This window comes from Triticum aestivum, chromosome 4A, assembly GCF_018294505.1.
Source record: "Triticum aestivum cultivar Chinese Spring chromosome 4A, IWGSC CS RefSeq v2.1, whole genome shotgun sequence".
Classification (NCBI taxonomy): Eukaryota; Viridiplantae; Streptophyta; class Magnoliopsida; order Poales; family Poaceae; genus Triticum; species Triticum aestivum.
Window position 1 is genome coordinate 566,446,639 of NC_057803.1, and position 64,546 is coordinate 566,511,184.

A 64,546-nucleotide genomic window follows, 5' to 3' on the forward strand; every position below is an offset into this window, starting at 1 on the left:
GAGGGGTCGTGGGGAGGGGGAGAGAGGAGTGGGGGTCAGCTAGGGTTCGGTCGGGGAGTCGGGGGGGGGGGTTAAGGGAGTGAGGGGGCCGGATGGGCCGGTGGGCGGGCCGGATGGGTCGTTTGGCCTAGTTGGCCAGGGGGTTTTCCCCTCCCCTTATTTATTTTGTTTGTTTTCTTTTCTTATTTTTCCTTTTCTGTTTTAATTCATTTTAATAACTTAGACCTTTTATAAAAGGTGTTTACTCTACCATAATTACCGATGCAATATTTGGCAACCCCTGAACATTTTAGTTTTAATTTTTGAAAACTTTTATTGCTAAAATTTATTGCTATCGTAAGTCAACCCCGATCATAAATTTGAACTAGAATTTCGAGACAGTTTTGAATTAATCCGTGGTTAACTACAGTGACAAGGGTGACGTGGCACCATCAACGTGAGATTACTGTAGCATGATTACTCGGGCGTCACAGCTTATGTGATGTGCATTACCGAGAGGGCCCAGAGATACCTCTCCGACAATCGGAGTGACAAATCCTAATCTTGAAATACGCCAACCCAACATGTACCTTTGGAGACACCTGTAGAGCACCTTTATAATCACCCATTTACGTTGTGACGTTTGGTAGCACACAAAGTGTTCCTCCGGTAAACGGGAGTTGCATAATCTCATAGTCATAGGAACATGTATAAGTCATGAAGAAAGCAATAGCAACATACTAAACGATCCGGTGCTAAGCTAATGGAATAGGTCATGTCAATCAGATCATTCACCTAATGATGTGATCCCGTTAATCAAATAACAACTCCTTGTTCATGGTTAGGAAACATAACCATCTTTGATTAACGAGCTAGTCAAGTAGAGGCATACTAGTGACACTCTGTTTGTCTATGTATTCACACATGTATTATGTTTCCAGTTAATACAATTCTAGCATGAATAATAAACATTTATCATGATATAAGGAAATAAATAATAACTTTATTATTGCCTCTAGGGCATATTTCCTTCAGTTTTGTACCTTATAAACGATTTCTTCTTATGTTCTCCGCTAGATAGGAACTTTGGAGTGATTCTTCGTTGCACTTCAAGCGATGGTTATATGATCCAATTATATTAGCATTGTTGAGAGATTGCACTAGCGAAAGTACAGACCCTAGGCCTCATTTTCAAGCATTGCAATACCGTTTGTGCTCCGTTTTATCAATTGCTACCTTACTATTTTTTATTATTCTTATGACAAAAATCAATATCTACTGTCATTACTACGCTTTTATTACCATCTCTTCACCGAACTAGTGCACCTATACAAATTACCATTGTATTTGGTGTGTTGGGGACACAAGAGGATTTTTGTTATTTGGTTGCAGGGTTGTTTGACAGAGACCATCTTCATCCTACGCCTCCCATGGATTGATAAACCTTAGGTCATCCACTTGAGGGAAAATTGCTACTATCCTACAAAACTCTACGCTTCGAGGACCAACACGAGTCTACAAGAACAAGTTGTGTAGTAGACATCATATATAAGATAGAAACTTGATAACCCAATTGACTTGGCTTGAGACAATATGAATGATGAAGATCTCTTAATTCTTCATGATGTAGCCAAGTCTCCAATGCCCTCCAGCAACACCTATTGATCACGTTTGAGCTAGTTGGCCCCCAACCAAGTTGGGTCCTAAGAGGTTAGTCACAATAGGCTTGGCTACCCGAATGGTTCTTTTCTTGACACCACTTTGGGTACCAACAAATTTGGCAAACACATTGCCAACCTTATCCTTCCCAAGGGAATACACATCATCAATTATAATAGGGTTGGATAAGGTACCATTCGTGCATGAAGAAGTGACCTGACCTTTCTCATGACATAGGTAGCAACGTGTACTCTTCACTTTCTTCTCACTTGATTTATCAACTTGAGAAGCATTAGCTTGAGTCTTCTTGGGAAAAGTCATTTCTTCAACTTGAGGTTGAGCATGAGAGTGAACTTGTGGCTGCTTCCCTTGTTGCTTGTCACTAATGGGCTTCTTCATCAATGGGCAAGATCTAACATGATGCCCTTCAACTTTGCACTTGAAGCAAACAATCTTGGCTGAAATCTTGACTTGTTCTTGGCCCTTCTTATTGTTCATCTTGGACTTGTTCTTGGCCCTTCTTCTTGTTCATCTTGGACTTCTTCTTATTGGAGTTGAATCCAAGTCCAAATTTGTCATTGGGGGATTTTTGCACACTCAAGATATTGTTGAGTGTGGATTTCCCTTCATGACTCTTTTCCAAGTCTTTCTTCAAAGAAGTGACTTGGGCCTTGAGCTCGTTGATTTCCTCTACATGGTTAGTATCAACACAAGTACTAGAGGAAGTATAAGCTTCATCATTAGAGCAACAAGGCAAGGAAAGCAATTCATCACAAGATGTACCAACATTGTGAGTAGATGAATTACAAGGACTAGCACATGGCAATATAGCATTTTGACTAGAAGTAGTGCTAGTATCCACATGAGGCTCACTAGATGTTACCTTAGCAATCATGGCCTCATGAGCTATATTTAGCACATTATGGGATACTAGAATATCATCATGAGAGCTTGACAGCTTTTCATGACTTTCTTCCAATTTCCCATAATTGCTAGATAGCAACTCAAGTTGAGCCCGTAGCTCAACATTCTCCTTTAAAATGGATGCTTCACAAGTAATAGAGTTAGTAGCACAAGCATCATCAATAATAGCAATAGGAGAAGGCAACTTGGCAAGCTCTTTTGAATATGAAGCTTTAAGTTGTGCATGAGACTCGGTGAGTTTGACGAGCTCACTCTTAATGACCCTTGAGCCATTTTCGAGGTGCCCAAAGTCCTCAAGGAGTTTAGCATGCGCAACTTCAAGCTTCTTATTTTTAGTTTCAAAATCATTGGCCACATCAAGAGCTCTGTCATGAGATTACTTCACTCTAGATAGTTCTAGAGCTAAAGTCTCCTCAAGAGATTCCTTGGTGGTCTGTTCAAGTTCAAGAGCTTGAGAGAGATCCGCAATCTCATTAGCGTAATCACGCTCATGACCTTCCATTTTTTCAATGGTGACCTGATGCTCCTCAAGATGAGATTCCAACTCCTCAATATGATTCTTGCCCTCAATGGCACAAGTTGGAACGAGCAATTTTATTTTTATGAAGAGCTTTAAAATCATTTCCCCCTTAATTTTTAAGTAGGCAACATTATCATTCTCTTCATCATTATCCTCATCACCATTAGCACTAACATCATCATCAAGAGACATATTGGGTTTCAAAGTAGGAGATACCTTTGAAGCCTTAGCCATAAGGCATAAAGCAATAGATGATGATGTAGGATCCCTTGAAGCACCATTTAAGACTACATCTTGTTCCATGGAGTGTCGAGTTTCCTCTACATTGTTAGCACAACAACTCGAGGAAATAGATACATGTTTATCATGCCAACAAGACATAGCAAGCATGTCATCATGAGATTTGAGCAAGCAATTTCTGCATGATATGCAAGGACTATCAACACAAGCATGTGAAACATGTAAGGTGCTCGAAGTGTTAAAGTCCAAAGAAAGACCATTGCAATAAGATAATGATGAAGGATCACCAAGAACAAGAACACTATCATCATTGCAATGACCAACACTACTCACCATAGCATTACCTTGTGGTAATCCATATGTAGGTGAAGTAGAAGAAGTTGAGAAGGCAACACGGCCGGAGGTGGAGGGAGAACAATCATCCCCACAAATCTTGGATACACCATATTTATCTTGAAGCTTTGTCCACAACTCATGAGCATCCCGGAATGGCATGATTTGAAATATAACTACATTGCTCAAAGCATCGAAAAGCACATTAGAAGCTTGAGCATTGAGATAAGAGTTTTTCTCATCCTCTAAAGATAATCTTTGGGGATCCTTTGGAGGAGAAAAACCCATATCTACAATTCGCTCTAAATTTGGGTCCACGACCATGAAGAGATTAAGCATGTGAATTACCCAAACATCAAAATTTGTGCCATCAAAACTAAGAGTGTCAGAGAATCCTAATCCCCTAGTCGACATCTTTACTCTCTAGGAGGTAAATCCTAATAAAGAGAGACGAGGCTCTGATACCAATTGCGAGATCGTGGATGTCGCCTAGAGGGGGTGAATAGGCGCTTTAAAATAATTATGGTTTAGGCTTGAACAAAAGCGGAATAAACCTAGCGGTTAAATTGTCAAGCAAAAAACCTACAACAACTAGGCTCACCTATGTGCACCAACAACTTATGATAAGCAAGATAAACTACTAGGTGATAGCAAGATATATGACAAGAAACAATATGGCTATCACAAAGTAAAGTGCATAAGTAAAGGGCTTGGGTAAGAGATAACCGAGGCACGTGGAGACGATGATGTATCCCGAAGTTCACACCCTTGCGGATGCTAATCTTCATTTGGAGCGGTGTGGAGGCACAATGCTCCCCAAGAAGCCACTAGGGCCACAACAATCTCCTCACGCCCTCGCACAATGCAAGATGTCGTGATTCCACTAAGGGACCTTTGAGGGCGGTCATCGAACCCGTACAAATGGCAACCCTTGGGGCGGTCACCGAACCCGTACACTTTGGCAACCCTTGGGGGCGGTCACCAGAACCCGTCAAATTGCTCAGGGTGATCTCCACAGCCTAATTGGAGACCTCGATGCTTGCCCGGAGCTTCACACCACAATGATTGAGCTCCGAACACCACCAACTGTCTATGGCGCCCAAGCACCCAAGAGGAACAAGCTCAAGGGTACCAAGCACCCAAGAGTAATAAGCTTCTCAACTTGTAACTTCCACGTATCACCGTGGAGAACTCAAACCGATGCACCAAATGCAATGGCAAGGTCACACGGAGTGCCCAAGTCCTTCTCTCCTAAATCCCACCAAAGCAACAAATGCTAGGGAGGAAAATGAGAGGAAGAACAAGAAGGAGAACACCAAGAACTCCAAGATCTAGATCCAAGGGGTCCCCCCCCATAGAGGAGAAAGTGATTGGTGGAAATGTGGATCTAGATCTTCTCTCCCCCCCCCAAAACTAGCAAGAATCCATGGGTGGACTGAGAGATAGCAAGCTCGAAGAAAGGTGAACAATGGGGGAAGAACACGAGCTCAAAGGATAAGGTTCATTAGGGAAGAAGACCCCCCATTTATAGGTGGGGAAAAATCCAACTGTTATGCTCACAGCCCGCACGAAGTGGTACTACCACTAGCAGGACGGTGGAAGCCCTTCGAAAAACAACAGCGAGGAGGCAAAAGGCTAGTAGAACCGCCGGAGTGGTACTACCGCTCGTCCTCACAGTACTACCACTAGGGGTAGCGATACTACGGCCAAGGGTAGCGGTACTACTGCTTGCGAGCGGTACCAAAAAAATACATCCGTGCCTACCACTTCTGGACTTAATACGAGATTTTGGTCCGGAGCAGAAGTAGCCACGGTAGTAGCCGCGATAGTACTGCTCTGGAGCGGTAGTAAAAAATTACATCCCCTCCAAGCGGTAGTAGCCGCGGCAGTACCTCTGCAGCCTTTTAAGGACACCAAAACTGCCACAACTTCTGCAAACGGACTCCGAATTCAACAAAACCAAGTTTGTTGGAAAGATAACGACATGGACTAACACAATCTTGATAGAAATAACAATAATAAGCAAATGATAAAAGGCCCATAAGAAAATGGTGAGAACCCTTCCTCGAATAAGACTGGTAAAACCTCCAACACCAAAAACGTAATGGAAGAAGCATATGAAATCCGTTTTCGATGTACTAGAGCTTGTCACGAAGATAAACACAAGCTCTAAAACCTCAAAAAGAGAAAATACAAATAAGAATCAAGAAGTATGATGCAAGGATGCAATGGTTTGAGCTCTCGACGATCGATACGATCAAGTTACTCACTTGAGAGCCCCCCTTGATAGTACGGCTATCGATCCTATAACCCGGTCTCCAAACTATCATCATGAGACTGGCAAAATAGAAAACCTATCAAGGGAAAACATTTGCCTTGCACGAAGTCCACTTGAGCTAGATGATGAGGATCTTGACTCCCTCAAGTTGGACCACCTTTCTTGATTGCCTTCTCTCGATGAAGACTAGTTGATTGCTCCCCCATACTCCACTATGTGTGAGCCACTCCTTGGCACATCTTCACAAGTCCATTGACACCACAATGGACGGCGAGCTTCAAGGATGGTCTCTTCGTGATGCTCCACTTGAACTCGCACCGCAATCTTGATGACGATCACCACTTGATGTCATCCTCCATGGGTTGTATGAGATCTTCCTCTTGATGCAAACCCATGGAAACAAACCTAACCCCACACAGAACTCACACATAGATCATGGGTTAGTACACAAAGCGTAATGGACAATGCTTACCATACCATGGTATCACTTGATCCCTCTCGGTACATCTTCTACGCTTTGTGAGTTGATCAACTTGATTTACTCTTGACTTAGTCTTGATTAACCTTGAACCTTTCCAACACTCTTCATTTGGATGATGCCTTGAAGGTAAGCATTAATGATCACACGATCTTCTTCTTCAAGACATGCTTGCAATAAGCTCAACTCTCACATGACCAATCTTTGGATAATTCCTTAATATCACCTTGGTCAACACATAAACTCCTTGAAACCAACACATGGACTTCAAGAAACGCCTATGGACAAATCCTTCAAATATAACTCAATGCAACCATTAGTCTATAGAGAATGTCATCAATTACCAAAACCACACATGGGGGCACCGCATGTCCTTTCAGATGCCACTGTTGGGAAACGTAGCATGCAATTTAAAACAAATCATACGCTCACGCAAGATCTATCTAGGAGATGCATAGCAACGAGAGGGGGAGAGTGTGTCCATGTACCCTCGTAGACCAAAAACGGAAGCGTTTGACAATGTGGTTGATGTAGTCGAACTTCTTCTCGTTTCGACCGATCAAGCACCGAATGTACGGCACCTCCGAGTTCTACACACGTTCAGCTCGATGACGTCCCTCGAACTCTTGATCCAGCAAATTGTCGAGGAAGAGTTCCGTCAGCACGACGACGTGGTGATGATGATGGTGAAGTGATCCACGCAAGGCTTCGCCTAAGCACTACGAAGATATGACCGGAGGCGTAAACTGTGGAGGGGGCGCCGCACACGGCTAACAATTGTTGGTGTGTCTTATAGCGGTGCCCCCCTCCACATATATATAGGTTGGAGAGGAGGAGAGGCAACCAGGGGTGCCCCAAGTAGGAGGAATCCTACTTGGGGTCCTTCCCAATTCGCCCCCCTTCCTTATTAACCAGAGGGGAAAGGAGAGAGGGGGGAGGGAAGGAAGGGGGAGGCCGAATCCTCCCCTTTCCTTCTCCCTTCCCCTCTTTCCTTCTCCTCCTATTTCGGCCCATATGGGGGCGCACCAGACCCTTGTGGGCCGGCCTGTCCCTCTCTTGACCCATAAGGCCCATATCTTTGCCGGGGGTGCCCGGAACCCCTTTCCGGTGACCCGATACGTACCCGGTACCCCCGGAACACTTCCGGTGTCCGAATACTATCGTCCTATATATAAATATTTACCTCTCGACCATTTCGAGACTCCTCTCCATGTCCGTGATATCATCCAGGACTCCGAACAATATTCAATCACCAAAACACATAACGCATATAATACAAAATCGTCACCCAATCAGACCCCGTACTCAGTCCATATGTCTAGACTGTTCGGCATCCCTCCAAACTAGCCCATAGGGTGGATTTGGGCTGCCCAGATGCGTTCATGAAGTAGCATCCAACACACCAGACCCACGCCAAATCCCCCAAAATCGACCACCACCCTCGCCATACATGCCCTCTTCCTCTTTGTTCTGTCATGTTTGTGTCGCCTCCCGCTCCCCCTCGCCAGCTCTGCCGATGTCCACATACGGTCCCAACCCGCTGTGTCATCACCACCGTCCCCCGTCCGCCCAAGACGTCCTTGCCGCTCCGGACATGGTTACCGCCCCGATACATCCTACTCCGCCCGCCATACACCTCGTTTGCCATGTGTTTAAAGAAATGTCGAAGATATTTTTAGGTTCTTTTTCACATTTGTATGCAAATGATGGATTCGTCGGACGGTGAGTTTGCTTACCTGGAGCTTGACGAGTTCATTTTCAAGGAGTTAATTGATTCATAGGATTTGAATATCAATTATGACCTTGATGGAGATGCGGTGGTGATGATTACCATCCTTGAAGAAATGGAGAAAGGAGAGGATCATGGTCTCAACTTGAAGGGTTCGATGCCTGGCAGATAGTTTGTTCCCAGGATATGCTAAAGGGCCAATGGGATCTCTACGCCGACTACTTTAAACCCAACTCGCTATTCCATAAGGTGTTTTTTCAGCGTCACTTCCGGATGAGCAGTCATTTGTTCTTGCACATAGTGGAGGGTGTGCGGGCATATGATCCTTATTTCACACTGAGGAAGGATTGTTGCGGCCAACTATCGTTCTCTCCTATTTAGAATGCACAATTGTTTCCGACGATGCTTGCATTTGGTTTAGCCGGAGATGCCATTGATGAGGTCGTCCGGAGGCAATGATGAAATTTACCTATATCGTGGTATAGATGTTTGGAGCAGAGTACATGAGAGAAGAAAATGCTGATGACAGGGTAATGCTATTGGCAATTGGATAGAGAAACTATGTTATTTTTTTCTAATTTGAACTATTATTGTTGTATTGTTGTGTGTTATATTCATTGTTCTATGTTTTTTGTTTCATTCATTCATCCGCGGTCATGTGTTTACATGAAAATTAAGTTTTGTAAATGGCAGTTGTGATTGGCCGAACGAACAAATGGGGGTTCGCCATCTTCTGTTTGTGGCCACGTCCACAAACATATAATAGAAAGCTAGAGTTTCTGCCTCTCGCCGGCGCCGCCGCAGGTCCGCCTCGTCTCCGGTGGCCCTAGGGCCATGGGGCGCGGTGGATCCTGCCAAGGACCGGCGTGAGGGCTTCGTTTTCAGTCGTTTTTTCCTGTCTTGTTAGGGTTTGTGTCATGCTCAGGAAGGCGAGACGGCGGCGGCTCCCTGAAGATGGAATAAAGGTCTCCCCGCCTAGCCTCCGTTTCGACGGTGCATCTAGCATCGTTGGTGGGCGTGTGGAGGTGTGTCTCCGGCGGATCTATCTTTGGTGGATTTGCTCGGATCTCGTCGTTGTTCGTCTACGTTCGTGTGTCTTCGGGTTGAATCCTTCCAACCTACGTTATTCTTCATTGGCGGCGGTTGCTATTCTGGTGCGTTGGTCATATGGGGCCTTAGCACGACAACTTCCCGACTGTCTACTACAACAAGTTGTGCCCGGCTCCGGTGATGGAGAGGTGATGACGGCGGCGCGCCTTCAGCTCGCTTCAGTGCTTGTAATCGTCGCTAGGTGGTCTACGGATCTGGATGTAATTTTTATTTTTGGTGGTCGTTATACTGCCATGATTGAAGATGAATAGATTGGAAGTTTTTCGTAAAAAAAAATTAGGCAAGTGAGATGCACGCCATCTTTTTCCGACAAGGACATATTTATACCCTTTTTGTGATAATACGAAAGTTTTTGTAAGAAAAATAAAACCTAGGCTTCATCTCGTTTTGTTCCAGTCGAGGGCGACGTGATGCACAACGTTGACAACTGATCGCACAAGACGCAACCTAGTTAAGATGGCGATGCGTGCACAACGGTCCGTGACACGACGGGACGATCGATGTCCTCTGAGCACGTACGCACGGAGTCGACCCCTTGGATGCCCATCCAATCGAACAGAATTCCCGTGGATCCTCTCCGTATCCGCAATGATTTTGCACTTACGCCTCGTGTGTTCAGTGTTCCTGGCATCGGACCGTGACCCAAATCCACACGAGGAAGGCTTAATTTGGACGAGCACGCACACCAGTCCACGGCCCGAACAGTAAATAGTGGAGCACTATTACTACGAAGCCACGAACGGTGCCTGATATCCCAAAGGAACACCAACCAAAAGCCTCCACGCCTCCTTGTTCACGTGCCACGGCAAAGGGTGAGATCGCTCACGGGCTCGCGCAGAGCTCCTAGATAAAATGCGTCCACGACGGCCGTCAGGTTGAAACCAGCACACCTCCTCGTGCCTCCGTCGCCCTGAGGATCGATCCAAGAGACGGAGAAGCAGACGAGCAGCGATGAGCCGCCGCACCAGGCGCGGCGACCGGCAGCAGCAGCAGCCGCTGGCTCGTTCCACGACCGTGTCCAACAATCCCATCTTCTTCGTGCACGACGGCCTAGACGATGTGCCCGGTGAGTTCGCCAAGCCGCTCCCGCTGCCCCCGAGCAGGGCGCACCTGCAGCCTGCAGGCTCGCGGCGGGCAGCCAGTTCCACTTGCACGTTCATGGCGAGCCGGCACGGGAGCGGCTGGGTCCTGAGGAGGGTGCACCACCACGACCCGTTCCTCGCCGCCTATGTGGCCTGCAGCAAGAGCGGCGGCAAGGTCGACGCCGCCGCTGCTCCGCCGAAGAGGGAGCAAAAGAAGAATAAGAACAGAGGCGATGCCGCTGTGCAGGGGTGCGGCATTTGGAGCGGTTGGACGGCGGCGGGAGCGAAGTACGCCGGAGCGATGTCGTGTAAGTACGGCTGCGACGTTGCAACCGCGAAGGGCGACGATCCTGCCGCGTCCCCGACGCCCAGACTGCACCTGTCGAGGCAACTGGTGGTGATCCCGGCCAGGAAGAGGGCCCTGCAGCCACGGGGGCGGCCGCAGGGCTGAGCGAGGGTGCTGTCCTTGTGTTTGTTTCTGGTGCTGTGGTGCACCCCATGTATACATAGCCAATGTAACGATACTACTCTACTGCAGTGTGTAAAATTGTGCAGAAACATATATGTAAACTTGTATGTGTATATTGTGCTGTGATCCATCATATAGACGAAACATGAAATCAACCGAGTTTTGCTACATCCACGGAGGGTTCACGGGGAATTTACGGGTTTTTTGAATTCAACCCAGAGTACACGAAGCGTTTTTCTCCTCCCTTTCTCTCCATTCTGCTTCCTTCCATGCGAGATCATGGGTCCCCTCTCTCTCTCCGTCCATCGCATCAGCAATACGAGGGATTGGGACAGTTTCGGACCGGTAATGGCACGGTCATGCTTTTAACTTAGGTTCTGGTATTCAGTCGTCCGTGGTGAGGCAATGGTACCATCATCAACATGGAAGTCCTCCCCATCTCGTCCTTGTTGCCATGGTGCTTCTTGGCATTATTGGGAGACGTGGGGTGATGCCCTCATATTTGGTTCTTCAGGTTGTGTTTTTTCTTCTACAGATTTATCTTGGTGGAGCTGTCTTGCGGAGCGGATGATGCAGTTGTGTGTCTTGGTCATCCGGCTCCAATTCTGACTAATGAATGTTTGGCAATTCCGGCCTCGTTGGCGAACGTGTGAGAGTTGTGTTTCCAGACTCCGTTTGGTCGGCCTGCGACGTCATACATGCCCTCTCCGAGGCGTCGATTTGTTATGCGGACCGACGGCGGCGGTATCTTCTGGTCTACATTGACGACTTATCCAGCCACTGCTTCTGCAAGCTCATGCCTTAACAAGTTTGCCTTGCCGAGATTGAGTCCCAAAGGCGGCAACGAGATTCACCAATAGCGCGGCATCAATGGATGCAGAGGGAAGAAGACTTCGGTATCCCAATTATTTGGATGTATTTTTTTATTTTTGTAAGAGCATTTATAAGGGCCTATGCTACTTAATATATGATATTTGATCTTTTCGCAAAAAATATACAGACGAAACATGGCCAGCTCACCATGATTGATAATTGTAACTCATGTTCAAGATCTTACTTTCGCAAGCGAGCTTATGTGTAAAATTGCATCGTCCGAGAGTCATTCAATTGTGGTAGCAGTCACATGGTGACCAGTGAAGGCATCAGAAAAATATTATTTGAGCACCCGCCTCGTCCATAGGATGACACGACTGGTTTCGAGCTGATTACTTGATGGTGAAGTCTTCGAACCTATCATCAAGATGGCAAACTGAAACACCATTTCATGTATGGGGTTGAAAATTCAGGATCTAGACTTGCATTGTCACCTTATTGAATGTTTCGTCTTTGTCTTTGTACCGATGTACTCGTCTTGATTGGTTTGACCTGTCATTTAAGGTGAAGATCTTCGTGTCAATGTCACAACTAGATTCGGCGATGTCGGGGCGGATGCATAATTACTTCTTATAGGCATTGTGTGCAAACATATCGACTTGTTGGAGGTGTTTAGTTGTTATATCTTGTAAAAAAAATCTTTACGCAAGAGAAGGTACGATCCATACGACGTCAAAGTGGCATAATCCATCAAAGCGTCAACCTAAACAACCTAAGAGCATCTCCAGCCGTTCGGCCCTCCAGGGCGCCGAAAAATAGCGGCCTGGGGGCGAACCAGCGCTAGATTGGCCCCTGGGGTAACCTAGCTCCCAGCCACGCCCCCAGGCGGCGCCTCCCAAGCCGCGGAAAATTCAAACATGAACATTCCCGCTCACAAAAGACGCCACAGGTTCGGCGATCACATCGGCCTAGTTCGGCGATCATCAGTTCGGCGATCATATGAAAAGTTTGGCGTACAAAAAAGAAAGGACGCGCGTGCAACGCATCACACAGCGAGGTCGGCCTCCAGCATCGGCGGAGTCGGCATGCGCAGGCTTGACGGTGTCGGAGCTGCTTCGGTGCTGGGCGGCGTCGGCGCGGCTTCTGTGCTGCTGGGCGGCGTCGGCGCGGCTTTTGTGCTGCTGGGCGGCGTGGAGGCATCATCGCTCGGGCTTGGCGGCGGTGTCGGCGTGGGCGTGGGAGTTGGCGGCGTCGTCAACGGTAGCCGTTTCAGGATGAGGGCGCGCTCCGCCAAGTACCACGCCTTGACCGCCTCGTCGTTGCTCTGAAGCATGTCGGCCCCGCCCAGCAGGAAAGCCAGGTCGGTGTTCCTCTTCTTCGCGGCGACGTTCGTCCGGAGTAGGTCGAGCTTGACGGCGCTGCTCGTCATCAACGCCGACCACCGCGCCTCGATCTTCTCTTCACGCCGGGCGGCCCGGGCCTGTGCGTCGGCGAGGCAATGCTCGATGGACTCCTGCGCGCGCGCGGTAGCCGAGTCGGCGTGTTTCCCCTTCTTGGCCCTTTGTTGCCTTCGGGGCGCCCTCGCCCGCGCCCGGCGTCGGCTCGTCCGGCTTGTAGGTCTCCTTGGCCTTGACAAGGGTGTGCCGGACATCCGCCCACTTCTCGCACTTCTCGATCCGTCTGAAGACGTGAAGGTACTTGAATTCTTGGTCGCTACTGTCCTAGCGATACACGGCGAACATGCGCAACAGCTGCGCCGAGGAACAAACAGTTGGCGGGGGCTCACGGCGAGAAGAAGTGGGAGGCCGGCGTGCCATACCTGATCCTCAACGCTGGCGCCGCTCTCTGGGCGAGCCGCGATCTCCTCGACGATCCCATGCCATTTGTTGCACGCCGACTGGATGAGCCCCCAACGGTTCGCCATTTCCTTCGACCCGCGCTGCATGAAGACGTCTTTAAAGTCGGGGTCGACGAGTTTGCGCTCGTCGAACTCGGCCTTGATGCGCTCCCAATACGTGTCGATGCCCTGGTTCGTGCCGGTGATCGGGTCGAGGCAGACGACTTTCCACGTTTCGGCGAGACATTCCTACTCCTTGGACGACCACTTGATGCGTGGCTCGCCGGTCCTGGCCGCCCCTTTCTTCTTGAGTCTCTTCGCCGGAACCGGCGTTGGCTCCTCGTCCTCCTCCTCCTGCTCGTACGGCTCCTCCTCGTCGTACTCGAGCTCGCCGTCCATGTCGCCGTCCAGGCCAATTGTCTCGTCCTGGGTAGTGAACACGGGGGACGCGGCGGCGGCGGCCGAGCCTGCCGTGATGATGTCATCCATGTCGGCTTCGGTCGCGTCGGTGTCGCCAAGGTGCGACGCGGAAGCTTGTGAGAAGGGCAGCGCGCCACGGCGAAGAGGGGGCGTCGGGGATGACGCGTAGGCCGGCGATGAGTAGTTGTATGGAGGGTACTGCACGCCCGCGAAGGTGAGCGACGGCGTGCGCTGGGCCGGGTGACCATGAGGGAAGGTGATGTTGGGGTTGAACCCACCGTGTGCGTCCCCGTCGGCATAGCCCGGCGACGGCGTGCATCCCCAGGGTTGTGGCGACGACGAGAAGCCGGCCGGAGAACCGACGCTTTGCTGGCTCCAGGGCGTGTACTGGGCGTGGCCCCCGGGAGGATTTATCATCCCCACGTGAGCCGCCTCGGCTTGTTCGATCGCAGCCGCAGCCGCGAGCGCCGCGTTGTCCCTGGCCTTCTTGGCGTTGGCCCTGTTCCGCCGGTCGGTGGTACAGCCTCCCGACGCTGGACTTCCGCCCTCCAGTCGGCGTTGGACATGCCTGGCGGCTTGGACGGCGGCGCCCTCGGCTTCCTCTGCTTCGGCTGGGCGGCGACGGTGGTCGCAGCCGTCGCGGCGCGGGGGATCACGTATTTCTTCGGCGGCATGGCGGCCGACGAGGGAAGGAGAAGGGAGATTGGCGGGAGGAATGGAGAGAATGAGAGGGAAGCCAGGAGGAAAGCGGGAAGAAACAGCGGGAAAAGGCCCCCCTCTCACCGACAGAGCAGCCCCACTCCCCTTTTCGCTTGTGACGGCGCCCCCCAGCGCGCCGGGTTCAGCTCGGGTGCATTGGCTGTTATTTCGGCCCAACCCAACAAAAAACAGACTCATGAAGGCGCGACTGGGCCGATTTTTGCATGCCGACACTAAAAAAACGTCTGAAAAGGGCCTCTTGGGAGCGCGGCTGGATATGCTCTAAGAGCCGTAAACCCAAGAGGCGGCGATCCGTGACCTGAGACGACCAAAAACTGCCAAATGTTTATTTTATGTAGTTTGCCAATGCTTTCTTTTGTTGCATGTACTCTGCTTATTTCTTAATGTTTTGGCTTCAATGTTTCACATATGCTTTAAGAAACTAATAATGTGAATGTTGTGCGTATCTACATTGCGAAAAAAACTTCTTTTTACTTAAAAACTACTCCCTTCGTTTTAAAATAGATGACTCAACTTTATACTGAGGGAGTACCTGCCATTTTGTAGTTTTTTTCCCTTTGAGGACAGTCATTTTTATTTAGGGAGGTTTAAGGACAGTCATTTTTATTTAGGGAGGTTTAAGGACAGTCCTTTTTTTTTCGAGAATCGGACAGTCCTTTTGTACGCTGGCGCCTCAGCCGAGCCAAGCCTGATATACCGCCCAACTGGGCCTCAACGGGTCGGAGTCAGTCCAAACCGGCTGAACAGGCCGAATCACATTGGCACCCCTCAAAAAACAAAAGGCCGAATCACATTGGCGCGAGCCTGCAGGTCCAAGGCCGACGTTGCCTAAATGCGGCCCGCAACTGCCTCCTCGTTCTCTTCCCTCTCCGGTGCTCACTTGGCTCCTGCTCCGATATCCACCTCGTCCGGCGCTTCCACCTCGGACCGGACCGACCACCAGCGGCGCAGGCCCGGCTGAGCCGCACGCGAGGACACTGCCGCAGCGATGCCACCCGCCGCCACCTTCTCGTCGTTCTCCGCGTTGATGCGCCGGCCTCCGCCGCCGGCCCGGCGCCTCCTCGTCCCCCCCGCCGCCGCGCGCGCGCACAGCACTGCCGGGGCAAGCCGTGCTCGCGGCGGCCTGCCGCGGTTCCACTCCCCCTCTCTCCCCTTGTCCAAGGTGAGCGCACTCGTCTTATCCCGTTCTCTTCCGCGTAGGCATTTCGTCGAGCGCTTTGCGTTCGTTCACGAAACCTGTAATATTTGTTCTCGGTAGCTTATGTCCTGGGAGCAGAAATGTCCGTGTTCCTCAATATGTTGTGGTGACAAGACGACGTCTGTCGGATGAAACATTTTTCTTCCCATCTTGTAGACATTTTGTCGAGCAGCCCTCTTGTGTTGGGTTATTTGTGATGTGTGGTGTTCGGTGGCTTCATACTGATCGTAGCGGTTATTGATGTTAATCTGCAGGGTGAGGTGGTTCGCATCCAAGGCGACGAGTTCTGGCACATGACACGGGTGTTGCGCCTTGGCATCAATGACAGGTTTCACTGCTTCCATTTATTTATTTTTCTTGTGTAACTTCTATGTAATACTCGATGATGTCAAGCTTAATTTTGTTAAGGGTAGAATTTCCTAGATATTCACTTCTTGATATACCATGGAACCTACTCCACTATGGAGTAGAAGCTATAGACCAGAGAATTAGTTTTAAGATGTACCAGAAGGCAGAAGCCCTCTTTGGTTAGTTTAGTCCTTCTCCCCAACTTCTTGTATATGCAAAAGCTCCTTTGTGGTGAACCTTTTTGATTTACGACACCATTCACACACATCTAATGACTTTAGGAGATTCCAAAAAATGCTTTAGCCGGTATGCCCATGCACATAGTACAATTGTGTCTAGTATATCATTTTCTGGAAGACCAGTGCTATTTTTGGATATAATATAGGCTCCAGTGTGAATTAGCACTTTGAATCCGATACATTGAGATATTGAAAAGGGGCAAATGCTTCGTAAACAAAGCCATATGATGAAATGTTGTTTTTTCTTCCTGACAAATACACCGAACAGAAGATAAAAGGTAAAACATGCCTTGACCTAGATGTAAATCTTTTTAGACATTTTGTAAACTTGAGCATGTGCTTTTCACGCTTTATTTTGAGATTTGGACAAAAGTGCTTGTTTGAACATGATATTTCCCCTAGTGACATACAGTGAAATCTAATATTTCTACTTGTGATGAATACCTATTCACTTAAATTTCAGATTTCTACAGAAGTCTTCAATTGCACATGATATTTTACCTAGTCATCTAGCACGAAATCTACTCTTCGCTGTATCTTCAGTGGAATTTTACTCCCATTTACATGTTTTAAAATGATTCTACAAAGGATTCTGCACATGTTAAAACTTTGAAACAATCTTTTGAAGGGTCGAACTATTTGATGGGGCCGGTGGCTTAGTTGAAGGATCCATACAAAAGGTTGACAAGAATGGATCAGATGTTGAGTTATTGGAGAACGCCAGGCTCATTGCTCCTCAAGGCATTCAATGGCATGTCTTTGCTGCATTTGGTGAGCCACATAAACTTTTCAGAGTTTTCTTTTTCTTTTGAACTTCCGTAGATTTTCCTGAGTTGATCTGTACATCAGGAAAGTTTTTGCTACTCCATTCCTTGACAATTTCATAATCCCAACCCCCAGGGACGCTGAAAGGTGGACGTGCAGATTGGCTTATAGAGAAATGTACTGTATGTTATGTACTGCTTTATCTGTCCAGTTTCTTGTTTATCTACTTCTAAATCAGTTTATACTTCATCTGTGTAGGAACTTGGCGCTTCCAGTGTTACGCCTCTTTTGACTGAACGATGCCATACGATAGCGGAAAATAGAGTGGACAGGTTGCAACGGCTGGTGTTAGCTGCAGTTAAACAATGTAAGAAGTTTGAGCATCTGTCTATCTGTTCGACTGTTATATGCTGAATGGCTATATGGTAGCTGTTCAGTGTCAAGATACCATTTGTGGCTAAGATTTCAGTGCAGATGTAATAAATTGAAGTATAACTAACTAACTGCATTGCTCTTGTACTGTTTAGGCCAGAGAGTGCATGATATGTCACTGAAGCCCCCAATTCAGATACATGATCTTCCGCTGGCTGTAAGCACTCACAATCCATTCTTTGTGACCTTGCACGTAACACCGCAACCAATCAGATACTCATGCATTGAGTGCTTGGAATTTTCTGTTATCAGGTGTCGCAATCAAAGCTTGCTTTCTTAGCATCTGCTGAAGCGCCTCCTGTTTTGAGCGTTTTGCCAAAGTGCAGCAGCGAGGAGGAAAGCGGGCTTTTAATCATTGGACCGGAAGGAGGTAACGTAGTAAATCTTGCGTGCTTTATATCCATCCATCTATCAAAGTGTTTCAACGAAAGTGACACCTGGTCAGTATTAGCATAAATCTTGCATGATTTGTATCTATCTATCTAAGTGTTTCAACGAAAGTGACAATTGGTCAGCATTAGCATACTAGCATTTTCACATAGATGCTTAATTACAACTTGCTTATCCCAAACACGCACTTATGTTTTTCATCTGATATGGGCTACTTGCACTTGCTGAACAAAATGGTTTTATGCTATGCAAAATAGCAACCCACATATAATGAACAGTAGCAAGATCATAGAATTTTTTTTTTGTAGTTCACCCATTTGTCGATTCCAGAGGTCGAGAACAGTTGAACACACGATGTAATTGCATTCAATTGAACTTGGTTAGTTTCAAATATGGCTGTTTTCCACGTTTGGTCAGACTTTACGGAGGAGGAGGTGAAGGTTTTGAAGGCGGCTGGTGCGGTCCCTGTTGGTCTCGGTCCATGCAGGCTACGCGTGGAGACAGCTACCATCTCACTCCTTTCTGCGCTCATGCTGTGGTCAGACGCCGCTCAGCACCAAGAAACTCAGCGGCAACGCGGATAGTTCGTACTAATTTGTATAACCATTTATAACATGTGGTTGGACTTGACTTTTCCAAGAGCATGCATGCATACGTAGTCCAATCAGTCAGTCAACTGAACTGGATCTGAGATGGTATAATACACGTAACTAACCACTTGGCTTTGTTTTTATATTACTACTAAAGTAAAGCAAAGAGAGAAGAAGACTTGTTAGTTAGTCGTCCTGGACGCAGAAGATGGTAGGCTTGACGGGGTCGGTGATCTCGACGGTGCCCTCGAGCATCTTGGCGACCTTGCCCATGGAGGGGCGCATGTCGGCGCGGTCCTGGAGGCACCACATGGCGGTCTTGACCATGCGCTCGACGGTGGCGACGCTGTCGGCGTCGTCGTCGACGGCGAGGAGGATGCGGGGGTCCATGATGTCCTCGATGCGCCGCTCCACGTACACCTTCTCGTACGCCCACTTGGGGAAGTACCAGTCCTCGCTGCCCACCGACTCCTGCCGGAAGCCGTAGTTGCGCCGCCCGGACACGATCTCCAGCAGCACCATGCCGAAGCTGTACACGTCCGCCTTGGCCGTGATGGGCTCCCGGTGGATCACCCACTCGGGCGCCATGTACCCGCGCGTGCCCCGGATCACCTTCTCCTTCTTGCTCGTCAGTTTGGACAGCCCGAAGTCCGACACCTTGGGGCAGAAGTCGTCCTCCAGCAGGATGTTCTCCGGCTTGATGTCGCAGTGCAGCACCCACTCCAGGCACTCCTCGTGCAGGTACGCGATCGCCCGCGCCACCCCCAGCGCGATCCGGTACCGGGTGTGCAGGTCCAGCATCACCGGCTGCTGCCCTTGCTGCGAGCTCTCCTCGCCGTCCTCGCCTTGAGCGTCGCCGCCGGAGGGCGCCGCCGACGAGGAGCTGGAGAAGAGGTACTTGTCCAGCGAGCCGTTGGGCACGTACTCGTACACCAGCATGCGCTGGTCCTTGTCGGCGCAGAACCCCCACATGCGCACCAGGTTGAGGTGGTGCATGCGCGCGATGATGGTCACCTCCGCCCAGAACTCCGCCTCGCCGCCGCCCACGCCGTGCAGCTGCTTCACCGCCACCGCGCGCCGGTCGGGGAGCTCGCCGCGGAACACCGTGCCGTACGCGCCGCGCCCCACCACGTCCGTGAAGTCCTTGGTCGCCGCCTTGAGCTCCGCGTACGAGAACCGCCGGGGCCCGCCGGCGGGGAGGTACTCCAGCCCCAGCGTGCGCGCCATCTCCCGGTACTGCGAGTACTTGCGCAGGAACGCCCAGAAGGACAGCACCCCCGCCAGCAGCTCCGCCGCGAACAGCGCCGTGATGATGGCGATGTTGCGGATCGTCGTCGCCTTCTGCTTCGGCGGCACCGGCAGCGCCAGCTGCACCGGGCACACCGTGTCGATCATGCTCGTCATCCCCGTGAACGGGTTGCTGTCCCTGTCCGCCTCCGCCACCCGCACGAACGTCGACATCTCCGTCCCCGGCGACCAGTACCCGTCCACCAGCCGCGACTTGTACAGCAGGCACGTCCGGTCGCCGCCGAACTTGTAGCCGAACGCCGGGCAGCCGGGGTCGTCCCGGCACATATTCCTGCACACCGCCAGGTTACTGGGCGGCTGGATAGACATGTACGGGCCAGGATCGGAGGAAGATTTGGGCGCGCCGCTGGAGAAGGACACGAAGTCCAGCCGGACGAACTTGCCGTCGGCGCCCGCCACGCTCTTCTTGGCCTCGCAGCCGTCGTCCCCTGCACCGGTCCTGTTGCGGAAGCCGGGCGGGCAGACGCAGGTGACGCCGTCGGCGCCCTTGGGGACGCAGATGGTGTTGTTGCCGCGGCAGGTGCCCTGGATCCTGCACAGCTCCTGCACGAGCTCCCACACGACGCGCCACTCGCGCCTCGCCGGGAGCAGGCTGTAGAGGCGCAGGTTGCCGTCGTCGTCGAGCGTGAGGCGCCGCAGCCGGTCCCTGGCGCCCTTGTCGGAGGCGATGAGCGTCGTCGGGTTCCCGGCGCTGAGCTTCAGCTCGCCCTCCGTGGTGAGGTTCAGCAGCGTGCCGCCGCCGCTCATGTTGGCGTAGATGGAGCCCGAGGGGTCGGCGCCGCGCTCGCCCGAGTAGTACTTGAGCGCCATGGAGTTGACGAGCCGGTAGCGCCCGCTGGCGGACCGCAGCGTGGTGACGTCGGCGCTGTTGTTGTTCCCCTGGGGTATGTCCTGCCCCGGCATGAGCGTGTCCGTGGGCTCGCCGAAGCTGGACCAGGAGCCGAACACGAGGCTCCCCGTGTCGTTGAGCGTCAGCCTGGGAGCCGTGGCGTTGGCGGTGTTGGGCAGGGTCCAGATGGTGCTGCTGGCCCCGGCCCAAGTGAGCACGCCGGCGGCGTCGACGACGAGGGTGGAGCTGCCGTCGGCCTCGACGACGACGCCGTTGGAGGCGTTGTGAGCGTACCATATGATGGTCTTGCCGTCTGCGCGGGAGGAGACGTTGGCGACCCAGACGGCGAAGCGGTACTTGCCGGCGGACGAGACCGACGGCACGAAGCCGGCGGCCATGCCGCGACTCGGCGAGACGAGGATGCGGCTGGCCTCCGTCGGGAGCCAGGGCCTGGCGTCGTTGGCGGCGGGGAAGGAGGGCATCTGCTGAGCCCGGGCGCCGGCGAACGCCAGGAGGAGGAGGAGGCATGGGAGGAGGGCCATGGCCATGGGGAAGGAATTGGGGGGGGGGATTCGATCGGAGCCGACCGACTGCGGCTGGAATGGAAATGGATGGATGAATCTGGTGGAACTCGGCTACTTCTAGTGCTAATCCCCAACAGTTAATTAGAAGCACCAATTGTCCAATTTGGAGTAGTATATTGGTTGTGTTGAGAGTTGACTATTCCTAGTCTTTGTCTGCGCGCGAACGGAACGGAACAGGACCGAGGAAAATTGATTCCCCGGGAGCGATGGCTCTTGACGAGATTGGTCTTGGACGACCTGGCATGGCTGCTCACTGATTTTGCAATTCGCGTCGGACAAGATAGCAGCCTGTGATGTGACCCATTTTGGCTATTCATTCTTCTTCACTGGGGCAGGAAATGGGTTGTGCTAGATTTTTGAACACGAGAATGGGTTGTCGAAAGGGACGAAAATGTGCTGTGAAAAGTGACGGAAATTGATCAGATATGGGCAGAGCTGCCAGTTTGTTTTCGTATTTTTTGAAATGGGTGATGCCCTGAAAGTGAATGAGCTATAACGAAGAGTCCCTTGAACCGTGCCGTGGGTCCCCGGTCTAGCTGACCAAAGCCTCTCTGTGAATACTATAATGTTCTCACGATCAGTGTGTCGCTGATGCACAGAAAACTAGTATCATAGAAAATGTCCATAATTACCGAGTACTCCCTCCGTCCGAAAAAACTTGTCCTTCAAATGGATGTAAGGGAGTAAAACTTAACGAAACTACTTCACAGCCGACCCACCATGCACGATGCATGGACGATTGACCATCTGATGGGTGTGATGCACTTGGTTCCTTCATCCGATGGCTGGATGTGACCATCGTGCGCAAATCATGCATTAAGTATCATGTGTATAGCAGCGTTGAAAACTTAATACCTTGCTAGTAAGGTAAGGTGCCCGTGCGTTGCTACGGAACCACAATAAAACTAGTTCAGCTATGTCTTGAAGTTTGATAAATATTTTCCATAATTAAGCGAGTCATATGAAGGGGACATATATGTGGATGATCAACTCAAATGTCCAAATACAGCCCTTTTGATTGGCATTAGTAGTTGGAGTGCACTCAAATACTGCACCTTAACACCAAATAAAATGAAGATGACATATACACCCAATGATACGGACATACGGTCTTAAGTATAATGATTATTTATGGGGAATCATGTGATCTGTTTTCATATTTTACCAAATGTATAATACTTCACGACACAAAGTTTGGACCGGATTATGAAAAATTCCCTTTATGAAAGATGCTTACAGGTAAAATGAAACATATTGCCAACACAAGTTGCACTCGGTCATCAAACGCATCAACACAGATACAAACCTGGCGGTGCATATTTCATTCAACACCTATGCCTCGTCTTCCTCCTCTCACCTCATGTGCTCCAGCGACATCGTCGCCCCTTCTCACCCATGCCTCCTTGCTCTAACCCCATCCTATGGTCACCTTACAACAGTGAAAGAAGAGGTTAGTACGGTAGCGGAAAGAATAGTGAACGCGCATCATAGTGGTTGTCTTCGAGAGTTGTGTTTATTATCAAGAAAAGATTCCACACATAAATATATTGTTGTGGGAGTAAGACCTCACACCCATGCATGCATGTTTAAAAAAATAGTGTTTACACCCAAAACATTGTTAATGATCCGATTGAAAAACTGAAATTTAATTCGTTAACGAGCGTTTGTTGTAGTGCACATTCTCTAGTGGCTTCGATAACTTGGGGTCATCTCTTGAGGAAAGACACGAAAGCCTTTTGCTATCTATACCGGATTTGCGTCACACTGCGATCAAAGCGAAGCTCGGTATGTGATGGTTAGCGCCTGTTAATGGCGGGCCTACGCTTCAAGTACACTAGAGTTTGGTCTCGGCTGTGACGGCCAACCTTAAATGTGAACGTCGTCTGCTTCACTCCTTTCTTAATGGAAAAAAGGAATTTTGAGCAATTTTTATTTTTGAAACTTTGCAAATTTTGAGTGAGTAAGGACTAAGGACTATAGATATGCACTTCACTCGAATTGAAAAAGAAAAAGAAAAGATTGCACTCTCCGTGACGAATCTGTGGCCACGCCGCCCGTCCCGCCACCGGGAAACCCATCTCCACCGCATCGGCCCGCTTGCTCTTGCTCGGCATCCTCGGCCGGTCTTGCTCTCGGACAGGGTTTCGCCGCGTACACCTAGCCATGGCCGCCTCGCTGCCACGCCTCTCCCTCCCGCCGACGGCCGCTCTCCCTGCCGTCGCCTCCTCTCGCTACCGCCCCGACCTCGCCCCCGTCCCCAGCCGCCGCCGCCGCCTCGGCCTCCGTCTCCACCGCTCGCCGCTGGCACCTGCAGCTGCCGCGAGCTCGCCGTCCATTCCGTCTTCTTCACCGGAACCAGGGTCGGGTATCGGTGATGCCCTCGGTGGCGTCGCCATCTTCTCCGCGGCCACCGGCGAGCCCGTCCTGATCAGGGATCTGTGGGACCAGAACGAGGTAGAGATGCAGATGCTCACCTTTTTCTCCGATTAGCTTAGTCTTTGTCTTACGAGGAGATGTAGCATAGGAAATATTATACTGTATCTAGTTTGAGGTTCAGGTTTGCCACTCAGAGGTTCTTGTCAGAACCAGGGGCGTCCATTTGTTGCTTTGCTTGAATAAATTGTTCTCCTTCTGTAGGGCGAAACACTAAATCCCATTTAGCTACGAAATCATTTGATTTCCCTTTTTAATTTGCTGCGGTACATAACTAAATTGGGGGAGTAATTCGCTGCTTGTGCAGGGAATGGCTGTGGTCGCGTTGCTAAGGCATTTCGGATGTCCTTGCTGGTAAGAGAGCACCCCCCTCCTTCTGTAGATGAATTGTGTCACCTGGATATAGTTTGTGCGTGTTGGTTTGATTTCTTTTTCTGAGCTAATCATCAACTCTACTTGTGACCGTGTCCTCTGCAGCTGGGAGTTGGCCTTGACGTTGAAAGACGCGAAAGAAAGATTTGATTCTGCTGGCGTCAAACTAATTGCTGTTGGTGTTGGCACTCCTGATAAAGCCCGTATACTTGCTGAGCGTGTATGTAATACACTTCTATTTGTAGTTTATCTCGTACCCCCTCACCACACACTGCGAACTTTGGTGATCATCTATAATCTTATTCTAGACACAGATTTTTTACCATTTGACCTTCAACTTGTTTGTGGGTATGCGCCCACCAATAATTGCAAAGATCATTGCATAATTGCACAATCCTGCTGATGTTTTAATCTAACTTATTCACCTCGTGTGGGACTTGCTAGACAATGGATGTCTTAAAATCCCAATTGTTCATATATGCTGTATTTACTGGTGATATTTGAATATTTTCAGCCCTAAGTAACTTTGTTTAAAATATGTTCAATGCAGTTGCCCTTTCCATTGGATTACCTCTACGCAGATCCTGAGCGCAAGGTACTAATTTGCGTGCTCATGCCTTAATGTATCTACTGGATATTGCTATACTGTATGGTCACATCATATACTGCTCACATTCACATTTTATCTGTTAAAATTGTTAACATCTTCTTGCCATTGTCTGCATTGTACTAAGTCCTAGCAGGATTGACCCCATAGGAATGTGTCTATTTTGGAGAAAGAGTGTTGGAAATTATCTTACTTTTGGGCCAGTGATCATGAGAACTAGACAAAGTGGCGCGCTCTGCTGCGCCCGGCTATAGGCGAGTAGTTTGTACGCGATTTTAGATGGTGTGAGCCTCAATGATGCGTTGAGTATTGTTTTTATTTTATTCTTCAGCCAAGCGCAGATAAACTTCCTCCCCCCAACAAAGCTGCAGCAAAAGAACAAACCCTAAAAGAACCAGCGGCCATGGAAGAGCTGGCCTAGGACAAATCCTATTCCATGTGTAATGAGTGGAATAGCTACGTAGACACGCCCCCGCGTTGTTTTCAAAATTCATTCGTGTTTTTAAAACTTGGGACAATTTTTAAATGTAGGAACATTTTAAAAATTCGAACCTTGATTCTTAAATTTGTGGGCAATTATTTAATTCTGAGACATTTTAGAATTCATAAAATTTTCTGCGCGGAGGACAAAGCAGACTGGTTTTCCTAAAAAAAACAGATCCTGGTCACCAAACATGCGACGAAAGGATAAACATAAACACAGTCAGCTTTTCTCTTTAAGAAATCGTAAACACGGCCAGCTAAAACCCCACAACCGGGCCCACATGTCATTTAGTACATCATTTCTTTTTTTGAGGGCGGCTGTTTAAGTCAGCTGCCCCTAAACTCCCAGAAATCAACAGCACACCCGCCCTATCACCGGCTGTGCAGCTAGTTCACGGCCTATCCACCAGGCCGACTTTCCAGTCAAAAACAGCTAGGAGTGGGCTGACCGAACTAACACAATTAGTCGCAAAACCACGCACCAGCGCTGAGGCCTCCCCTCAAAAAACAAAACAACATTGAGGCCCACATGTCAGCGACTGCGAACCACCTGATAGCCACAGCGTTAGCCAATCTAGCCACGCATAAATTTGAAGGAGATATGTAATGATAAGTTTTTCATTTGGAAATGGTCCTTGTTGCTATGGTGGTTCTCCTTGATAAGTGTGTGTATATACATTTTGCTCGTTTCTTCAAACTTAGATGTAGTCATGTAAATAGGTAAATGAGATAGACACATGGATATACAATATTTGGTACATGAGGATCAATGATCTCATCGTCTATGGATTGGAAATTTAAATTTTATTATCCATAAATTTTTATTTATTTATCCTGTCCCCAAGTGCATGACATCCTTTAAACCCTTTCAGGCTTATGATCTCTTGGGCCTATATTTTGGTGTTGGTCGCACATTCTTCAACCCAGCCAGTGTAAGCATCATTTGTAGCAGTGATTTTTCATTTGTGTAGTTGTTTTATCATGAAAGTTGTGTGGACATTGTCCTGAACAAGAACGCATATCTTTGAAGGTGAAAGTGTTTTCTCGGTTTGATTCCCTCAAGGAGGCAACAAAGAACTATACAATCGAAGCCACCCCAGATGACAGGCCAAGTGTCCTGCAACAGGTTATATCATTTACCCATAGTCAACTGCTTCTGCCACTATACTCTGAAGTCTGAACATTGCAGAGTCTTTGTTGATCAATGGACCGCCATTTTGTTTGTTATGTTCGTTAGGGTGGAATGTTCGTGTTCAAAGGGAAAGAACTGTTATATGCGTGGAAGGACGAGGGCACAGGTGATCATGCACCATTAGATGATGTCCTGAGCATCTGCTGTAAAGTTCCAGTAGCCTGATGTTGAGTCCTATGAACGGGTACGCCAGATTCTGCTTTTTTATTCCCATCATCACACACAACAATAGAAAATTAAGTGTTCTTTTTTTGGGTATATAAAAAGAGCAGTTTAAGTTTTTTTTATGTCAGCCGGTGCCAAAAGAAATAAGCATATACTTTGGCTTTCTATTCTCTTCACCACCCCCCCTCCCTCCTTTCTCAGTCATGAAAGATTCTCCCGTTTATTTGTCCGTGCAGGGTCCGTTCTTACTGCATAACCGTACTGCGCAGGTGCTTCTCGTACAGACATTTCATAAGCTTGGTGGTATCAGATGACTTTCGAAATACTGGATCCTGATATAAAGGTAGCGTCCCCTGCATGTGTATGTATTAATATTTTTGACAAACTTTCTAACACCTTGTTAATTATAGGAGCTTAGCAGGGTTGGTTTTTGGTAGATATATGTAACTGATCATGAACACTGCACAGTGCTCTAAAATATAGCGATACGTTATCTTCGGCTTGTGTATTGGCTTTATTAATTTAAAGCCGGGTGCTTCTTGGACCTTTCTTCTAAAAATTTGTAGCAATACTGTTTCTCATGGAATACTGCATATATCCACAAGTGTCCAATTTCTTGTCGAATGCTGCATACCTGCACATCATGCGATTGGGCTGCACATCAAGGAGGGCAGATGCATAGAATCTCAAATGGTTAAAACCCTAGCCTCTGACCAACCCACCCCGCGGAGACCAAGGAAGCTGCTACGCTGGAGGCCTGGAGCAAGGTTGCAGCACACCAAACGTGATACGGCTTTGCTCTTGGTTTCAGAAATCTTGCCGGAGCTACTACTCTGTATCTAAAAGGGCGTGTACAATAATATTATCTTAACGAGTGTCATATATTTTGATACACTAGTTAAGACTAAAAGATAACCCATCGTACATCATATTTTTATTGACATCTCTAACATATGTGGGAAATTTAAAATAAAATTGTCTTATCAACCGCTGTGTAAGCGCTAAATGGACCGGAAGGATACGCATGCCCGTTTCTTCGTACGAAAGACTCTGGCATCTGAGATATACTCAAAGAGCTGAATTCTTCTGCTAAGGAGAAACCTGTTCCCTTGTAATTTGGTTTTTGAATCCGGTTCTTTATTATTTCAAGCCTGCTATTTCCTGTTCTGGTTGAGCTGTAAAAGCAATGCAAATCGACTCTCTTGGAGAGATAGAAATTTCACACGTACGCAGGTCATGCCCCCTTTGATTCAAAGGATTTTCATAGAATTTTTGAAGAATTAGAATCCTTAGAAAATTTCCTACATAACTCATTTGATTCGTATGTTTGAATCATGTACTCCCTCTGTCCCATAATATAAGAGTGTTTTTTACACTAGAGGGAGTAGATTTTATCCAAAAAAAATCATTTGTACTCCTACATTCTATAGGAAATCTACTATCCAATCAGTGACTCAAACCACTTAAAAAAATCCTTTGTTCTTTTTTCTGCGGTGTGATCAAATGACTCAAATCATGTACTCCTTCCGTCCCATAATATAAAAACGTTTTTTACACTAGTGTAGTGCCAAAAACGTTCTTATATTATGGGACAGAGGGAGTACTAGAATTTAAATGGGCATTGCATTCCAATCATTTTCAATTTTTCATACTTCTACGTTTTAAAAATCCTGAGTCAAAATCAAAACCATGCATACGAAATGAACCGTGAGTCGTGACCGGCGCCCACCGCCCGCACCCGAGAGGCCGAGCCAACGATTAGCCCGGGCCCACCGCCGCACCGGGAAGCAAAATTTAGGCCACCCAAACCCGGGAGGAAACCCATCCATTCCCGTTCAAACCCAGCTCACCTTCCTCCCCCCTTCCCACCCGCCGCCGGCGCCACCGCCACCGCCGCCCCGGGACCAACGATGCTGCTGGTCAGCCAGGCCGCCAACGGCTCCCTCTCCGCGCGGCGGCTGCCCTCCAAGCCGCTCGCCAGCCGCCGGGGCGCCAACCCCTACCCCCTCTTCGCCGGGCCCCGCGTCGCGCGCCGCCGCCTCGCGCTCTCCGGCGCCGCCGACGCGCGGGACGCGCCCCGCCGCGCCTCCGCCACCCACGCGGCCGCGGGCGAGGGCCCCTCCGGCTCCCCCGCCGCCGAGGACCCCGTCCTCCTCGGCGTCAGCGACGACCGCGTGCCCCTCGAGGGCGTCATCCAGGTCGAGAGGCCCGGCCAGGCCGACGCCCAGTCCAAGCTCGTCTCCTACGCGTAATTCCTTCTCCCCTAGCCAATGCGCCATTCCCCGCTTGTGTCTCTGTTTTGGTTTGATTTGGTCCGTTCGCTGATCCCTTGCGTTCGCAGGAAGATAGGGCTTCTGGCCGGAGGGGATCTGCTCTGCCTCCTGGTCTTCTCCGCGATTGGGAGGCTCAGCCATGGCCTCCCCGTGCTTGACGCCGAGACCTTCAAGACGGCCGACCCGTTCATTGCTGGTCAGAGAAACGTGTCCCCCTCTTCTTCTTTTTCCCTCTGATGATGTTCGTCCGTTGGACGAAGGGGTTGCTAACGGAATCGGGTCTTCTGCAGGTTGGTTGCTTAGCGCCTACCTCCTTGGCGGGTTTGGTGATGATGCCAAAGGAAGCAATGGTGTTGGGAATGCTGTAACTGTTGCAGCGAAATCCTGGGCTGTTGGTATACCGGTAATTTGTCTCCTATTAGCACCTGTACTCAAAACCCAAACAAGACCTTCATTTCATAATTAGAACGGCGATAAATCCACTGATTTCGTAATGTCTATTTATAGGTTGCGAGTTCATGTTATGAACATTGTAGAGTGTATACCCATTTACTTAACAGATAATCAGCTGTTGCCTGTTGGCCCTGTTCCATCACGCTATCCATGTCCATTCTGCTGAGCATGTGTTCTATCGTGGATTCTTCATAGTTCATTGTGTCTGATACGTTTTACCCGGCCTTTATCAATACATCTATTGGATGCATATGTCAATTTTTAATGAGGAATAGTGGAAAACCACCCCTTGTCAGCAAAGATAGTATACTGTTTTGGTTCCGTGGCTTTTGAAGGCAAGTTAGTAGACAGTTTAAACATAGTATATGAGAAAGCCTGTATCATCAGTTTTAGCAATGAAATTGGGGGGAACCCCTTAATTCGAAAATAAAAATAACTATATGAGAAAAGTTAAAAGAGGATGGATTCATCTTAGAGAAAGGGCACAAGCAAAAAGTAGCATGGAGTTTTTTCCCAATAACCTAAAAAATTCCCTGTTTTTTTAGCTGTAATGCACTGTAGAAAGGCTCCTGCAGTCATATATTAATCAAAGGTAAAATGAGGTTACATGATATGTAGTACAAGGTACAGGGTCTTTGACCCTAATCCATAAGGACTACACTTATGTCAGGGAACAGGAGTTCTAGGTAGTTTGTTGCACAAGGGTGGTTATAAAACCCTCCAGGTCAGGCTTAGCCCTATGTCTCAAGAGTGCAAATCTTGCTTGAATCTAGACAGCCAGGACCTATGTGAATATGGAATCCTTTGGAAATCATATTGTTTCTTCCACATTTGACTCAAAATTTGAAGTATATATAGTCAGATAAGCTTGTTACACATTTGACTACCTTTTAGTAGCCCAATGAAGATGCATTGCTTGACAATTTTTTTATTGGCGCTACCAAATAGACAAATACATCGCCTTACTAAACAAACTAAGAATCTTCTCTATGGCTCTATCGACCGAGTAATGTGTCCAAACCTCTAAAATTGATTGTTGCCTTTGCTATCCTGTGGTAGTGCTGATGTAAAAAAAAACTAGTCAAAATTTTATGGTTCTGCAATCATGGGGAAGCAAATGCTGGCATTCTTTTGTGCTTGCGCACTTGATACATGCCTCACCTCAATAATGGCTTATGGATATAAAGATGGTGTTCTGTTTTGTGTTTAACTTGTGCAATTTACTGCTATATCTCATGGTTTATCTGTTGTGCTAGTTTCTTGTTATGCCAATATTTTTTGGGGGATGGTAATACCTGAAGCACAACACGACAGGTCTTGTATTTATGAGATTATAACTAAAGAAAGAAGCAACGATGACGGCATGACATGCATTTGAGCATCTGTGGTTTTTGACATCCATAATGTGGTGTTAAGTCTATGATTTCTATTTGTTTGGATCACTTTATAAGATTTTAGACATTTATGCCAATTTATTGCTCAAGACGTAGGCTATGCTAGGAGATTATTTGTTTCAGAGTGTTGAACCATACATAATTTTGTTAGATTTCCCTGAACAAGACTAGGAAATTCTAGGAAATCTTACACAAACATAATTGAACTTGGTCAGTCTTCTGAAGCTGGAGAGCTGTTGTTAACTTGCGTAAGTCTGCATTTGCATCTATGTGTGTTCTGAACTCTCTAAAAACATGTTGATAATCATGTTTCTTATTATGTGACTGTTCTCACTCTTGTTTGTTTGATGCCTTCATTAGCATAGAAGCATCTGATGATGATGTGTCTGCTGGTTTTTTATGTCTGGTGCTGACTTCAATTTGCTATCTCCTTTCAGTTAGGAATTGCCATTCGTTCAGTGACCGCTGGTCATATTCCACAAATTCCTTTCGTCTTTGTGGCCATGGGAAGTACCGGGGTCTTGTTGACTGCATGGCGTGCTCTGATTTCCCAGGTTCTTTCCGCTGGACAGAGCAAGAAGGATGATGTATACAAAAAGGGAAATCCTTTTGAGCTTTTTGAGGTTAGAAGTTTTTATTTATTTTAAACATACCACAGCATCGTTGATTCATGCAGATGTTTCCATCGAAGGCCATTTTGGCTCAAATTTTTCTCTGAAATATATCCTAGTACAATTGATTAGCCTATTAATAAACATGTCCTAACATATGCTTCCTTCTCTTTTGGCACATTTTTTCAATTGATTGCAGCTAGTTTGTCCGAAAAATGATATTCTAGGTCTTTGTTTGTTGTTTTGCAAATATTTACACATAGAACAACACTTCATCCTTCGCTGTTGTAACCTTTTCGGTATAATTTGGCATGTTTTTCCCAATTGACTACTTCCATCAAATCATTCTGAATTAAACTTGTCATGGAAGGAGAATCTCATCTTTGTAACAAGGTCGGAAAGCTCTTAGAACAAATGCAATGACGAAGATTGCATTATATTGCTTATTTCCTAGGAGAAACTTTGCCCTATGCAAAGGCTTTGTGCTTCTTGGTTCCCATCGCAAGTCATCTTCGTTCCTACTGTGGATTGTTATCTTTCAAGCACTGACAATGGCTGGCTTTTACTTATGCCAACTTACTTCCTTTATCCTTGCAGTTGCTCACATCGCTGGTGCGGAGGTGGTGAGGTCTGAAGCTCAAAAAGGCAAGAATTACCACCAACCTTGTGTAAGTACAATTTTGAAGGCCAAGGGCCCAAGATGGAATAGAACATAGTCGGATCATATGCAGAAACTGCTTGACAAGATCGCACAGAGGCAATGCCCCGGATTCTAATATTAAGAAGATGTAGCTGATCAATCCCTTGTAATTACTGTATGCAGCCTGACCTAATCATTCTAATACTAATGAATAAACTGTGCCTTCTTGGTCCTGAATTTCTTCTGTTTCTTCCTACTTTATGCACAAACGCTTGTTGCTTCATGTTTTCAGATCCAATTGCCTGTTCTGCACCAATGTTTCCTCGCTGAGAAAGAGCACAAATGCTGTGGCTTCAGAGTAACGGTGCATTTTATCTCCCTACTACTTCTACGCTACTAGGATCAGGTCTAGATGCCGCCCCTGAAGAAGGGCTCGCCGAGGAAGGAGCTGGAGTAGGTGCCGCCGCCGTTGGGAAAGAGCGTGAGGAGGCAGACGACGGCGAGCACGAAGCCCCACGCGTAGCGCTCGCTCCCCAGCGGCGTGATCTCGTCCTGCGCCGGGATCTCCTCCCCGCCGCGGATGAAGGTGGCGAAGAGCCCCCACGCCAGGCACAGCACGCTGCCGCCGACGGCGCCCGCCCCCAGCAGCAGCGACGTGCCGAACGACAGCAGCACCGCCGTGCGCCGCCCGAGCAGCGCCTGCGCGACCCGGCCGCCCTCCAGCCGCCCGACCGGCAGCAGGTTCAGCGACGTCACCACGATCCCCAGCAGCCCCGCGAACGCCAGCGGGTCCACCGGCACGCCCACGCCCTCCACCGCGTTGGGCAGCACGTTCCCCAGCTCGTCCGCGTACGGCCCGATCACCTGCTGCACGAACGACAGCAGCGGGTTGTTGTAGAAGAACTCCGGCCGGATGAACCTGCCACCGCCGCCAACGAAAACGTCGTCAGAGCTCTTGCTGGGGTTAACAATGGCGCCCAGATGTACTCCACCCGTTCGGAATTACTTGTCACGGAAATCAATGCATCTAGATGTTCTAGATGCATTCATTTCCATGACAAGTAATTCCGAACGGAGGGAGTAGTACGTATGGTTGTGCCGCTACTTACAGGGCGTTCTCGCCGCCGTTGAAGCTGCCGTCGGCAATGAAGGCCGAGACGGCCAGCACCACCGACGTCAGGTACGCGCTGGCCGTGCAGGCGACGGGGATGTCGAACAGGGCCTTCTTGTTCGGCAGCAGCGACTCGTAGTTGTTCATCACGCCCAGGCATCCCGTCCAATTCGACGGCACCAGGAACGACGGGCTCAGCTTCACCCCGTACCTCGCCGCCGTCAACCTCGTCGCGATCTGCCATGGAATTGTTGTTCCCAAGACCATCATTACCATCTGGTGAGCATTTATCCAAGAAAAGCTTAATGAGCAGACGATGGAGTACCTCGGACACGCCGAGGATGGAGAGGAAGCCTCCGAAGAGGGGGAGGACGTCCGAGACGTAGTCGTCGAAGGAGGCGCCGGGCTTGAGGAAGAAGCCGCTCATGAGTGCTATGGTCCCGAAGGTCGTGACGGCCAAGGCCACGGCGCTCAGGTAGCCCCACGGCGTGCTCAGCCTGGTCACCTCGAGCTGCAGCTCGATCTCTGCTTTCGGCTGCACCATGCACACCTGCTTGGTGACGTCGTCGTTCCTCTCCTCCATGAACCACAGGGTGACCTCTGTCCCGGCCGCCTCCGCGATCTTCTTCTCCAGCCTCGGCCTCACCTCCTCGATGGGCTTCCTCAGGTTGCCGATGAAGATGCCACCGTCGCCGAACCTCCGCACGTCCACCGCGAAGAACGTGTCGTACCCGAAACAGCTCTTGAGCTGCATGCACCATTTAATTCGCGCGCCCAGAGATCAGCAAATCTTCATCGATTTCCCAATTCCCATGGTTGAACTGAAAATTCAAAATAGATTACCTTGTTGAGGTCGAGCGCCTTGAAGGTCTGCTCGGCCTCCTCCAGCCTCTGCTTCTCCCGTTCCAGCGTGCCCTTGATGAACCCACGGAGCAGGCCGGCGACCGGGCTGCCGTCGGGCTCGCGGTCGAGCTCCCGGAGCTTCCGGTCGGCGCGCTTCTTCTCGAGCTTGATGGCGGCCTCGATGGACGGGTTGCCCATGAACTTCTTGAACTCCTCGTCCGACCTCCAGTCCACCTCCTGCTGCTCATCCCTGCTCTTCTTCTCGCCGTCCTCGCCATCACCTCCTTCCTGGTGATCTCCTGCCCCTCCTCCTCCGGCATGATGCGACGAGACCTTCTTCGCCTCCTCAACCTTTTGCTCGTCAGGAGCAACGGCAGTGGAGGAGACCGGCCGGTTCTCCGTCGCCCGATCTTGCTCCCGCAGCGAGCACCTGACGACGGAGCTTCTCCTGAGAGGTGGCCTGTGATGGTTCTTGCAGAAGCTTCTTGGTAAGGTTGCTCTCCTACTAGTGCTGCTGCTGCTGCTACACACGATAGTTGCAACGAGAGAAGTGGAAGCCATTACTGGCGGCGAGCTGTGGAGCTTGGTTTATGGTGCCTGCTTCCTGTTCGATCTGGTGCTTTGATTTTGGTGTGGAGATCCTGGGAGCTCATGAGGGGAGCTTAAAATGGTTCGGAAGGAGGAGGAAGGCGAGCGTTCTAGAAGGTCGGAGAATGCGCCGGGAGGAGTCGTGAAGAATGCGACAGCCGGAGCAGCAGATGTGGTGGAGTAGTGGCGGGTGGCGACGAAGGAGGTGAAGGCCCCCGGCTTATCCAATTGGTCAGGAGAAATGTACACTTGGCGGCAGCTCGCCTTGCTAAAGCTTCTAGCATGGCCCTGCCTCCAAAGGCTTTTCTAACTTGGGCCAAATTTGAACATTTTAACTAGTAAAATATATTTGTATGGAGTAAATATTTAAAGTTGCATATTAAAACTCTGGTCTGTGTCCAAACCATTGTTTATGCTAGATGATAGCCCGCACATTGTTGCGGGAGCATACGGAAGTGCGATAGTGTAGGAATTCGTAGCCGCCAAAATGTAAAATCACTGGATGGAAAATTGGTGGCATGTTTTTCTTTTTGCATGAAAAATGGGTAAGCTATAAATTAACCGTGTTATATTCATATGTTGGTCACAACACAGGATAGATACATGCACGTGGTATTTATAATACATTTACATATCTCCAAGGCAGTTCTTGTAGGTATGTTAACCCACGAAATTTCACTTCCATGAATATAACAGTGACATTTCCCAACAAATCGCATGTATTAGCTTCACCAAATCTTGACATCATTTGCAAGTTATATATAGGAATGGAAAATGAAGTAACCTGATTACTTACAAAAATACTGAAAAATGTAAAAGATGAAGTACTGACCCAGTCAACTTTTTATTGCCGCATCTGTCTATTATTGTACATAAAAAAAATGAAAATCAGTAACATGTGGTAGCAACTTTATACCACATGGCATATGTGGCAAACTACCAACATATCAGAAAGGAAAAATGGTAGCAACTTTATTTTATATATAGAAAATACCAGCGAGGGAATACCCGGTGGTGTGTCCTATAGGGCACAGTGGAGGAGGCTCGCGCGTACCGATGACAGCGTACATAAAAGTATCTTCAACAGTCGCGCCAAATATTGCGTGCAGGGAAAAGTTAGTTTTAGCGCACGTGGAGCGGTTTCGCGCACTCCAGCAAGCGCGGGAAATTTCGACGCGCAGCAAAAGATCGCGCGCGCGCGAAAAGCGGCCCGGCGCGCACTAGTTTTGGCGTGCGACGTCCGGCACGCTTTATAAAACGCGCACGCCTGATGCTGCCAGCCGCACACTCGAGCGCTCCTGCCGTCCCCTTCTTCCCCTCGCCGCCCCTTTCTTCTTCACATCCGGCGCCCCGCCGCCGCCGCCGCGCCCTTCTCCCGTCGCTGACTCCCCCGCCGCCGACATGCCGCCGAGTCGCCGAAGCAGCTCAGGCTACCGCGGCGTCCGCGTCCACCCTTCCTGCACGTTCTACGTGGAGATCCACTCCAGCAATGTGCGTCTCGGTCTCGAGACGCTCAAGACCGCGCACGAGGCCGCCCGCGCGTATGACGCTGCGGCATGGCGCCTCTCTAGGCCTCGCTCGCAGATGAACTTCCACGACGAGCAAACGTGTCAGCAGGCGCAGGACCTCACCGTCGCCGCGTTTGGTAACGGACGAGGACCATCAGGAACACCGTAGACGCCAGCGCCGCCTCCTCATCGCCTAGGCGGACGAGCTAGCCATTGGCGGAGTGGCGTCAGCGCTACCCGCAAGACGTCGCCGACGAGAACGCCTTCTGGACGGAGAGGAGGGCCAAGCGCCGCGCAGACCGGGCGGACAGGCGTCGGCGGAAGGCACTGGCGATATCGCAGTGCGATCTGGAACGGGTGTCGTTCTTTGACGACAATGATCCTCGTAAGGAAGACGCGTTTCTTGATACCTCGAACGACACCAACAAGGATGAGGACATCTCGGAGTAGTTTCTAGTTGCAACATAGTTTTTATCTATTTTATTGTATCAGACTAGTGTCTTTTTTTTAATCTATCTATGCTATAAACTATGTACGTATCATTTTTTAATCTATTTTATTTATCTATGCCTATGTTTATTTATTTGTTTGGAGTGCATATGTTGTTAAAAGATGAGCGTGCGTGCTGTTTTTTTTGCAGCGCCTGCTGAAGCGGCTCGGGCGCGCTATATTTGCAGCGGCCGCTGAAGCCAGCGCACCGCGGCGTGCAAAAGTTGACAATTCCAGCGCTATAAACTGTTTTTTAGCCGCGCGTTGCGCTATTGTTGAAGATGCTCTAATGATGCTTCCGGCGTAGCGGTATGGCGAGGCGTCTGTCGCGTTGCGCAGGAGGTAGCTCGCGTGTCCGACAGATCATGAAACATAACTTGGTATTGTTTCAAGGCTATAGCAAAAATTGCAACCTGGAAATAAACATGAAAAAGTCAAAGTTGAGGTGAAGAAATCAGTAGCAACAAGGACCTGCATAGGCATGAAGCAGCAGGGGAATAAAGCGGAGGTAGAAGTAAGACCACAATGGTATGAGACGAACGCCATGGAGACCTGCTAGGAAGGAGATGAACAATCTTTCAGGCCTAATAGGAAGGAGATGAACATATGAGAATCCTATGCACTACAAAAAAAAGAAACATCCGTGACATTTTGGTTCGGACAAAAACTTTTTCTGTCATGGTTATGACACTTCTATAACGATAATTATGACAAAATCACGTATCATCATAGATGTGTGAGCTCCTACTTCTATGACAAAATCATGATAGAAAATGGGATATTTGTCCTGGGCGGGCGGGGAACGCATCTGCATGACATTTTTTGGGCCGTCCATGAGGGGGGGAAATCGTGGTAGAAGCGAGGAAGAGGAAATATCGGGGAGTTCCTGATTATGGTGGGTGGTCGAGGCGGAGGATGCACTGTGGTTTGCGCGTTTCTCTCGTGTACACACGTGTGTGCCAGACGTTGGCTAACTGAACCTGAGCGATCGCACTAGCTACGTTACTGAACCCGAGCGATCGCACTAGCTACGTTACTGGACCCGAGCGATCGATCCCTTGTCTGTTAACTGAACCCGAGCGATTCCTTCACTGCTGACTGAATCCGAGCAATTTCTTCGCTACTACTGCTAACTGAAATCGATCGACCATGCCTCTTGATGAGCAGTGACCATTGTTGGGGATTGGATGAACAATTCTTGGTGGGGGTTGGATGAACAGGACCCCGTGGTAGTAGGCTGTTGCCGCTGGATGAACAGGACCCCGAGTAGGCCGCCACACCCGAGCCAGTTGGGGGTGGATGAACAGGACCCCGTGGAGGGCTAGTTAAACAGTAGCCGGTGGAGGCTGGATGAACAGTAGCTCATGGATGAACAGTAGCTGGTGGAGGCAGGAGGAAGATGCAGTGGATGAACAGTAGCCCGTGGAGGCTAGAGCAAGGCAGTAGATGGTGGATGAACAGTAGCCCGCGGAGTCCCGTTTTGCGGTACGTCACACCCCTCCCGATGAACAGGACCCCTTTCGACCGTAGGCGCTCCAACACAAGTCTATTTCCTCTGTTTTGCAGTATGCCACACCCCTCCCGATCAACAACACCCCATTTCAACCGTATGAGCTCGAATAGAAGTCTGTTTCCTCCGTTTTGCGGTACACCAGACCCTTCCTGATGAACATGACCATGTTTCGACTGCACGCGGTTGAACAGAAGGTCGTTTCCTCCGTTCTGCGGTACGTTAGACCTAGGTTCGGCTGTTCCGTCCATGCCGGTTGGCTCCCGATGAACAAGATGTATTCCGACCCAGCCGGTTGCCTCCTGATGAACACGATGTTGTTTTCTCTGTTCCGACCCAGCCGGTTGGCTGTGGATGAACAAAACATCAAGCGTGCTTCGTCTACTCCCCTCTTGATGCAAAACCTACACAAGGTTGAATGCAAGGAATGTAGCCATGAAGTAGGTAATGATACTTGTTACCGAGAAAGCATTGGAATGAAGTAGTAGATAATTGTTCATTGATCATCCTATCTTGACTCCAGTAAGCATATGGCGACAACACCTTCCTTGTGAGTGACCCGATCATCCAAGGCACCTCCAATTGTTCCTAGAACAAAAACACAAACAAAATGGTACCCAAACTCATTGGGACCAAAGAGTTAGAAACACCAATACATAGGACAAACTCCACATAAATATGTGAACATGGATAAGAAATTGAATTTCATGCACATCTTAGTCAATTAGAGACTTGGCGGAGTTTCCCCAATATATTGGGTCAAAGAAATAAAGCATGACAAAGGAAGTACATATAGTAAATATGCATGCTCAAGACTTTCAAGAACCGGCATCAATTGAAAAAGAAATACCAAGTGAAAAGGATACCAAACAAAAAAAATCATCACTTGGAAGATATTAACTAAAAGATACATCAAGGAATGAGATATCCATTGATACACGCAAAATGAAAGATATCAAACTCCTAAAAGAGAGGATGGTTCCAAACAAACCGAGCCATCTACAAAGTTTCATGATGGCACAAAGTATCAAAAAGAAACGGCTTGCCTTCCTCCAACACACGCTTGATAAGGATCATAAGGTGAGTGTTCTAAAGAAAATTTGATAGCTCCCCCAAGCGTTGTGCACTATAGAGAATTTGCATTTGAATACAAAATGCACAAGATGGGATCACCACTTTCACTATATCTAGAAAAACACTAGACAAGATCAAGAAATTAACAAGATCCACAAGTGGTATGGAAGACAATGGGAGTTGACACAATCCTTGGCAAGAGATAAGGCAAATAAAAACAAAAACCAGCATAAAGATGATTAACAATTTCTACCACATAAATGAGTACCAATTGTCAAGAGACAAGAAGTATTCGGAAATAATTCCCGGTGGTAGATAGCAAATATATCCAACATCATCTTCACACCAAACACATAAGAAAAATGTAACTTGCAGAGATAACATGCCACCTAGCAACAAGATAATTTACAATATCAACTCTAGGTGACAATATCTCAAATGTACACATTTTTTAGGCTTGTAATATACATAGCATATTACTCCCCCATAATGTGATACCAATGGGAACTTAACAAGAGGCGAATAAAAAGATCCAACGAGAGATAATTAATGGACTATTTAGAATTTGATTTTCTCATGAGAAGACATACCACATAGAGACTACATAATCTTGAAATATTAATAGTAGGTGGTATTCCTCATGTACACACATTTATAGGATCGTGAAGTGCACAAAGTACATCACTCCCCCAAAAATGGGATGTTCCATTAATCTCTCACAATATCCAACTAAGATACAAACAAGATTCACAAAGGCTCAACACAAAACTCACTCGTACATGATGTGCAAACCAACATACACATGATTGATTACTCAAGATAAGAAAATTGGAAACACAACATATACAAACACATGCAAGGGAACAAAACCAACACATGCAAAGAGGCAAGTAACTTTCAATGTAAACAATTTAAGTACAAGTAACCACAAGAAGGCACATTGGATATAAGATAGAAACTTGGTAATCCAAATGACTTGGCTTGAGACTAGATGAATGATGAAGTCCCCTTAATTCTTCATAATGTAGCCAAGTCTCCAATGCCCTTCATCAACACCTATTGATCAAGTTTGAGCTTGTTGGTCCCCAACCAAGTTGGGTCCTAAGAGGTTAGCCACAATAGGCTTGACTACCCAAATGGTTCTTTTCTTGACACCACTTTGAGTACCAACAAATTGGGCAAACACATTGCCTACCTTATCCTTCCTAAGAGAATAGATATCATCAATTAGAATAGGGTTGGATAAGGTACCATTCGTGCATTAAGAAGCGACATGACCTTTCTCACCACATAAGTAGCAACATCTACTCTTCACTTTATTCTCACTTGATTTATCAACTTGAGAAGTATTAGCTTGAGTCTTCTTGGGAAGAGGCCTTTCCTCAACTTGAGGTTGAGCATGAGAATGAACTTGTGGCCGCTTCCCTTGTTGCTTGTCACTAATGGTCTTCTTCTTCAACGGGCAAGATCTAACATGATGCTCTTCAATTTTGCACTTGAAGCAAATAATCTTGGCCAAATTCTTGACTTGTTTTTGGCCCTTCATCTTGTTGCTCTTGGACTTCTTATTATTGGAGTTGAATCCAAGTCCACCTTTGTCATTGGGGGATTTTTCCACACTCAATATATTGTTGAGTGTGGACTTCTCTTCATGACACTTTGCAAGTCTATCTTCAAAGAAGTGACTTGGGCCTTAAGCTCTTTTATTTCCTATACATGGTTAGTCTCAAAAATAGTACTCGAGGAAGTATAAGCTTCAACATTAGAGCAACAAGGTAAGGAAAGTAATTCATCACAAGATGTATCAACATTATGAGTAGATGAATTACGAGGACTAGCACATGGCAATAAAGCATTTTGACTTGAAGTAGTGCTAGTATCCACATGAGGCTCACTAGATGTTACCTTAGTAATCATAGCCTCATGAGCCATCTTTAGCACATTATGGGATACTAGAAGATCATCATGAGAGCTTGTGAGCTTTACATAACTTTCTTCCAATTTCCCATAGTTGCTAGATAGCAACTCAAGTTGAGCCTTTATCTCAACATTCTCCTTCAAAATGGATGCTCCATAAGAAATAGAGTTAGTGGCACAAGCATCATAATTAACAACAAGAGGAGAAGGCAACTTGGCAAGCTCTTTTGAATATGAAGCTTTAAGTTGAGCATGAGACTCGGTGAGTTTGATGAGCTCACTCTTAATGACCCTTGAGCCATTTTAGAGGTGCTCAAAGTCCTCAAGGAGTTTAGGATGCGCAACTTCAAGCTTCTCATTTTTAGTTTTGAAATCATTGGCCACCTCAAGAGCCCTATCACGGGGTTCCTTTATTCTAGTTAGTTCTAGAGCAAAAGTCTCCTCAAGAGATTCCTTGGTGGTTTGTTCAAGTTCAAAAGCTTGAGAGAGGTCCGCGACCTCATTAGCGTAATCACGCTCATGATCTTCCATTTTATCAATGGTGACCTCATGCTCCTCGAGATGAGATTCCAACTCCTTAATGTATTTCTTGCCCTCGATGGCAATAGACATGATTTCCATGAAGTTGGGGCGAGCAATTTTATTCTTATGAAGAGCTTTAAAAATCATTGCCCCCTTAATTTTTAAGAAGGCAACATTATCATTCTCTTCATCATTATACTCATCCTTATTATCATCAACATCATCATCAAGAGACATATTGGGGTTCAAAGTAGGAGATAAATTGAAGCCTTAGCCATAAGGCAAAAGTGAGAAACAATAGATGATGATGTAGGATCCCTTGAAGTACCATCTAAGACCACATCTTGTTCCATGGAGTGTTGAGTTTCCTCTACATTGTTAGCACAACAACTCGAGGAAATATAGGCATTTTTATCATGCAACAAGACATAGTAAGCATATCATCATGAGATTTAGTCAAGCAATTTCTACAAGATATGCGAGAACTATCAACACAAGCATGTGAAACATTTGAGTGTTCGAAGTGTTAAAGTCCAAAGATGAAGCATTGCAATAAGATAGTGATGAAGGATTATCAACAATAAGCACACTATCATGATTGCAATGACCATCACTACTCACCATAACATTACCTTGTGGCAAACCACATGTAGGTGAAGTAGAAGAAGTTGAGAACACAACACGACCGGAGGTGGAGGGAGAACCATCATCCCCATAAATCTTGGACACGCCACATTTATCTTGAAGCTTTGTCCACAAATCATGAGCATCCCGAAACGTCATGAGTTGAAAAGTAACTACATTGCTCAAATCATAGAAAAGCACATTAGAAGCTTGAGCATTGAGATAAGAGTTTTTCTCATCCTATAAAGATAATCTTTGAGGATCCTTTGGAGGAGAAAAACCCATATCTATAATTCACTCTAAATTTGGGTCCATGACCCTAAAGAGATTAAGCATGTGAATTACCCAAACATCAAAATTTGTGCCATCAAAACTATGAGTGTTAGAGAATCATAATCCCCTAGTCAACATCTTTACTCTCTAGGTGGTTAAGCCTAATAAAGAGAGGCGAAGCTCTGATACCAATTGAAAGATCATGGATGTCACCTAGAGGGGGAGTGAGTAGGCGCTTTAAAATAATTACAGTTTAGGCTTGAACAAATGCGGAATAAAACTAGTGTTTAATTTGTCAAGCACAAAACCTAAATCGACTAGGCTCACCTATGTGCACCAACAACTTAATAATCAAGATAAACAAATTAAGTGATAGCAAGATATATATCATGTCATACTATGGCTATCACAAAGTAAAGTGCATAAGTAAAGGGCTTGGGTAAGAGATAACCGAGGCACGCGGAGACGACGATGTATCCCGAAGTTCACACCCTTGCGGATGCTAATCTCTGTTTGGAGCGGCGTGGAGGCAAAATGCTCCCCAAGAAGCCACTAGGGCCACCGTAATCTCCTCACGCCCTCGCATAATGCAAGATGCTGTGATTCCACTAAGGGACCCTTGAGGATGGTCACTGAACCCGTACAAATGACAACCCTTGGGGCCGATCACCGGACCCGTACACTTTGGCAACCCATGGGGCGGTCACCGGAACCCGTACAAATTGCTCGAGATAATCTCCACAACCTAATTGGACACCCTGACGCTTGCCCAGTGCTTTACACCACAATGATTGAGCTCTGAAGCACCACCAACTATCTAGGGCGCCCAAGCACCCAAGAGGAACAAGCTCTAGGGTACCAAGCACCCAAGAGTAAAAAGCTTCTCAAACTTCACTTCCACGTATTACCGTGGAGAACTCAAATCTATGCACCAAATGCAATTGCAAGGGCACATGGAGTGCCCAAGTCCTTCTCTCCCAAATCCCACCACAACAACTAATGCTGTGGAGGAAGATGAGAGGAAGAACGAAGATGAGAACACAAAGAACTCCAAGACCTAGATCCAAAGAGTTCCCCTCACATAAAGGAGAAAGTGATTTGTGGAAACGCATATCTAGATCTCCTCTCTCTTTTCCCTCAAGAACTAGCAAGAATCATGGGAGGGATTGAGACATAGCAAGCGCGAAGAAGGTCAACAATGGGGGAAGAACATGAGCTCAAAAGGATGGGGTATCATGGGGAAGAATACCCCCTTTTATATGTCCCCACAAATCTGCTCGTTATGTGCAGAAAACTATAGGACCGGTACAATCGATCAGAGTAGGAAAAAACTTACATGTAGGAAAAGCACTAAGCGGTATAACTGGCTAGGGCACCGGTAGTACGGGTTAAACTGGAACTAACCGGTACAACCGGCCCACAACCGCCCAAGAACCGCTCCACAACAGAACCCAGTCCAGTGGTAGAGCGGTATAGGGCCGGTACAACCATGGACCAAGCCTGGAATGGTACAACTGCCCCAAACACCGGTAGTACCGGTCAACCGTACAATCAGTGTAAGAACCGGTACAACCGGTCTATGTAAAACAGGTAAGATCAAAACAACCATAACTTCCGCATACGAGCTCCGAATTGAGCAAACTCATGCTTGTTGGATAGAGGATGACAAGAGCTATCCAACAACGATTGGATAAATTAAGAACAAGCAATGGAGAATAAATGCCACTAGGATATGGAAGATGACCTTTCCAAGTAATATCCGACAAAATCTCCAACACCGAAAACACAAATATGATGCATATGAAATCCGTTTTTAATGAGCTTGAGCTTATCATGATGAAGTCCAAAAGCTCCTAAACTCACAAAGTGAAAAGCCAAACAAGAACCAAGAAAGATGATGATGCTAAGAATGCAATGGTTTGAGCTGTCACCGAACGATATAATCAAGCTACTCACTCGAGAGCCCCCCTTGATAGTACGAGTAATGATCCTATAACCCGGTCTCCCAACAACTACCATGAGAACGGTAAAATAGAAAAGTTATCAAGGACAAACCTTTGCATTGCACATAGTCAACATGAGCTAGATGTTGGCACGATGAAGACTAGTTGATTGCTCCCCCATACTGCACTATGCACGGGTGAGCCACTCTTCGGCACATCTTCACAAGTCCATTGCCACCACAAAGGATGGCAAGCTTCAAGAACTTGATCTCTTAGTGACGCACCACTTGAACTTGCACACTACATTCTTGATGACAATCACCACTTGATGTCATCCTCCATGGGTTGTATGAGATCTTCCTCTTGATGCAAACCCATGGAAACATACCTAACCCCACATAGAACTCTCACGTAGACCATGGGTTAGCACACAAAGTGTAATGGACAATTCTTACCATACCATGGGATCACTTGATCCCACCCGGTACATCTTGTACACTTTGTGTGTTGATCAACTTGATTCACTCTTTGAGTTTAGTCTTGATCAACCTTGAATCTTTCCAACTCTCTTCATTAAGATGATGTCTGGAAGGTAAACATGAATGTTCGCACAATCTTGTTCTTCAATACATGCTTGCAATAGGCTCAACTCTGACGTGACCAATCTATGGATAAATCCTTGAATAGCACCTTGGTCAACACATATTCTTCTTCTAGTAACCTTGAAACCAACAAATGGTCTTCAAGCAATACCCATGGACAAACCCTTCAAATATAACTCAAAGACAACCATTAATCCATAGAGATTGTCATCAATTACCAAAACCAAACATGGGGGCACCACATGTTCTTTCACCAAGCTTGGTGATACGTCTCCAACGTATCTATAATTTTTGATTGTTCCATGCTATTATATTATCTGTTTTGGATGTTTTATATGCATTAATATGCTATTTTATATTATTTTTGGGACTAACCTACTAACCTAGAGCCCAGTGTCAGTTCCTGTTTTTTTCCTTGTTTTAGAGTTTCACAGGAAAACAATACCAAACGGAAGGAAACTTTCGCGATGATTTTTCTTGGACCAGAAGACATCCAGAGGGCTTGGAGTGCATGTCAGGAAAGCCACGAGGCGGCCACAAGGTCGGGAGGCGCACCTAGGGGGGTAGGGTGCGCCCCCACCCTTGTGGGCCCCTCGTGACTCCATCGACCTATTTCTTCCGCCTATATATTCCCAAATATCCCAAAACCTTCTAGGGGAGCCACGAAACCACTTTTCCACCCCCGCAACCTTCTGTACCGGTGAGATCCCATATAGGGGCCTTTTTCGGCCTCCTGCTGGAGGGGGATCCGATCATGGAGGGCTTCTACATCAACACCAATGCCTCTCCGATGAAGCGTGAGTAGTTTACCACAGATCTACGGGTCCATAGCTAGTAGCTAGATGACCTTTTCTCTCTCTTTGATTCTCAATACAAAGTTCTCCTCGATATTCTTGGAGATCTATTAGATGTAATACTCTTTTGCGGTGTGTTTGCCGAGATCCGATGAATTGTGGATTTATGATCAGCTTATCTATGAATATTATTTGAATCTCCTCTGAATTCTTATATGCATGATTATATATCTTTGCAAGTCTCTTCGAACTATCGATTTGGTTTGGCCAACTAGATTGGTTTTTCTTGCAATGGGAGAAGTGCTTAGCTTTGGGTTCAATCTTGCGCTGCTCGATCCTAGTGACAGAAGGGGAACCGACACGTATTGTATTGTTGCCGTCGAGGATAAAAGATAGGGTTTTCATCATATTGCTTGAGTTAATTCCTCTACATCAGGTGATCTTGCTTAAAGCGTTACTCAGTTCTTATGAACTTAATACTCTAGATGCATGCTGGAGTTTGATTCCTATGTAATAAAAACTTTCATATAAAGTGCATTGAATACTATGAGAAGTTTGATTCCTTATGATTGTATTGAGATATAATTATGGTCATATTAGAGTCATGCTTGTGAGTAGTTGTGAATTTGAGAAATACTGGTGTTAAAGTTTGTGAGTCCAGTAGCATGCACGTATGGTGAACTGTTGTGTGATGAAGTCGGAGCATGATTTATTTATTGATTGTCTTCCTTATGAGTGGTGGCTGGGGATGAGCGATGGTATTTTCCTACCAATCTATACCCTTAGGAGCATGCGTGTAGTACTATGTTTCAATGACTAATAGATTTTTGCAATAAGTATGTGAGTTCTTTATGACTAATGTTGAGTCCATGGATTATACACACTCTCACCTTTCCGCCATTGCTAGCCTCTCTAGTACCGCACAACTTTCGCCGATACCATAAACCCACCATATACCTTCCTCAAAACAGCCACCATACCTACCTATTATGACATTTTCATAGACATTCCGAGATATATTGCCATGCAACCTTCCACCGTTCCGTTTATATGACACGCTCCATTATTGTCATATTTCTTTGCATGATCATGTAGTTGACATCGTATTTGTGGCAAAGCCACCATTCATAATTCGTTCATACATGTCACTCTTGATTCATTGCACATCCCGGTACACCGCCGGAGGCATTCATATAGAGTCCTATTTTGTTCTAAGAATCGACTTGTAATTCTTGAGTTGTAAGTAAATAAAAGTGTGATGATCTTCATTATTAGAGCATTGTCCCATGTAAGGAAAGGATGATGGAGACTATGATTCCCCCACAAGTTGGGATGAGACTTCGGACGAAAAAAAGAGGCCAAAAAAATGAGAGAAGGCCCAAGTAAAAAATAAGAGAAAAGAGAGAAGGGGCAATGTTACTATCCTTTTACCATACTTATGCTTCAAAGTAGCACCATGATCTTCATGATAGAGAGTCTCCTATGTTGTCACTTTCATATACTAGTGGGAATATTTATTATAGAACTTGACTTGTATATTCCAATGATGGGCTTCCTCAAATTGCCCTAGGTCTTCGTGAGCAAGCGAGTTGGATGCACACCCACTTAGTTTTCGTTTTGAGCTTTGATACGTCTCCAACGTATCTATAATTTTTTATTGTTCCATGCTATTATATTATATGTTTTGGATGTTAATGGGCTTTATTTTACACTTTTATATTATTTTTGGGACTAACCTATTAACCCAAGGCCCAGAGCAAATTGCTGTTTTTTCCCATTTCAGTGTTTCGCAGAAAAGGAATATCAAACGGAGTCCAAACGGAATGAAACCTTCGGGAGCGTGATTTTTGGAACAAACGTGATCCAGAGGACTTGGAGTGGACATCAAGAAACGAACGAGGTGTCCACGAGGCAGGGGGCGCCTACCCCCTTGGCGCGCCCTCCCCCTCGTGGCTCAACCGACCTACTTCTTCCTCCTATATATGTTCACATACCCCAAAAACATCCATGAGCACCACGAAACCCTATTTCCACCGTTGCAACCTTCTGTACCCAAGAGATCCCATCTTGGGGCCTTTTCCGGAGCTCCGCCGGAGGGGGCATTGACCACGGAGGGCCTCTACATCAACTCCATGGCCCCTCCGATGGTGTGTGAGTAGATACTTCAGACCTTCAGGTCCATAGTTAGTAGCTAGATGGCTTCTTCTCTCTCTTTGAATCTCAATACAAAGTTCTCCTCGATCTTCTTGGAGATCTATTCGATGTAACTCTTTTTGCGGTGTGTTTGTTGAGATCCGATGAATTGTGGGTTTATGATAAAGTCTATCTATGAACAATATTTGATTCTTCTCTGAAATCTTTTATGCATGATTGGTTATCTTTGCAAGTCTCTTCGAATTATCAGTTGGTTTGCCCTACTAGATTGATCTTTCTTGCAATGGGAGAAGTGCTTAGCTTTGGGTTCAATCTTGCGGTGCTCGATCCCAGTTTTAGAAAGGGAAACGGCACGTATTGTATTGTTGCCATCGAGGATAAAAAGATGGGGTTTATATCATATTGCTTGAGTTTATCCCTCTACATCATGTCATCTTACCTAAGGCGTTACTCTGTTCTTATGAACTTAATACTCTAGATGCATGCTGGATAGCGGTCGATGTGTGGAGTAATAGTAGTAGATGCAGGCAGGAGTCGGTCTACTTGTCACGGACGTGATTCCTATATACATGATCATGCCTAGATATTCTCATAATTATTCGCTTTTCTATCAATTGCTCGACAGTAATTCGTTCACCCATCGTAATACTTATGCTATCTTGAGAGAAGCCACTAGTGAAACCTATGGCCCCTGGGTCTATTCTCCAATCTATTTTTACTTTGCAATCTTTACTTTCAATCTATATCATAAAAATACCAAAAATATTTATCTTATCATTATTATCTCTATCAGATCTCACTCTCGTAAGTGACCGTGAAGGGATTGGCAACCCCTTTATCGCGTTGGTTGCGAGGTTCTTATTTGTTTGTGTAGGTATGAGGGACTTGCGTGTGGCCTCCTACTGGATTGATACCTTGGTTCTCAAAAACTGAGGGAAATACTTATGCTACTTTGCTGCATCACTGTAAGTGCATCTAGTGCCACCCCTAGTTGGTTTTGGAGTATTGACGACAAACCTGGTTGAGGGACTAATGTGTTTGTGAGAATTGCAAGATAACACAGGTAGAAGTCCCTCATTGATTCGGTTTTCCTACTGGAGATGACCCCTAAAAATGTATGAAGACATTGAAGTCAAAGGTGGTATGTGAAGACATTCACATTGAAGACTATGACAAGAGAAGACATCACGTGAAGACTATGGAGCGCGAAGACTTAGTTGTTTCGTCGTTCTTTTTCTTCTTTGTTGAGTCATAGGAACCACCGTACTGTTAAGTGGTGTCCAAGTGAACTAGTCAGAATGACTGAAGTGATGCTTAACCAAAATCCTATGTCTTCAAGCGAAGACTATGAGAGCAAATCTTATCCAGAGCTGGATAAGTCAGCTTTGCTTGTAGCTCAAGTAAAGTTGCCGTGTGTGTTTGAAATCTGACCGTTGGAACACGTGTCAGTTCCTTAGTGACCTAGGGTCATTTCGGACAAATCAGGTCGGGTTTCCTAGTGGCTATAAATAGCCCACCCCTTACACCATAAATTGGTTGACTGCTTAGAGTTAGTGCACGGCTTTTGTCGTTTGAGAGCAACCCACCTCGAAGCCTTTGAGAGAGAAATCCTTGCGAGTACAAAGCCCTAAACACCCAGAGCCAAAGAGTGTTAGGCATCACTTAAGTCTTCTTGTCTGTGTGATCTGAAGACTTATTACACTTGAGGACTGTGAATCCTCCAGCCGATTAGGCGTCTCGTTCTGAGCATCCAAGAGTCATTGTGGATCGCCGGTGAACGAAGTCTGTGAAGGTTTGGAAGTCTACCTTGAAGACTTACCAGAGTGATTGGGCGAGGACTAGGTGTCCTTAGCTCAAGGGGAATAAGGTGAAGACACGGTCTTCTGAGTTAAATCTCAGCCTCCCTAACCAGACGTACAATTGTCACAACAACTGGAACTGGGCTAACAAATCATTGTCTTCAACGAGCTACTAGTTCTATCCTTCCCATCTCTTTATTTGCAGTTGGTCCTTGTGATGTCATTGCCTGTCTGCATTATCTTCTGTCTTCACTGAGCGACTGCTTGTTCTGATTGGCTTCATACTATCTTCCATCCTGATCCATACTGCCTAATTGCTATTAGTCTTTATGCTTTCACTTCATTGAATACTTGACTATGGCTTGCCTAGTGTAGTCTACCTTCCGCTATATGGTAATAGGTTTATTTCTATTGTTTGTCTTCGAAACTTCCATGTTTTGAAGACTTACATAAAAATCGCCTATTCACCCCCTCTAGTCGATCACTAGCACTTTCAACTGGTATCAGATCAAGGTACTCCCTTGTTCTGTGTGATTCGGTTTAACCACCTGGAGTTTTAGCTATGTCGACTGCAGGGATAACCAAAGTCTCCGCTGCGTGCCCCGTCTTCGATGGAACTGAATATCCCTACTGGAAGAATAAGATGCGCATGCATCTTGAAGCCATTGATGTCTACCTCTGGTATGTCGTCAAGAATGGCGTCCCCAAGGCTGGTGAAGGTGTCACCGCTGCTGATGTCAAGAAGTTCGTTCAACTGGACTCCACTGCCAAGAACATCATCTGTGGTCATCTGACCAAAGGGCAGTATGGCCGTGTGAGTACTCTGGAAACATCTAAGCTAGCCTAGGACTGGCTCTCCAAGGTCAACGAGGGCGTCTCAACCCAGAGAGATCAAAGGATCAGTGTCCTTCGCAACCTCTTAAACCGCTTCAAGAGAAACGACAATGAGAATGTTCAGCTCACGTTTGATCGACTCACTGACATCACAAATGAGCTTCACGCTCTTGGTGCTACTAAGATCACCAAGCATGAAATCGTCAAGACACTCCTGAGATCACCTGACAGCTCGTTTGACACCCTAGCCCTGATGATTCAAGAACGCCCTGACTTCAAAAGCCTCGATCCGTCTGACATACTTGAAAGGCTCAACACACATGAGTTTCAGCTTTCTGAGAAAAGAGACATCTACGGTCCCAACTATGGGCGAACTCGTGCTCTAAAGGCAAAAGTTGTTTCCTCATCTGAAGAAGAATCTGACTGCAGTTCTGATGATCCTGAAGACACTGGAAAGGAGCTTGCTATGCTTGTGAATAAGTTCCAGAAATGCACCAAGAAGAAAGGCTTCAGAAAGTCCTAACGATCCAGCTCAAGGAATGATGAAGCTTCTGCTCATGACTACAAGAAGAGAACATGCCACAAGTGCAAGAAACCTGGTCACTACATCTCTGAGTGTCCACAGTGGGACAATGAGAACAACAACAAGAAGAAGAAGAGCAAGGAATATGATTCTGACGACAAGAAGAAGAAGAAGAAATACTCAAAGTCTTCTTCCAAGTCTTCCTCAGAGTCTTCATCACACAAGAAGAGATCATCTGGCAAGGCTCGTGCGTTTGTTGGGAAGGAAATGGATTCAGAGGAGTCTGCTTCTGAGGAGGCGGAGGTGGAGTCTGAGGAGGAGTCCGATTCTGGCGTTGCAAGTCTGGCTATAGCCTACGTTGCCAAGTCCATCTTCAACACTGAAGACAATGACTTCGTCACCGACGCCGATGCTGATGATAAGGACAACTCCGCTCCCACCTACTGCTTCATGGCACGCGGTGCCAAGGTAAACTCACTCACTACTCACTATCAAACATCCAGTGAAGATGAATCTCATTGTGGTTCCAAACCCAGCTACAAAACACTTGCTAAAATTGCTACTGAACAACAGAAAGCTATTGAACATATTCAAAAACTGTTAGACAAAAGCGATGACCTGTTAGACGCTGAAATGACTCGATCTCAGTCCTTAATTGAAGACATTAAAAATCTTCATGTTAAGTATGAGGAACTTGAAAGTCGTCATGAAACGCTCTCAACAACTCATGAAAAGCTTTCCTATGATTTTCTTCAAAGGAAGCAAGATCTTGAGAAATTGAGAGCGGCTCATGAAGATCTTCAAAAGGACAACGAGTCACTTCGCGCCAAACAGATCAGTTCCGCTCAGGAAGGATTTGAACCACCATGTCTTAAATGCATTGAGCGTGACAACGCTACTTCTGTTGCTGGATGTTCTACTGCTGCTACTGTTGCAATATCTTCAACTGTTGATGTGGTAACTAACCCCTCTGCTGAGGATACCACTGCTATTGCTGATGAAAATGCTAGGTTGAAGACATTGCTTGAAATAGGGATGTACAAAAGTCTCAAAGGGCATCAGACACTATGTGATGTCCTCAAAAGGCATATCCTGAACCGAAACCCTAGGAAAGAGGGTGCTGGGTTCGAAAGGAAAATGAATGCTGATGGCTCTTACTGGAAACCTGAGCAGTACCCCAAAACCACATGGGTTGCTGCAAAGGAACCTTCACTGGATCCATCCACCCTATTTGGCTTCACTTGTACTAATCCCATTGTCATTGATGAATCCTTTGATTCAAACTATAAACTGTTTAAGAATCAGAATGGTGAAGTGTTTGCCAGGTATATTGGTACTAACTGCAGGAATGGGCCACCTATGAAGAAAGTCTGGGTGCCGAAGAAGTGTCTGGAGAATCTTCATGTGAATGTCGTCATGACACGACAAGTGAAGAAGACAAACCCCAGACCACAGGCTTCATATGGTCCAAAGGCTTCATACAGACAGAGGACTCACCCGAGTCACACTAACGCAAATGTTTTGCAGGGAAACCATACTCGGGCCTATGAACATGAGCGTGTTTCATCAAACCGCCATGTTCATATGACTAAGAACTACTCTGCTTATTCTTATGAGTACTATTGTCCACCTGCAAGACTATTTGCTAGGGCTCCAAAGCCAAAGTTCTCAGATGCTACACTTAGACTCATTGCTTCGAAGCCACCCTTGAAGATGTGGGTGGCTAAGAAAGCTTAACTCTATTTTGGAGGGAAGGGTCTCCAGCCGAAAATCAAATGCGTTTGAAGCTATTGCTGGGGACCTTAAACATCTTGTAGGGCGCAAGATCAAATGCCCAAATGGTCTTATTATGTATTTTGTTCCTGAGTCGCTTGCTACTTGCCCTATCAGTCCTAACCTCGATCTAAGCTTTCATAATCCACTTGCTCGTCAAATGTTTATGCTTCACAATTCTCTTCATGAAGCCTATCCCCCTAACTACACTGTAGGGTATGACACCAGCTGCTTCAGAATGGATTATTGATAGTGGATGTACTAATCACATGACTGGCAAGCGAAGTCTTCTCATGGACTCAACCTTACGTCCATCTGACAAAAGTCACATCACATTTGTTGATACTGACAAAAGCAAGGTATTGGGTCTAGGTAGAGTTGCAATCTCAAAGGATCAACACATGGATAAAGTGATGCTTGCTGAATCCCTTGGCTTCAACTTAATGTCCGTATCAATGCTTTGCGATTTGAACATGATTGTGATATTTGGAAAATATCATTGCCTAGTTCTAATGGAATCTGACAAGTCTCTAGTCTTTGAAGGGTATCGAAAAGATGATTTGTACATGGTAGATTTCTCAGCAGGACCACAGCTCGCCGTATGTCTTCTTGCAAAAGCTTCAGAATGATGGCTCTGGCATCGGAGGCTAGGGCATGATGGCATGAGGAATTTGCACACTCTTGCAAAGAAGAAGCATATCATAGGCATCGAGGGTGTCAAGTTCAAGAAGGATCACTTATGCGGTGCCTGCGAAGCTGGAAAGATGACGAGGGCCAAGCATCCCTCAAAGACAATCATGACAATGACTCAACCCTTCGAACTGCTACACATGGACCTCTTTGGTCCTACTCACTACTCAACTCTTACTACTACTGCTTGTCTCCATGGCTTCGTCATTGTTGATGATTATTCAAGATATACATGGGTGCATATAATTCTCTACAAGACTGAAGTGCAGGATGTTTTCAGACGCTTCGCAAATCGAGCCATGAATAACTATGGTGTCAAGATCAAGCACATCCGAAGTGACAACGGCACTGAATTCAAGAACACCGGCCTTGACACTTATCTTGATACATTGCGCACCACTCATGAGTTCTCAGCCCCATACACACCGCAGCAGAATGGCATCGTGGAACGCAAGAACAGAACACTCATTGAGATGGCTCAGACGATGCTCGATGAATACAAGACTCCAAGGAAGTTCTGGCCTGAAGCCATTGATACTGCATGCCATGTCATGAACCGTGTTTATCTTCACAAGCTTCTGAACAAAACATCCTATGAACTCCTCACTGGTAAGAAGCCAAATGTCAGTTACTTCAGAGTATTTGGTGCCAGGTGCTGGATCAAGGATCCTCATCACACTTCAAAATTTGCACCGAAAGCACATGAAGGTTTTATGCTTGGTTACAGAAAGGATTCACACTCCTACAGAGTCTTCAACCTCTTTCACTATAAAGTGGTTGAAACTGTGGATGTGCGGTTCGATGAGACTAACGGCTCGCAAAGAGAGCACCTGCCAAATGTGCTAGATGAAGTTCCATCTAGTGAATCCATCAAGCTTATGGGAACTGGAGAAATCATACCGTCTGAAGCACAGCCTGAAGAGGAACTCATCATCTCTGCACCTAATCAACCAGAAGACAATACTCAGCCTGAAGACAATCCTTCTAACGATGACAATGATTAGCAAGAAAAAAATCTTCATCCTGTTCATCCTCGTGTTGCAAATGAAGTACAGATTGAGAAAATAATTGATAGCATCAATGCACCTGGTCCACTCACTCATTCAAGGGAAACACAACTAGCAAATTTTTGTGGGCACTTCGCATTCGTCTCAATATCTGAACCCAAGAAAGTTGATGAAGCCTTCATGGAACCTAAATGGATTCAAGCTATGCAAGAAGAGCTTCAACAGTTTGAGCTGAATAATGTATGGGAACTGGTCAAGCGTCCTGATCCTCGTAAGCACAATATCATAGGCACTAAATGGATATATCGCAACAAGCAAGATGAGCATGGTCAAGTTTTCAGAAACAAGGCTCATCTCGTTGCTCGAGGATACACTCAAGTTGAAGGAATTGACTTCGATGAAACATTTTCTCCTGTGGCTAGGCTTGAAGCCATACGCATACTGCTAGCCTATGCAAATCATCATAACATCCTTTTGTATCAAATGGATGTGAAGAGTGCTTTTCTCAATGGCAAGATTGAAGAAGAAGTGTATGTTGCACAACCGCCTGGCTTTGAAGATCCAAAACATCCTGACGTGGTTTACAAGCTCAACAAGGCACTGTATGGCCTCAAACAAGCCCCTCATGCTTGGTATGACACACTCAAGGACTTCCTGAAGAGCAAAGGCTTCAAACCTAGTTCCCTGGATCCCACGCTCTTCACGAAGACATATGACGGTGAACTATTTGTGTGCCAAATATATGTGGATGACATTATCTTCGGCTGCACTAATCAGAAATACAGCGATGAGTTTGGATACATGATGCAAGAGTAATATCAGATGTCCATGATGGGTGAGCTGAAGTTCTTCCTTGGTCTTCGAATACGATAGCAACGCAACGACATCTTCATATCTCAAGAGAAATACCTCAAGGATTGCCTGAAGAAGTATGGAATGCAAGACTGCAAAGGTTACACGACGCCAATGCCTACCAAGAGTCATCTAGATTCTGACGCCAATGGTAAAGAGTTCGATCAAAAGGTATACCGCTCCATGATTGGTTCCTTGCTTTACTTATGTGCATCTAGGCCAGATATCATGCTTAGTGTTTGCATGTGTGCCTGATTCCAAGCGGCACCAAAGGAATCGCATCGCTTAGCTATGAAGCGAATTCTTCGATATTTGGCTCACACCCCAACACTAGGATTATGGTATCCAAAGGGCTCAGAGTTTGATCTAGTTGGATTCTCGGATGCTGATTATGCTGGTGATAAGGTGGATCACAAGTCTACATCAGGCACATGTCACTTTCTGGGATGATCACTTGTATGTTGGTCTTCAAAGAAGCAGAACTGTGTATCTCTCTCCACTACTGAATCTGAATACATTGCTGTTGGATCTTGCTGCGCTCAGCTTCTATGGATGAAGCAAACACTCAAATACTATGGCATTCATCTGAAGCAAGTGCCACTCTATTGCGACAATGAAAGCGCCATCAAGATCGCCAATAACCCAGTTCAGCACTCGAAGACAAAGCACATTCAGATCCGTCATCACTTTCTCAGAGATCATGTCATGAAGGAAGATATTGATATCATTCACGTTAACACTGAAGAGCAGCTGGCAGATATCTTCACAAAGCCCTTGGATGAGAAAAGGTTTTGCAAGTTGCGGTGTGAGCTAAATATCTTGGAATCCTCAAATGTCCTGTGATCATGCACACATCCTAACACTGATGCATGTTGATGACTTAGATGTGCAAACACACGAAGTAACGTATATCTTCAACAAATGAAGACTTACACTCTAAGTGTGAATACATTAACACGGAATTTGACTTCAGAGCGCTACGATAATTGTGCGCCGTGTCTGGGTCTAATACTTCCTACATGGTGGGTAACGCCACCACCAAACTTGTGTTTGGAATACTTTCTGTTGGCGTTACATTTGCAAAGTCTTCGCATTTTGTTTGTCTTCAATGTTAACATGTCTTCATGTTTATCTTCAATGTACTGATTTGGTTTCTGTCCTCTACAACATTCACTTATAGCTATGTCTTCTAGTTGAATCTTTTGAACTAAGTGAATGTGATCGGACCCTGACCTTTCTATGCTCCCATCTTAAGTCTATCTATCCAAATCATATGCATTCTATTAAAATTGCCGAATGTCTTCGCTGCGTCCTTATCAGTAGAAGATACAGAGACAAACATTAAATCTATTTTAAATGCTCAATTCTTTTTACCTGAAACCTGGAGAAGCGGGAACGATCACCCGACAATCCAGGCTTGCGTGGGAACATGGAACAACCTCCTATGTGTTGCATGATCACCATGTGTCCTTCAGATGTGAACCGCCAGGGGCACCTGCGTAATAACGCTGTGCCGCCCCTGTCCTTATAAATACACGCCTCACCCCAGTCATTATCTCTTCTTCCACTCTCGCACAAACCCTAGCGCCACCGCTAGCCCTCGACGACGCCGGCGACGAAGCGCTTAGCTGCCGTGACTTCACCGACGCCGTCATCACGCCGGCCGCGGGCATCGTCTTCTCCGCCGTCGCCAAGTTAGGGCACGAAAGATCGAACTGCTCGGCCTCCTCTCCCACTCCGTCTAGCAGTTCCTCGTGTGGTAAATAAAACCTCTTTTTATAGTCTTTTTGATCCGATAGATTCATCCTTTCCAACCACAAGTGGTTTCTGTTGCTACAAAGTTGGATCTATCCTATTTTGCATCTCATAGCACGCCTAGTATGTTCACTTATGCTTCACAAAGTAGTTAGATTCCTCACTTGTACTTATTCATGGATTCGTACAAATCTGGAACCAACTCTCTACATATGAGTGAATGTCTTTGCACTATGAGGTCATTGTCTTCTAAACTAATTTATCTTCAAATCTTCTAAGAATGCATATGACCTCTTCCCCTTCCCTCGCATCTCTAATGCTGTCACAGGTACATGTCCGTGGGAGAATCCCTTGGTTCTCATAGTCTGCATTTATTTGCAGAGTTCTTACAGCATCACATAAATTCTCCTGAAGCCAGTTCCCGTCTGACCAGTAGATGGAAGACTTCGACAGTGTTGAAGCCTTTCAGTCTAAACTTCATGACAACTCAAAAATCAGTCAGGAAGGGCGGCAGACAACGCCGTGGAAACACTGCTAAGGACCTGCCACCGGATCTCTATGAGTTGTACAAGTCAGATCCAGAAGAAACCTATGGAGAACGCAAGAACCGAATCCAATGGATTCGAAGACATTGGGCAGAGGAATGGTTCAAGTACAGATTCGTCACCAAGGAGTATGCTGAGAAGAATGCCTTAAAGGGCCCCTGGGGAGATATAATATACAAAGGTCTTCCACCCAAGTCGAAGTCCGAAGCTATTGCTCAAGGCTTCTACCCCTGCATGATTTGTGGACCTCATCCTGCTAATGCCGACCCATCCTCTCTGTTATGGTGTCGTGAAGATAATCTGTTCAAGCGCAACTATCAGGCTGCAAAGAACTCGGCCAAGGAAAACAAGAAGTCTTTGGGTTTAGACTTCAACCCAGGCCCCTCTGCACCACGTGCTGACGGCACACGCGAAGCTGAACCCAATCTTATTGGGCCCTTCTACAACTTAGAAGGTCTCATCACTCACATTCAGGTTCAAGGGGCAGCCGTGGACCACTCTGCAGATGACACTGATTTTGACGAAGCACCTGCACCACCGAAGCCTGTGAAGCAAAAGAAACCAAAGGCTTCAAAGCCCTCTTCTGCACCAAAGGTCTCACGGGTGAAGCCTCTGGCCACTGCACCTCCTGAAGTCAGTGTGCAGTCTGAAGATCTCTCATGCATCTCCAAGTCTGACAAGTTGAAAAAGCCCATGCAACCCACTGGTCAAGCACTAACTCCTACTGCTGTTTTGAGAAACGAGAATGACGCCATTGATCTATCCAGTGACGACGATCTTGGCGATGACGCTCTAGAGCAATTGATAAAGAGCAAGCAAGAGGCGAAAATCTTCAATGATCTTCCTCTCTTTGATGTGGAGATCCTGTACAAGTTTATTGATGAGTGGTTTGACAACCCAGATCTCAGTTTTGATGATCTTCAACTTCCAATTGGCCTCAACATCTCCTTCCATGGAGCCATTGCTCCTGAGCTGGCTCTTGCACAGAAGATTGTTGAGCTGAAGCACAAAATTGACTATGAAAAGGCTCAGTTCAAGAAGCACATGGCCAAGCTCAATGTTGAAGACATTAAAAACTTCAAGGTCATGATGCATGAGCTCAAGGAGGCGTTCCACAAGAAACAAGAAGAAGCAAAAGGTTCTCGTGAGCGCATGAAGAATCTTGCTGCCAAATGTCACTACAAAAAAATACACTTCCGTGATGATACGTGCTTGTCACAGTAGGTCGCTTTTTTGTCATGCATGTACATCCATGACAAATTTATGACAGAATCAAGATAGTCATACCTGTGCTGTCGTAGAAGTGTTCCATGACATTACCAAAATTATCATCACGAAAGTGTCCACTTCCATGATGATAAATCGCGCGTCACAGAAGTGCTTTCGTCAAGGGTGACCAACACGTGGCATCCACCATAACGGAATGCCGTTAAGCTATCAGGTCGGGTTTTGGATCCGATAACCCATTAACAGCCCCGGCCAATGGGGATTTTCCATGTGTAAAATTATCATTGGCTGGAGGAAACACGTGTCGACTCATCGTTGGGATAGATGTCAACCACTCATTGGACGGAAGACGCCTATGATACGTCGACACATGGCATGGCCCAACAGAGGCCCACTCCTATGAAAAGGCCAGCCCGTTTGACTTGGTCAAAAGCTGGCGGGCTGGCCCATGGAAAGCCTGTTAACGGCCTCTTCGAATATAGCCCATTTACAGTCCGCTAACCCAAGGCCTGTTACACCCTATCCGAATTAGGCCCAGTAGCGTCATCTGGGCCATCCAATATGATTCCAGCCCGTTTTCACTTCTGGCCCATGTATGGCCCATGACGTCTTTCGGCCCATATGATGCCCTATGTAACTCTTGGCCTACTAACGGCCCGTGGAGAAACTGGGCCGTAATGAACAGTGTATCACTTTACACCCATTAACGGCCCGTGGTGAAACTGGCCCGTAATGAACAGTGTATCACTTTATACCCATTAACGGCCCATTATTCCGTTGGGCCGTTTCCAGCCCATGTTATCTTTCGGCCTTCTCAGAGCCCATCTATTCTTGGGCTCATTTCCAGCATTCGTTTACTTACGGCCCGTTACTGTCATTTTCTGCTTGTGGGCCAAATTCAGCCCATGGTTATAGTCGGCCCATTTGTGGTCCGTTAATACGTTGGGCCGATTTCATAGCGTCATCAAATATGGCCTATTAACGATGGCCCATTATGGTCGGCCCATGAACGGACAATTCCAACTCTAGCCCGTTTACGGCCATAATGTAGTCTGTTTGGCCCATGTTTGGCCAATCGATTATACGGCTCGTATAAGGCCCATTGATAATACGGCCTGCAGAAGGCCCATTGTTTCTATGGCCCGTAGAAGGCCCATTGTTTCTACGGCCCATAGAAGGCCCACTGTTTCTACGGCCAGTAGAAGGCCCAGTGTCACTACAGTAAATATTAGCCCATGGTTATTGTGGCCTAGTTTTAAAAAATAGGTTATTGCAGCCACTAGATAACCGCGAAAAAAGAACTGCAATGACTACAAGCAAACAAATAAACAAGACAACAAGGAAATAAATAAGCAAGCAACTAACGCTAGGCTATCACGGCTATTACACATATTACATCCACTAGGCATCAAAGTTCGCCACCAGTGCAAATATAGGGAACAAAGCAGCATATCATATACACTGGTTGTCAAAGTTGGCGACCAGCGCAAATAAACGCCGCAGCAAAACAAATCCAGAACTGAAACCACTTCAGAAGATCTCAAGAAACAATATCCTGGGTACCCCTAATGCTGGCAAGATGCTTAGCAAGCTTATTAACTTTCTCTTGTTTGGCGCTTAAATCCTCTAGCGCTTGCTGTTGCACCAGAAAATATGCATCTGAATTCTACAGGGACTTCCTCAGTCCTTCAGCTTCTTGTCGCAGCACATCTGATCGATGTCTTTCAACTTGAAGTTGAGACTCAAGAAGACGAACTAATTCAGGCAGCGAGTTCGAAGAGCTTGTGCCAGCAGTAGTGGTCAGTAACTCGAACACTACATCAAGATGGGACTTTTGGGTTCCCTCACTATCGTCAAGATAGTTTTTATCAGCTTTCTTGGAGACCAACAGGGATGTCTCACTATCTTGAACCTTATCTGCATTACTTCCTTTACCATTGGATAACGCGGTATTGTTCTCCAATATTTTGTCCGCATTCTAAAAGAGAAACAAGCAGACACATCACATGTTTACCATGTTGTATATGAAACTCATTTTGGTAAATGAGTTCAGTAGTAAAGTGGTCAGGATAACAGCATGAAACAAACATATATCTATGTACCATGGTCACTTTATGGTCTATACCATTCTAGTTTTTGTTGCCAAATCAAGATAGAGACACAGTTCAAATAATATTTGTTCAAGACAAAGCAGAATAGACAGAATATAAGTGTGGGTAACTATAGAGCAATAACAACACTTGTAATGTGCATGACATGAGAACATAACTGTTTATTCAATTGAAACTGAAATCAACATAGAGCAGGTTACAACAGCAAACCAGTTAAAGAAACAGGTTTAAAACATACCTGTTGCGCGGTATGAGTAAATACAGTCATGCAAGAGCAAAGGAGTATGAACCATAGCTACAGAACCTGACCTGAGAACAAATCTTCTTCTCCTTTAAGCGTTGAGTTGGGATTCGGAGTGGTGGTCCTCGTGCTTTGGGCACTGCAGTTCCCTTACTAACTGCTCGTGTTTGGGTGCTCTGTGGTGGAGACGGTGCTGTGTCAACTGGAACTGGGTTACTATCTGCCGGGGTTGGGGTTAGAAGGGGTGTAGCTGGTTCTCTGTCCAACTGGGTAGGGGTACAATCTGCGAGAGTCTGGGTTATGTGTGGTGGATCTGGTCCTTGGGCAAGTACAACCGTGGTTCTATCTGCATCAACTGGTAGCACTATCTTTTCTGAAGACCGTGTTGTTACTCCCTTAGATACTGCCATCACGCTCTCCAATTCAAATGGCTGATAAACAAGAAAAGTAATTGAAAGTATAGACATTGTATGATAGACAGGTGCAATGGATAGTGGGGAATAAAAGAGGGCATGAAATAATTCATATTTATGTTGTCTAACCAAACAGGATAGCATGACACAATTTCACATATATGATGGCTAACTAAACAGGATAGCATGACACAATTTCACATTATGATGGCTAACTAAAAAAGATGGAAAGACATAGTTCAAAATACGAGACTATGTAAACAGGATGACATGACATAACTATATAATGTGTTTATTAAATAGGTTGGCATGCCATAATTCACATACATTCACGGATAAAATGCCGTAATTCAAAATATGATGATTTTAAACACTAAACAAGATGAGATGATATAACTATATGATGTCTTTATTAAATGGGTTGCCATGCCATAATTCAGATAGATGATGTGTATGTACTATGTAAACATGATGGCATGATATAATTCAAATATATGATTTATATAGTAAGCAAGTAAGCAGATGGCAATCCATATATGATGTAAAAACTAAGCAATGCAAGACAACAAGCATGACATGGGTAATATAACCCTACCAAGTTTGAGCATAGACCTCAGGGGGAAAATAGGACTGGTCATCAGTCTCTGAATCCTCCTCTGAGGAGCTCTCTGTAACCAGCAAGATGTCTGCTTCAGCAGGTAACATTGTCTGCTCTAAATACCTTGTTTTCACTCCAGATACTTCCATCACTGCTTCAAATGGCGGATGCACAGGAAGAGTAGTTGAATATACAAACATTGTCGCCAAATGGAACACGTAATACAAAAAAATGATAGCATGATATAATTCACATACATGATGATTGGCTAAACAATATGGCATTGCATAATTCACATATATAATGCCTTCACAACAAGATAGCATTGTATAGTTCACATATATAATGTCTTGCAACAAGATGGCAATGCATAATTTACATATATGGTAATTAGACACTGAACAGGTGGCATTCACACAAAGCATGTCTAAACTAATCAAATGACATAGCAATGCGAGACACCATACGCACGATATGAGCAACATAACCCTGCCAAATTAGAGCATACACCACGGTGGGGGGGATAGGACTGGCTATCTGTCTCTGAATCCTCCTCTGAGGAGCTATCCGTAACCAGCGAGATATGCGCTTTGTCAGATAGCATAGTCTGCTCTAAAAACCTTGTTTTCACTCCAGAATTTGCCATCACCGTGTCAAATGGCTGATGCACACGAAGAGCGGTTGAATGTAATAACATTGTTGACAAATGTAATATGTAACAAAAAAGGATGGCCTGATATAATTTACATATAAGATGACTGGCTAAGCAGGATGGCATTGCAAAATTCACATACATGATGCCTGGCTAAACAAGATGGCATTGCATAATTCACATAAACGATGAACAAACTAAACAAATGGCATTCTCACAAAGGATGTCTAAACTAAGCAGATGACATATTTGATGTATAAAGTAAGCAATGCAAGACACCATATGCATGATATAACCAACATTAGCATGCCAAGTTAGAGTGAAGACCCCAGGGGGTAAATAGGAGTTGTCTTCTCCTTCTGAATCCCCCTCAGAACAGATATCTTCCTCTCGATTACAATCCGAAATGCATGGAGGGGGGCTGCCTTTGCGCCTACCATGGAGCGACATCTGCATGAAATTTTATTGCCACACAAGGCTCATCTCTTTTGCTCTACATGTTCAGTTCCATTGTTTACAATAATTGTCATGCATAGGAATAAAACATAGTGAGATTATGTAAGGAGTGCATGCAGAAATCTAGAGTGATGGTAGCAACCTGTGGATAGACCCAAAACCAATAATAGCAGGCAGATAATGGCTTCAGTTAAAAAATACAGATAATGGCTTCTTTACTATTTGTTTCCCACCCAATATGAAACTCACAGTAGACACCGGAGATTAACCAGATAGTAGATAGATACTATTGATAGCGGCCCCGATATGTACCCCACAACCATTTAAAAACTCAAGTTTGACCATTAGTTTGGAGCTGACTCAGAGTCTAATCGGTGAACAGGACAATAAAGTAGCATGTAATATTAAGCGATGCATAACATAAGCAGACACGAAAGAGTGCGACTGTAACACCCCGGATATGATTTACCTAATATGTAATCCAACTCTTACCATTTCCGGCGTTAAGTTATTTTATTTTCTCGGGTTCGGGTTTTTGTCTCCGTGTGTTGTTGTCGTTGTCCTGCATCTCATATCATGTCATCATGTGCATTGCATTTGCATACGTGTTTGTCTCATGCATCCAAGCATTTTCCACGTTGTCCGTTTTGCATTCCGGCGCTCCGTTCTCCTCCGGTGGTCATTTCTACCTTTCTTTCGTGTGTGGGGATTAAACAATTCCGGATTGGACCGAGACTTGCCAATCGGCCTTGGTTTACTACCGTAGACCGCCTGTCAAGTTTCGTACCATTTGGACTTCGTTGGATGCTCCAACGGTTAACCAAGGGACCGAAAAGGCCTTGTGTGTGTTGCAGCCCAACACCCCTCCATTTTGGCCCAAAACCCACCAAAACCTTCTCCATCATCTAGAGCGTTCGATCACGATCGCGTGGCCAAAAACTGCACCTCAGTTGGACACTCCTAGCTCCCTCTATGCCTATAAATACACCCCCTCCGAAATTCGCGGTTCCCCTCTCCCAAAACCCTAGATCCATCTCCACCCGCCGCCGCCGAACGAAGTCCAGACAGGCCGGACATGTCCGACCTGTACCATGCCGCCGCCCTGAGCCAGTAGCGTGCCGCCACGTGTCGGGGCCGGCGCCCCACATCGCCACGAATCCCGCCGGCCCGCCGAGCCCGGGGCAGGCCCCTGCGGCCCAGTCGCCGACCCCGCTGCCCGGT

General features: G+C 46.5%; 6 protein-coding genes across 9 annotated transcripts; 4 read left to right on the forward strand and 2 right to left on the reverse strand.

The window, feature by feature from the left end:
* The first annotated feature begins 10,025 nt into the window (after positions 1–10,025).
* LOC123082323 (uncharacterized) lies at positions 10,026–10,938 on the forward strand. Its single transcript, XM_044504677.1, has one exon. The coding sequence runs from the start codon at positions 10,202–10,204 to the stop codon at positions 10,781–10,783; it is 582 nt and encodes a 193-aa protein (XP_044360612.1). The 5' UTR covers positions 10,026–10,201; the 3' UTR covers positions 10,784–10,938.
* A 4,497-nt stretch (positions 10,939–15,435) lies between these two features.
* On the forward strand, positions 15,436–18,616 carry LOC123087003 (ribosomal RNA small subunit methyltransferase E). Its single transcript, XM_044508880.1, has 8 exons — positions 15,436–15,753; positions 16,044–16,117; positions 17,005–17,147; positions 17,277–17,323; positions 17,400–17,508; positions 17,669–17,730; positions 17,826–17,943; positions 18,381–18,616. The coding sequence occupies exons 1-8, from the start codon at positions 15,580–15,582 to the stop codon at positions 18,545–18,547; spliced, it is 894 nt and encodes a 297-aa protein (XP_044364815.1). The 5' UTR covers positions 15,436–15,579; the 3' UTR covers positions 18,548–18,616.
* LOC123087002 (G-type lectin S-receptor-like serine/threonine-protein kinase At5g24080) lies at positions 18,548–21,531 on the reverse strand. Its single transcript, XM_044508879.1, has one exon. The coding sequence runs from the start codon at positions 21,236–21,238 to the stop codon at positions 18,740–18,742; it is 2,499 nt and encodes an 832-aa protein (XP_044364814.1). The 5' UTR covers positions 21,239–21,531; the 3' UTR covers positions 18,548–18,739.
* A 1,761-nt stretch (positions 21,532–23,292) lies between these two features.
* LOC123087004 (prostamide/prostaglandin F synthase) lies at positions 23,293–27,024 on the forward strand. Of its 4 annotated transcripts, none has more exons than XR_006441199.1 (9): positions 23,293–23,728; positions 24,015–24,061; positions 24,185–24,299; positions 24,630–24,674; positions 26,042–26,101; positions 26,200–26,295; positions 26,407–26,545; positions 26,763–26,869; positions 26,937–27,024. XR_006441199.1 is itself a non-coding variant. In XM_044508882.1 (8 exons), exons 1-7 carry the CDS (start codon positions 23,438–23,440, stop codon positions 26,524–26,526), a joined length of 774 nt encoding a protein of 257 aa, XP_044364817.1. In that variant the 5' UTR covers positions 23,293–23,437; the 3' UTR covers positions 26,527–26,545; positions 26,763–27,024. The 4 variants fall into 4 exon arrangements, 2 of the variants coding, with proteins under 2 accessions (XP_044364817.1, XP_044364818.1); XR_006441200.1 differs by having other exon boundaries at positions 26,796–26,869; XM_044508882.1 differs by having other exon boundaries at positions 26,763–27,024.
* A 1,304-nt stretch (positions 27,025–28,328) lies between these two features.
* Positions 28,329–32,134, forward strand: LOC123087006 (uncharacterized). The gene is made up of 5 exons (XM_044508885.1): positions 28,329–28,774; positions 28,868–28,995; positions 29,090–29,202; positions 31,084–31,269; positions 31,855–32,134. Exons 1-5 carry the CDS (start codon positions 28,437–28,439, stop codon positions 31,882–31,884), a joined length of 795 nt encoding a protein of 264 aa, XP_044364820.1. The 5' UTR covers positions 28,329–28,436; the 3' UTR covers positions 31,885–32,134.
* On the reverse strand, positions 31,910–34,643 carry LOC123087005 (probable zinc metalloprotease EGY3, chloroplastic). The gene is made up of 4 exons (XM_044508884.1): positions 33,852–34,643; positions 33,334–33,756; positions 33,007–33,245; positions 31,910–32,816 (listed from the first exon to the last, which is right to left on the reverse strand). Exons 1-4 carry the CDS (start codon positions 34,410–34,412, stop codon positions 32,306–32,308), a joined length of 1,734 nt encoding a protein of 577 aa, XP_044364819.1. The 5' UTR covers positions 34,413–34,643; the 3' UTR covers positions 31,910–32,305.
* Positions 34,644–64,546: the final 29,903 nt, after the last annotated feature.

What these genes read in the sequence shown, in the direction of transcription:
- LOC123082323 (XM_044504677.1), top strand. Translation starts at nt 10,202, where the DNA reads ATGAGCCGCCGCACCAGGCGCGGCGACCGGCAGCAGCAGCAGCCGCTG.
- LOC123087006 (XM_044508885.1), top strand. Translation starts at nt 28,437, where the DNA reads ATGCTGCTGGTCAGCCAGGCCGCCAACGGCTCCCTCTCCGCGCGGCGG. An exon ending in TCCAAGCTCGTCTCCTACGC is followed by an intron (nt 28,775 to 28,867) that starts GTAATTCCTTCT and finishes TTGCGTTCGCAG; the next exon opens with GAAGATAGGGCTTCTGGCCG. An exon ending in CCTGGGCTGTTGGTATACCG is followed by an intron (nt 29,203 to 31,083) that starts GTAATTTGTCTC and finishes ATCTCCTTTCAG; the next exon opens with TTAGGAATTGCCATTCGTTC.
- LOC123087002 (XM_044508879.1), bottom strand. Translation starts at nt 21,238, where the DNA reads ATGGCCATGGCCCTCCTCCCATGCCTCCTCCTCCTCCTGGCGTTCGCC.
- LOC123087003 (XM_044508880.1), top strand. Translation starts at nt 15,580, where the DNA reads ATGCCACCCGCCGCCACCTTCTCGTCGTTCTCCGCGTTGATGCGCCGG. An exon ending in GGCTTATAGAGAAATGTACT is followed by an intron (nt 17,324 to 17,399) that starts GTATGTTATGTA and finishes TCATCTGTGTAG; the next exon opens with GAACTTGGCGCTTCCAGTGT. An exon ending in GTTAGCTGCAGTTAAACAAT is followed by an intron (nt 17,509 to 17,668) that starts GTAAGAAGTTTG and finishes TGTACTGTTTAG; the next exon opens with GCCAGAGAGTGCATGATATG.
- LOC123087004 (XM_044508882.1), top strand. Translation starts at nt 23,438, where the DNA reads ATGGCCGCCTCGCTGCCACGCCTCTCCCTCCCGCCGACGGCCGCTCTC. An exon ending in CATTTCGGATGTCCTTGCTG is followed by an intron (nt 24,062 to 24,184) that starts GTAAGAGAGCAC and finishes TGTCCTCTGCAG; the next exon opens with CTGGGAGTTGGCCTTGACGT. An exon ending in CCCGTATACTTGCTGAGCGT is followed by an intron (nt 24,300 to 24,629) that starts GTATGTAATACA and finishes TGTTCAATGCAG; the next exon opens with TTGCCCTTTCCATTGGATTA.
- LOC123087005 (XM_044508884.1), bottom strand. Translation starts at nt 34,412, where the DNA reads ATGGCTTCCACTTCTCTCGTTGCAACTATCGTGTGTAGCAGCAGCAGC. An exon ending in AGGCGCTCGACCTCAACAAG is followed by an intron (nt 33,757 to 33,851) that starts GTAATCTATTTT and finishes TGGTGCATGCAG; the next exon opens with CTCAAGAGCTGTTTCGGGTA. An exon ending in AACGGCGGCGAGAACGCCCT is followed by an intron (nt 32,817 to 33,006) that starts GTAAGTAGCGGC and finishes CGGCGGTGGCAG; the next exon opens with GTTCATCCGGCCGGAGTTCT.